General features: G+C 47.4%; 1 protein-coding gene across 1 annotated transcript; it reads right to left on the bottom strand.

Moving 5' to 3' along the window:
• Nucleotides 1–10,031: 10,031 nt before the first annotated feature.
• On the bottom strand, nt 10,032–68,083 carry LOC102436694. Its single transcript, XM_023761853.1, has 5 exons — nt 68,067–68,083; nt 60,562–60,884; nt 52,107–52,308; nt 40,123–40,162; nt 10,032–10,252 (listed from the first exon to the last, which is right to left on the bottom strand). The coding sequence occupies exons 2-5, from the start codon at nt 60,876–60,878 to the stop codon at nt 10,047–10,049; spliced, it is 765 nt and encodes a 254-aa protein (XP_023617621.1). The 5' UTR covers nt 60,879–60,884; nt 68,067–68,083; the 3' UTR covers nt 10,032–10,046.
• Between the last annotated feature and the right edge of the window lie 1,040 nt (nt 68,084–69,123).

The following is a 69,123-nucleotide window of genomic DNA, read 5'->3' as shown; positions in this document are numbered from 1 at the left end:
GGGCGGGAGGGGGTAGAGAGGAGAGATGAGGAATCAGGGTTAGCCTTGAGGATAACCCTTGAGAACAGGAAGGGTATTTGGCATATATGAGGTCAGAGGAGCTGGGCTTGGCTGGACGGAGGTTCTGGTTGGGGAGGAGAGGGTGGAGGCACACAGGAGTACGACTGTGTGCGCGCGCACGTGCATGTGATATATATATCTCACCCCTCCTCCCACAGGAGAGCTCCACACTTTCTCCAAGCCCGTGATTCAGACTCCACCTTCTTGATTATTAGTGGTTGACCTGGGTAAGGGCCCCTGACCCAAGCTGGTCCAGTCACAGTTCTTTCTGGGATCTTTCTCAGTGGGACGGAGTAAAATGACACTCCACCCACTCTGCTGACAATGTCATGAGACCTGAACTATGCAGGTCGCTTCACCTCTTGCTCCCTGCCAGAATGTGCTGAGGGAATGAAGTCAGAATGCCGAGAGAAGGAGGAAGAGATGGAGTGTCTGGTGGCACGCACATGGCTGAGCCCCAGCTGATTACATCAACCAGTATATTCCCCTTGTGGCCTAAGCTGGTCTGCACTGGACTCCTGTCACTTGTGACCGAAACTGCGCTCTGAGGGGTAGACGTTCACGCTCCAGAGAGAGAGAACTGGAAATCTCTGCCTGGTTACTGGGTGATCACTTACTCCATAAGTTATATAAATGTCTAATCACTATGTGGCACACCTGAAACTAACAGAATATTGCATGTCAACTGTAACTGACAAACAATTGTTTTAAAGAAGAAAAGAAAAGAAAAAAGAAAAGAAAAGAAAAGAAAAGAAAAGAAAAGATAAGAAAGAAAAGAAAAGAAAAGAAAAGGAAATCTCTGTCCGGGAAGGCAGCAGGTACATAAAAGATGCGTTCAGACAGATCAATCTCACCGCAGTGAGCGGAATGGGCTGGCTGGAGGTGGGGCTGCCGACACAAGGCCAGTTCGGAGTCTTTTGCGAGGTGCTGAAATCTCCATCCCCAGTCCTTTGGGTTGGTGTCGAGGTACGAATAAACCAGAATCCACTTCAGAGCTTGGATGTCAGTGTGGATGAATGGAACTCATCTTCTCTGCCAAGCCTGTTCCTCCCTCTTCTGCTTTCCCCGAACGTCTGTAGTAGCCTCCTCACAATGTCCTCACCCCCATTTCTGGCCTGCAACCCGCCACCTGCAATGCACAGTTATCCTGCCCTCCTGGCTCAGACACTCACGGGGTGCCTCAGCTAGGCTGACAGGAGGCCCAGAGTCTTTCCCAGCGTTCCTGCAAACACGTGAATGGGCTTCGTATGCCTGGTTCCCACTCTCCCAGACCTGGTCCATGGGGGACACAAACCCCCAGCCTGCCATATCCTCCCAGATCCCTGAGCTTTGAACACATTTCTCGGAGCCCAGTGAGCTGAACCCCTGTCCTTGCCATATACTGACATCTCATATAGGCATTCAGGTCTGAATCTGAGAGGAGGACCAGACAGGAGAGGGCCATGGACCCCCAGAAATAACTGGTGAGGGAGCCGAGCAAGGTTCTGTCATTCTGCAGTGGTGGCCATGAGTCAGCAGATTTGGGTCTTTTACCTTTTCAAGCCTTTATTTGGGCCCATGGGTTGCTGAGGTGCAGGGAAATATTGGTTATGTTCTGAAGGGCTCACAGTCACCCACACATAAAACCCAAAGCCTTCATAAGGCTTCTCTATCTGGTCCTGAGCTCCAATCCTAATGCACACGACACGGAACCCCGATGGCAGGGACCTCCCACAGCTCCCTGAACACACTGTCCCTGTGTCCCTCCTTCATGCCTCCGTCGCATGGTCCAGCAGACAGAGTGACACACCTGCTGAGGTGTCAACTGTGCAGCCTGGCTGGGGCCTAGGCTGGGGAACAGGGAGAGAACAGAGGGGAGGGTGAGGCAGGCAGGGGCCTCGAAGACCACAATAAATTAGTTGGGTTTTATCTGAGGGGGCAGGGAACCCACCAACAGACTCTACACAGTGGGCAATGCGTCTGCTGCCACAAGCTCTTTGAGGACAGAGGCCATGTCTTTGGCTCCCAGAGTCCAGCTCGGAGTCCAGCACACAGCAGGTGCCCAGCAAACACTTACTGACCAGAACCAAGCTTGCCTTCCCCCGTCCATGTGGCAGCTTCCCTGTCAATGGGTGGGAAGAAGGTTGGTCAAGAACAGGTGGCCTTGGCTAACTTTCTAGTCTCCTCTTGTTTCTTTATGCACCGAGGGATAGCAGTACCCACATCCTGGGAGTCCTGACTTAATGCACAGAAAGCACCTGGCACACAGTAGGCACTCGCTTGGAACCATGTGGAATTTGAACCCCTTTACAAAGATGACGCCCAGCCACAAAAATTGCTTCACTAAATTTTTTTTTTAAGATTACAAAATCTATTAAAAGGTGTTAAGAGATCTCTGGCCTTTGATCATTTAGTTTTGATGGAATAAAACTAGAACTTGGAACAATCAATTTCTACTTAGGCATAAATTTGTTTATTCTGTTCCTTTCAGTTCAAACTCACTAGTTCTTGGGGATATGAGTAGCACTAAATGGTTCCATCTGTGCAGGGTGACACTGACCACCTGTAAGAAGGCACTTTCCCTGGGTGGCAAGCACTTTGCATGCATCTGTCTCAACATTCACCAGTACACGTGGTCACAGTTAGCTCCAGCTGACTCCCACGCCCCCAGCACACGGGTGACAGAGTCGCAGTGTGAGAGCGCAAGAAAGTTTCACGTCGTTCACAGGCTCAGAGGCCCTAGTATGGGGATTAGGTGTCCTTCAGGGCCTTGGAGGCTTAGTCAATACATTTTTTCTTTTAATTCTTAAAAAAAAATTTTTTTTCAATTATAGTTGGCATTCGATATTATTTTATACTTGGGGCCCGGTACACGAATTCATGCATGAGTGGGGTCTCTTAGCCTGGCCAGCAATCGGGGCCTATTGGGGCCGTCTAGGCCAGTCCTGATTGGGGCCATCAGGGCCGGCCAGCCAGGGGGAGGGACCACTGAAGGTTGGCCGGCCGCTGGAGGTTGGCTGTGGGAGTGCACTGACCACCAGGGGGCAGCTCCTGCATTGAGCATCTGCCCCCTGGTGGTCAGTGTGTCATCATAGCGACTGGCCAACTGGTCAAGTAGTCAACTGGTTGTAACAGTCACTTAGGCTTTTATATATATAGATTAGTTTTGGGTGTATAGCATAGTGGTTTGGCAATCATATACTTTACAAAGTGTTGTCCCCAATATTTCTAGTACCCACCTGGCACCATATATAGTTATTACAATACTAGAGGGCCAGTGCACGGAATTCATGCACTGGTGGGGTCCCTTGGCCTTGCCTTCGGGGATTGGGCCAAAACCGCTCTCTGACATCCCCCGAGGGGTCCTGGACTGTGAGAGGGCGTTTCTCAGGTGACGCACCCCGGAATCAGGCTCCCTCCTCTCTGGTTCTGGATGCATCACCCAAGAACCACAGCTGCCAAGTCACTGCAGCTCGGCAGCTCCTGCGTTGAGCGTCTGCCCCCTGGTGGTCAGTGCGCATCATAGCTACCAGTCAGATGGTCGCTTAGGCTTTTATATATATAGATTACTGACTATGTTCCCTATGCTGTACTTTACATCCCATGACTATTTTGTAACTACCAATTTGTGCTTCTTAATCCCTTCACCTTTTTCACCTAGCCCCCATGATAACATTTTTTGTTGAATTAAAAAAAGTATTTTCTAGTCATTTACTCTATGACCGAGGTGGGCAATGAACTGCCTTGAAATAAAAAAGGAGGAAGGAATTGTGTGCATGAAAAGAGAAGGAGAGAAGAAAGAATGTAGAGGGAGGGACAGAGGGAGCTCCTGGGCTTTTGTATCCTAGTTAGGGGTGCTGGGTCACAACACCCAGAATGCCATGGGCTCTTGAACAAAGCCTCTTTCTTCTGCCCTGGACCAGCTTATCAATGGAGGGAGAGGTCAGCAACAGTCCAGACCTCTCATCACATCATACCAAACAACCCCACAGGCCACGTGTTTCTAGAAATCTCATCCAGAACTTATGATCACAAACAGAGTTATGTCTGCTTGGTGTTCTGGATCACCATGTAAAATTGCTCTAATTTCAGAGACAAGCCCCTGTCCCTGATGAGCTGGTGGGAAAGCCCTCGGGGGTGTGCTGTGAACAGCCAGCAGGTGGCCCAAGCTTGGGCAAGGCGAGAATCCAGAAAGACAGACTCATCTCAACCCACTGAACTCTGGCGAGACCTGCCCTGACAGGGAGCCGGCGCCATCGCAGTTCCTAATAAACGTTGTAAACATATGAAAAAAGCACACTTCCGATAACCATTCCGCAACGTGTTCTGCTGCCTTGCTACGGTTGCCTCGTCTAGGATCGTCTTGCAAGTAAATCCACCTAAAAGTGAGATTCTCTGGAGATTCAGAAACTCAGCCCCTTTGAAGCCTTGCTTTGTGTTGAATCTCAAGCAGTGGGCCAGGGTATAGACAAATTCCAAAGTATATCCAGGGCTTTGAGAGCGCCAATTGGTATTTTTTACCATTGAAAACTTGCATAAATTGAACCCCCAGAATGAATAAAACTCAATGACTTCTGCCACTCTTACCCCTGCCCACAGGCTGAAAAATGAAAATCCAGTTCTCCCCAAGTTTCAAGTCCAGCAACTTTAGTACAAACCCTCGCATGTTTTAATCTAAGGTCACATGGAAGGAAAGGGGATGACACTTGTGGTGATCCTAAACCTTGAAAAGAAACAATCACATACTGAGGTCTGTGTCACCTTTTATTGACACCCTCGGGCTGTATGGCTTACCTAAAATATTTTCTTATAATCCAAAGATAAATGAAGAAAGGCTTGAATTTCCTAATCCAACTTTCCCCACTGGGGTGCCAGGCTAGACAAATACAGTTTCTCATGCGAACAACTGTGATGAAAGCCAAAGTCTTCACTTAAATAAACAATTAACTTCGTAAGTAAAAGTCCAAAGAGAAAAAAAAAAAGGTAAATCCCAATTTTCTCTTTCCTGTTTGGTAGACACAAGAGCGGATGGTGGCAAGAGCAACTGGGCCCTTTAGCCTGGCTCAGCCTCGTGGTGGTCACAATGGCCTGGCCACTGGTCCGGACCTGCACAGCACAGTGGCACTGCATTTAAGGAGGCACCCTTCATGCACAGCCTGTAAAAATTTGTTTATTGATTAAAATAGTTGCCTGGCAGATGGCAGTACAGTGTCTTAAGGAAAGGGTGTCCTATTCCAAATCGCACAGAGACACTCTGCCAGTAGGGAGGGGACCCAAGGGTGCCCCCAGGGCCTCTGCCTTTTGGGTGTGGCCTGTTAACAAACGGGGACTGCTGGTCTCACCTGGGTCCCTTGCCTTGAACCTGCTCCTCTCAAGCCTTACATTAAAGCTCAGCGCAGCGGCCTTTGTAGGCAGCTTCCTAACTCATACGTATGTCACCTTGTTGGCCAAAGTTCTGCCGAAATAATCAGGAGGCCAATTTTAATCAAGAGCCTTACAGGCGCTGGAACACTGTGCCGCTGATTAAGCTCAAGGACTTACTGAGAGCCTGCTGTGACCCAGCCTCCTGGGCCAGATCCGAGGGGAGGTGCAGGCGTGGGAGAAGGGCTCCAGGCCTGACAGGGTGACCGCCTCTTTGAGAGACAAGACATCTGGGGAGAACGTACAGCAGTGAAACGCAAGCAGCTCCCCGAAGCCCTCCGTGTTCTCTCTCCCTTATCTGGGGCAGCGAGGGGGTCTGGGCCGGCTGGAGAGAAAGGAAGCAGTAGCAAAGGAATTCCATAACATCACACCAAGTTTCAGGTTTCTGATGTTAATGTTTAAGGGCTTTGGTGATGTGAATTTCGCTTTTTCTAAATCCTAGAAAGAGTCTCATCTTCAGCAAAGATCTGCAGATGGGTTTTGATGCCATTTGCCACATTTTAATTAAATCCATGCAATTTATCACTTTTACACCAGATTCGCACTCCAGTGCCATTAAAAACTGATTTGCCATTTGCTGCTAAATTAAGACATTTCGTTTTCCTACTATATGTGAGTTTTCTTTTCATAGACAAGTGATGACACAGGGGCCATCAGACCCTGCGCAGATGGGAAAATGCCATCGAAACCCCTTAGAGAGCCCCAAACTGAGAAATTTCACTTTATTCATTATCAAACCTTATCGAAGGCTTATCAAAAGAGGCTCAGAGGCCATGAATGGGAAATATGAAGAAGATATCTATGGAACACCTTGCTTATCGAGGTTCTGAGAAATTCCCATTAAAATTCAGCTCTCCGTGTGTGTAAATGAAAAAGACTCATTTAATTTTAATTTGTGCAGATTGAAGTCTGAAAGCAGCACACCCCCTAAGCAGGCAGCAGTAACTTGATCCTCCATGCTAACCTAATTATATCAGAATCCCTCTGATGGGGACCCAGGGCTGCCTTTGATGTTAAATTCCTGTTGCCTTTTATCCCCATTCTCTGGGCAAGGTCTCCTCCACACCTTCCCGTCCTGCAGGATCATAAAGCGATTGCTTTTGAAGCTCAGTTTTATTTTGATGGAACACCAAGGGATTGCAAATTATTTTTCACTGAAGGAGACTGATTTCGGTTTGAAAACTGCTGGAGGAATTCTAAGCTTGACACAAGACAGTATACCCAACACCAAAATGGCGTCTTTCCTTCACAAAGGTTTCCCACGGGTGGGAGAACCTGCTCCGCGCACTCATTACACCTGAGATCCCCCGCTGACCTGCCCCAGTGGGTTTGCCCAACATGTTCCTTACCCTCTTGACAAAGCATTATTTACCCCTGGGCTCACTCAGGGCTCAGCTCCAAGGGGGTCTCACCTTTCGCTGGTAATAGATAAAGTGAAACACGATGACATTTTCAATAGGCCATTTGTTAACATCTTGCTGTGCTGAAAGCTGCGGCCGGGTACCTTCTCCTCTAGATCAAATTTAGATGATGACTTCCTGGAGCAGCCCACAGAGGAGCAGACATCCGAATCACCCCCACGAGGCTGCCCTGCGCTCTGATTCCTCCCAGCGAGATGTCGAATGTACCACACTTAAGATGAAGGCCGAAGGTCACTGGTTCCACTTAAAGGTTTATTGGGCGGGTGAAACAAAAGGCTCCAAGTAAAAGCTAAGTACAAGTTCGACCTATGAAAACCTCTTCTAAACCACTTTGCTCCCTTTAACCAGGTCCTCAAGTGACTTCCGATAATACCTCTCTCTCTTACCAGGTTGGCACACAGGCTTACTGAGACAATGCAAGTGAAATATTAATCACTGGGTCTGTCGGTAAGATTCCATTCAGTAAAAGTAGTGCTTTGTTAACATCTACGGAGAGTGAAAAGACAGAGGCTGCCCTGGCTAAGGCAGACCTGAAGATAGGAGTCTAAAGACCAGCTGACCAACATTCAGAATGCAAGGAGATCCAAACCAGAAATCTTTTCCACTGGTAATGTTACCTGGTTAATTCAACAACTTAATTCAAAGTATGAGTGATTTGATACATTAGCTGTTCACCAAAATAGATGCCCTATGTGCTCTTCAATAAAAATATCAGAAAATCAAAATCAACTTAATTCATCCTTTTTTCTAATTCCCCTCAAATGAATGAGGTGATACTCAATAAACACAATGCACATCATTGAAAGACAGTAGGAGAAGTAATTGGAAGAAAAAAGAGAGGGTTATGCAAAACACACAGAGGAAAATCCAAAGACTCAGGAAGCCTTCAAGCATGGGATGCGGGATAAACAACTTTCTAAATTCTTTCTGGCCAAAACAGTACCATGACTAGCAACTGGCTCAGAAATCTGCTTTGGACAAATTGCATCATATGTCAGGGCTAAGTACATAATAGGTTAACAGAAAGAAAAAAAAAGATTCATCATAGCCCTGACCGCTGTCTCAGTTGGTTGGAATGTCATCCATACACTGAAAGGTTTCAGGCTCAATCCCAGTCAAGGCACATGCCTAGATTGTGGGGTCAATCCGCTGTTGGAGCAGGTACGAGAGGCAACTGATTGATGGCTCTCTCTTACAACGATGTCCCCCCTCCCCTCCTCTCTCTAAAATCAATAAAAAGATATCCTCAGGTGATGATTTAAAAAAAAGATTCATCATAAGATAGGTTTTGGCCAAGCATCAACTCCACCACTTCCAATATATGACTCACATGTCACCTTAAAGGTATATTTCCTCCAGATGAGTTCAAAACTTTTGCACCTCATTTAACAAGCTTTTCTTAAAACCACAAACACCATGCTAGATGTCACGGGCAGAAACACAGAAATAGCAACTGGAATTGGAGGGAGAAGACACCCAACACAATGTAACTCACATCTCATGGATCTGTACATTGCCCCTGAAGTTAAGTAGGTAGCAAGAATATTTATATCTCACAAGAGAAAATATGACCAAGACCCTGAATTTTCATAATTTGTTCAGACATATTGAGCAAGGGATAGACTGATACCAGTATCCAAGTCTCCCAAAGTACATTGGCAGTGTCTAGGCTGCACAGAAAAGACGTAAGTGGACCGTGAACATGGTGTTGAAATGTCTGAAGGCTTGGGCTGTTATTGTCCAAAGATAACAGGTCAAATATTCTTGGTTCAAATCCCTAGAGAATGAATCCAGAATTCATCCCGTCTTATTTCGAGGCGCCCACTCATACCAACTAATCTCACATGCTGGAAATAAACACGGTCACAACGGGGGGGGGGGGGGACACGCATCTGAAGGGCTGTTATGTCCATTTACCTGAAGAATAAGGTGGACATTGCAGGTGCATTGATTTTGACTCAATACAAGGAGGGACCGTCTAGCAATGAGAGTTGTTCAAATGTGGGAATGTATTGCCATAAGGACACAGTACCTCTCCATCTCTAGAAACGTCAAATAGAAAAATAATGAAATGACTTCCTATGAAGATTTAGGAGAGGATGACCTGTTAGGTAGCTACTAAAGCATTCCAAGCAAGAGAAGGTGAGGCCTGAATTAGTACAGCACTAGTGGTAGAGACAGGAAGGAAAGGGCAGATGAAGATGACCGAGCCACTAGCTCCCAATACGGAAGCATGAGAGAGAAGGTTTGTGGAGGAAGACGTAGAGCCTGAGATTCTTGTGGGCCATCTGGATGGAGTGGCTCTGGGGTCCAGGTGCCATGGAAATTGCTGCATAAGAGATGCAGCTTGAGAATTCTCTGTGTAGAGGGGGTATCTTCTCTCATCAGTCACCTATGAGATACGTATGGAGGATTTAGGAGAAGAGGGCTCGAGGATGCTGGCTTTAAGAGGTAGTCTAGAAAGAGAAACTAAACAGGCATCTTGGTCTGTGCGGGCTGCTATAACAGACTGGATGACTTAAACCACAAACATTTATTTCTCATAGTTCTGGAGGCTGGGACATTTAAGATCAATGCTCTGGTGGATTTAGTCTCAGGTTCATAGATCAACCTCTTTCTGTTGTGTCCTTACATAGCAGAAGGGGCGAGAGAGCTCTCGGAGGTTTCTTTAATTAGGGCATTAATCTCATTCATGTGGGCTCTACCCTCATGACCCAATCACCTCCCAAAGAGCTCGCCTCCTAATACCATCACATTGGAGGTTATTCATATGAATTTGGGAGGAACACAACATATGAATTTGGGGGGAACACAAACATTCAGTCCATAACAGCAGGGTAGGACTGGTCAGGAAGGATTCAGGAGAACAAGTAGAATGTGGTGTCCTAGAGGTTGAGAGCAGACTTTCAGGAAGGAATGGCCAATAATGTCAAGTGCAACAGAGACTTCCAATGAAATCAGCATTGGACAGCATCCACTGGACTCGGCAAGGTTGCCAGTGGGGTCAGGGGTGCAGAGGGGCCAATGGGAAATGAGTAAACAGAGGCTGTGTTAACCAGCGTTGAGAGGAGGCAGACAGGGACCAGGAAGGAAGACATAGAATGAGGATTATTTTTAGAAAGGGAAAGAGTGGAACATGTTTATAAGCCAAGAGGAAAGTGTTGGTCAAGAAGGACTGATGATCCCTGAGGAGTCTGAGAAGAGGGTGGTCATGGGCACAGATGCAGGTCCCGCCTTGGTGAGGGAGAGGGACACTTCATCCTTGGAGGCTGGAGGAAGGAAGCGGAGGTCATGGATATGGATATAGCTGTAGCTTGTGGGGGCAGGAGTGGGGATGGAAAAAATAGCACGCCTGATGGTCTTCGCTGGTGCTGTGAAGTAAGAAAGAATCTTATGAGTGTTGGAGAAGATAGTGCTTAGAGAGAAGGTGAAGGGAGGGAGGTAGGAATGAGCAGAGCAAGGACAAGCAGAGCTGATGGGAGGTTTCATGAACATGGGCATGAGTTAGGGAGATGCTGTTTATTCATTTGACACACAAAGGGACCAATCCCCAAATCCTCGCCCCACGTCCCATCCAAACTGTTCTCTGCCCCACACACAGCCTGCACCACCTGTTCCCCCACCGCCTCTCTGGTCTCATCTCCTCCCACTCCTCAGCTTCAGCCAATGCCCTTTCTCTCTTCCTCATGCCTCTTCTACCTACTGTTCTTTCTTTCAGTTGCTGTTCAGTGTTACCTCCTCCTGGCCCAGGACCGAGTTAAGTGCCTCTGCCCGGGGTCTCACAATAGGCCGTGTGTTCTTTGCTTTGCACCTACCACGTACCTGGGAGAGAGCTGCCTGCATGGCCACCTCCTCTACTAAACCCAGAATCTCTCCTTCAGGGCAGGACCTCTCGCTCTGGCTCCCCAGCACTCAGTAGGCCCTCAATACACATGCTGGGCGAGGGGTGGCGGTGGGGAATGAGCAGGTGAATTCCGGGTGGGAGGCTGGCTGCGTGGTCCCTCCAACCCCATCTTACTAAGAATCTAGGATTCCAGCTTGTTGGTTCTTTGTGCATTACTGCTTTTGTAAAAACACACATGTATTAGAGGGGACATAGGGGAGAGTTGTTCTCCATACGAACAAGAAGACTAATCATAACTCTTTCATAAGCCAGAAAAATAAGCTGTGACATTCTCATGGTCAGAGCCAGATTCCTCAGCAGCTCCCGGGCCTGTGGACAGACATGAGGACAGAGATGCCTCAGTGACGTCCAACCCCATGAGGCCTTCCTCTCTCTCCTCCCCTCCAGGTCAGCCTGAGTCTCCTCTGCTGTGCTGGGGAATCCACAATATACACCAGCTAGAAGCCCCCGAGCTGTCCTTGACAGCATCTAAGACACAGAGACGGCAGAGGTCCTCAGGTGCTGTGGCCTCTCACAGGGCGGGCAGAGCAGGAAGAGCCCTGTGGCCTGAGCGCCCGGCTCTCCAGGGTCTGGCACGGGCCCACTTCTCCGGAGTCCTGGAGGTGCTGAACCCGCTAACAGACTTTTCCCAGGATCCCAGGCTCCTCTCTGCTTTCCACCCACATCTCTCCAACAAAAACAAAGGCCTCGGCCGGGATCCAAGCTCCAGGGTCTGTGGGGAGGGGGCACTGGGACACAGCCCCTGTCCTTCCCCGTTGCTGAAACCAGATCCCTGAAGCTCCCAGAGGCCAAGAGCATGCATGTAGGTCTCTTCAAAAAAGCTGTGCCGGGCTTTTGTTGGGAGGGCAGGAAAGATAACCGAGTAACTAGCAGCCACCAGGAGGAAGGGCCGAGTCACTTGGAAAGACAATTCCCCGGTAGCTTTTTGCACTGATGGTGCATCAGCCCCACTGACAAAGGCAACTTAGGCCACTTTCCACACGGAGATGTGTCACTAGTGCCCACGCTGTCACAACAGCAGACGGACCAAAGGACCCATCACAGGGAGGAGAAGTGGGACCTTTGCTCCACCACACGCACTCCAACAGGCAGTTTCTAATAAAAACAAGTTCCAGGGACCCAACCCTCCAGGGATGGGCAGACGGGACACCTGGGTATTCAGAGAAGCTCAAAATATTTTTTTTCAGGGGAAAGGAAAATGATTTCAAGTTAAACAAAATAAAACAACAGGAACAGGACGATTTAAGCTCTTCCCACGATACAGCACTTCCTGGCTGCCAAGGGCAGTGAAATCTACGTGTAGGAAAGTAGATGCTTTAAATCCACAGCCTCCTCACCAGGACTTCTCGTTGCCAAGACCACTGCCTATGGACTTAACGACCGGTTAGCCCAGACTTGCTGATTCATTTATCCACAGACTCTATACTCTAACTTCACGCTCTTTCAGAAAAGTGGCTATTCTGCCCTGGGAAGGTAATTTGTGTCTCTGAGGTTCCCTTGAAGTTTCCTGACTCAACCACACCAACCTTCGGCAGGAGGAGCCAATGATAAGGCGGCAAATTTCAGCTCCCATTCCCTTGCCTCTATCAAGAAAAATCAGAGACACGAGGGACCAGAGAAGTGGAGTTTGTTCCCATTGCCAGCTGGGAAATGTCATACACCGAGCTTCTCACCGGATTCCTGCTGTAGCCCACTAGGAGGCTGCAGGCGGTCCTCCCACTGCCTGCAGCGGGGTTACCTGTCCTACAAACCTCGGAATCCTAGAGCTTCCCTGAAGTCTCGCCTGAAAACCAAGATCCACACGATTCTTTCCCAACTAAACTGGTTCTCCATTAAATGATTCTGGTCAGGTAGTTCTTCTGAGCCTCAGTTTCTCTTCTGTGGAAAGGGGTAAACTGTTGCCCTGCCCGGGCCAGAGAACTGGTTTTGACACTCCAGTGAGACAACTTGTGAAGGAACTCAGACACTGGAAAGCCTTTTGCAAACATACAAATTCTAGGAACCCTAACTCTAACCCTTACCCTAACGATAACCCTAATGATAACCCTAATGCACAGTAAGTCCTTCAAAGGCAGGAACCAGTTGTCACTCAATTGTCATTTATCACCCCCTTCAGCAGAGTGCTCACATGTGGGCAGGGCTACTGCATTTGACATTTAGGGACTTTGGTACTTGACTGCGCTCCCCTAATATTATGGATCAGGAGTATCTTCATTTTAAACTCTTCTCCATTGGGCATAAACAGAACACCCTTTCCTTTTCTCACCCAGATCCGGGGGGCCTTCAGTGCGATGACTGCCGCTGTGAACATGCCTGGATGCTAAAGTCACGCCCCTCAAAGTGGCTGCAATATCTCGTCTCTGACTCCACTCATTGAGGGCCAGCAACGACGAGGTACCCTTTCTCCTTCTCTCTGTTCTTGGCTTCCCACTTAATTCCTTTCCAGGGCCTTTGTATACATGTCCACATGAGGCCCCTAAATACATTTTAAATTTTGCAAAATCTCAGCTAAAAATATCTTGTTCCCTGCAAGCGCCCTGCAAGTGTGATTGGTCTCCTATGTAGCGAAGGAGCTTTTATATTTTTAGTTTTCTTCCCATACAACAAACACTATTAATAACATTCTACTTTCTCCAGAGATGATATAGATTAGACCAAATGGAAAGTTACCATGGCTACCGTAGTGTTATTTTGGGTATGAGAAATTCATGCCGGGGAAGCGGCATCCATGGTCAAGAACTGGAGCTTTATTTCCGCTTTGCTATCGGGCAATCAATCCCAATTTAATTTTGAAACTAATTGCAATGGAAACTAATTATAAGCAGCAAGACCTGAAACCCCTAATTACAGTGGAAGTCAATAAAGTGAGGCGGCATTATCATTGGAGCAATGTTGGCAGGAGGAGGGATTTAGGCACAGGTGGACTTCCTTCCCCACGCAACTTTCTAAGCAAAACAAGACGGGCAAACACATCTGAGGGATCAGTGGGAAACCCTAAGTTGGGTTTGAAGGCGTCAGTTTCTGGTGAGGGAGCAGGTCAGGCCCTCTCTCTGGGCTATGAAGAGGCAACAAGCTGGGGCAGGGATACAAAGCCCGGATGGAAAGGAGGTATTTCTATCAGCAGTTAACCACCAGGGAGGCCACGGTGGGGAGGCGGGGAAGGGCTAAGCTGAAGGAGGCTGGTCCGGACTAACCCCATAGATCACTGCGTCCCTCTCAGGCCTTGGAGGGCACACAGCAGAGGAGCAGGGGGACCCAAACAGAATCTCATCCCTCAGACCCAGATATTTATGGGCTGTTTCCTCACATACCAGATGCTGAGTCATACTTTTCTGAATTAGCAGCAGTTGGCTTATGAAAGGCCTTCTATTAGAGTAAAAACCTACTGCCAATCCCTGAAGTGCACGCGTCCCTTGGGGACCTCCCGGTCTATGTTTGACAGCTTTAAAATACTGCTAATGGCATGACTTCATCTGCCCCAGGCCAGAAGCATCCATATTTAGGTCAGAAACCACATGGTCCTCACATCACCCCCCAGGCTCCAGGATAGAAAGGGGCTCTTACATCAGGGAGAGAGCACTTTTAACCAGTGATTGATTACTCACTCGCCTCCAAATTCCATGACAAAGGGACAAAAATGAACGTTGCTGCCTGGTGGAAAGCGACTCTGACCACTGCAACAGCGCAGCAGTCAGAAGCCTGCCCTCTGCTCACTGAGCGTAGATTTTTCTACAAAGACCCCCGTTACAGGGTCTTTCTCCCTTTTACTTGTTTTCCTGTTACATTTTCCTGATTTTTAAAAAAGCATTTTTGAGAAGAAAGAAGCAGAAGCTGGTAACCCTGTTGTAGCGTTTTCAACAGCACTGCCTGCGTCGGTCCCTCCGGAGAGGGGCTCCGCGTCAGGGTGGAAGAATTCCTTGAGAGCTCCCAGGCTCCTGTCTCCCACGAAGAAAGGAGGCCCAGTCACCCTGGGGCACAGGACTTTCCCAAGGCAGACAAACCCCAAGTCGGTGGGAGCCGATATTCATCCTAATTCTTAGTGTTGTCATAAGCGGGCAACAGAGACATACAGGCCTCGTCCTGAATTAGTCAAATGAGGTTCGTTGACTATTTTCATCAAAATAGTGTACTGACATATTACGCAAAACCTTTGGCACTGGTCTTGTAACCAAGGTTAAAAATGGGAGCAGTCAGAAAAAAGACAGCTCTGAAGACAGAAATGTTTTGAAACCTGGCTGCAATATGAAAGGAGATACCTGGCAGTCTCTCTACATTATATATGTTATTGACATAATGGACCCGCAGGTTAAGCCGAGAGAGGGGCTCCGCCACCTCACATTTATTATGAACGAGGGGAGAGAGAAACAAAGAGAAAGAAGAGAAACAGCTTGGTCTTATTGAGCTACTTTGGTATAAAATTTCTGCCCAAGGAGACTGCAAGTGTCCTGAAACACAGAGCTTTGTCCCAAAACACAGATAAGGAGCCCCCTTCTGCCTCCAGGGGAGACATACCCCAGGGGCTTATGAAGATCCGTCAGTCAAAGAAAGCGCCTCTGTTTCGACAGCCGGCTGGCTGCAAACTTTCTCTAGCGCCCGTTAGAAAACGAATGCTTTGAAGACCCCCAAATAATTTTAGATGCACCTTATCTCAAAGCCACACCTACCTTGACTCCAAGGAAAGACTTGCGGTGATAGAAGCAGCACAGAGCTGCCGAGAGGGCGTGGAAAGCACTGCATTCCTTAGGCATCTCTGTCCTCAGTCCCTGGACCACACACTTTCTTCAGGGTTAAAAGAAAGGGGGCTCCGGGCATCAGAGCTCGGGCCGCTCAGCAGCAGCTGTGCCGCGCCCGCCCGCCGTCCGTCCAGTGGCCGGGGGAGTGAGCCAGCTCCTTCTCCCAGGCCAGGCTGGGACTTTTCCCCTCTGCTGAAGCCAATACGATCCAGCCTGCCATGCACACAGTGCCAGAAATTCTCATGTGACCAGACTTGCTTTCTGATGAAATTCTAACCTCTCTTAGAAGAGGCTTTGGGCTTTCGCTGTCCCCTCAATGTAGGGACCGGGTAGAAATCATTACGCCCTCGGCAGCCTTTCCTTCAGGGCTGAAGGCACCAGGCCAGCTGCTCCTAGGGGCTCTGTCAGCTGGCTTGTCACCCCAGCGCCTAGGGGTTCAGGAAGCACACAGCACACCTCCTTGTGATGGGACAGAGGCTCCTTTGAGAAGACGACCTAGAGGTGGCCAGGGAGCGACTGTCCCCTGGGAGCGATCTTAGAAGTCCTAGGGACCCAGGCGGGATCCCTGTTCCCACTCTGCCAGTCCATCCCAGAACTGTTTATTTTTAATTAGGATGCTCCTGGCGGCCAGCTTGCAGCTGATAATGTTGGCACAGCCATTGCTACTGTCAAAGCAACAGTGCCTTTTGGTGTTTAATTAGCAAGTCTGTCAGCAAACACCCTGAGCGCCCCATGCCCTCCCCACCTGGCCGGGCAGGCTACTGGGAGGATGGGACGGGCTGTGTAGACTCTTCTGACCCAACTGTTTGTCTCATTCCTTTCCTTCACTTTAATACTTCACTTTAGCTGCCGGCTCTCAGATCCAGCACATGAGGCTCACAGCCAACCTGGCTGAGCTTGTTTCTTCTGTGCTCAGAGGCCTTTGCCCCCACCAAGAGCCTCCTAACGCCTTTAGGGGAAAGTAACTGCTTTTCTCCTTTCATTCCACTAAGAGTGGATGCTCCATGATTCTGGTGTTTTTTGTTTTTGTTTTAAATCCAACCCAGGTTTCTGCCTGTAGCTCTTCCTCTCCTACCGTTCCAAATATTAACTTTCTGTGGCTCTGGCCCCTCAAACATGGAATGTGTCCTGAAGCTTTCTAAAACTTCGCACAGGCAGAAACTTGCAACAGGGAAGAAACAGAGCCCATTCAGTTCTGAAAGGGACACTACCACGGAGGCACGAGGGAGGTCTGAACACACCAATGGGTCCCTGTCCAAGAGGAGGCCTCGGCCTTTGGACTTGGTCAAGTTGGCCTGTAAAACTAGGGAACTGTTTGCCTAATGCCTGCGAGCAGCTTCCATGCTGGCCCGAGTGCTGTGGAGAGAGACAGGGTAGAGTCTCCCCACGTCCACCATGAGGACGGACCTACAAAGGCTCTGGCGCCACAGGAGCAACCAGGGGCTGACTCCCTTCCTGCTCTCTCCTCCCTTCTCCTCCATGGCTCCGGAGGTCAGGTGTGCAGCCCTGGGAACTCCTGGGTCTGGGGAAGGCCCCCTGAGAACCTGGGAGCAAGCACCAGAGGAGCAGAACTCACGGTTGGTGTGTTTTTAGCTGGAGGGGGCCCTTGGAGATGGTCCAGTAGATGGATCAATACTGTTCTCCAAGGTCCTGTACTGTACCTACGAGGGGGCATTTCCCTGCCCCCATTTCTATTAGATGGGGTTCAAAGGGTAAGTCCACATGGGCAGCCAGGGCCCATGACCCCAGCAGTCAGGCCACCAGCCACCAGGTAAGGGGCCCAGTGTTCACCTGCTATTCCCCTTTCCCTCAGGCTCACAAAGTCCCCAAATGGCTAAAGAACACAGCCTGGAAGAGGAAGAAAAGCAGCTCCTTCAATCCTGCACAGAAATTCCACGAGGTTAGTTAGCCAAAGCCTTTGAATTCCAAAGCCTTTGAATTCCAATACCCTACCCGCAGAAAGCATGAATGCAGCGCATTCCTGCAAGGAAATGCGCAAATAACTCAGACATGTAAATCACATAGCATCACGCAGTCAAGTGCTCCCGGAGCCGGAGTAAAAGCAAAACAAAGGCCGCTCAGGCCAGGGCAGGCCCGCCGCTGGTCACCTGAGGCTGTCCCTGTTTACTCCAAGAAATGTCTTTAAAATGCACCAAAACTGGTTCCGTCAGGATTAAAGGATGGGCTAATCTCACTCACTTTTTATTTCTGTGTTCCACACAAAAAATATTTCCGACGCAAGGTCACAGGTTTTAATCCATTTTCTCCTCAAATGGCGGAGGAGAGACTAAAATAACTATTATCTTGCAACTAAAGATGGTAATTGCATGAAATCACTGACTTGTTATGCTTTTAAATGTCTCCCATCCACACTGATCAATGCCCCCACACGCATCCCACAGTGATTATTCTATTCTTGTTACAAAGACACAGAGGACCAGAACTGCCTGTCACTCAGCGGAGAGCAGACAAGGCACCAGGGACTCCGCCTGTGACTACAGAACCTGGTGTCTGATCACATGGAAGCAAAAATAAGATTTTTTTAAACGTCTTATAAGTGAACCTGTCCCACAGCCCCGTGGAAAGGCTGTGATGTGCTACACTGGGGCAGGGTGACTCTGGTGATTTAGTACATGTGACTGAGGACCAGTCAAATCTGGATTCAGGGTTTTCTAAACACCATGCCCTTCTGTGGGCAGGGTTCAGGGTCGCTAATGCAACTCCAGGGACGGATGGACAGAGGCAGCCGCATGGAGCTGCGGGAAAGGTCTGTGCTCCCCAGCGCATCCCACCCCCGCTACCACACCTGGATCTGTGAGGAGGCATTTCTCTGCACCAAGGGAAACATCTGTGAAAACAGCCAGGGCGGGGTAGCCAGGTGGACCCTTGAAGGAAATCCTTGTTACCTCAGGTCACATGTTGCCCAGCCAGCTGGGAAGAGGGCTAAAGCAGGCTGGAGGCGGCCCCTGCACAAGCATTGCCTTCAATGCCATTGTTCCCTTGGGTAGCCCTAATACTAACCTGCACTACTTAGTAACCATGGAAACAGGAGCTGCCTGCCAGCCATATTCACAGACACGTGCACGCTTCCTTTCCATCCGCCGCAGCCCTTGGGCTAAGAGAGGCTGAAAGCGAGTACAGAGTCCCTTTCCCAAAGTGCCACAGCCCCCGTGAGGTAGACCTGCTCTCTGAGGATGGCATGGGGTGAGAGATCTGTGCAGAGAAAGATGTGCCTGCCAGGTACCTGCTTTTCCGTTTCAGGGCAACAAGGAATGTGATGCTGCCCCAGACCCCCACTCCCCTTCCCAAAGCTAGCCCGGAACCAAGCCATCCAGCCTTACATGCAGTGAGGTGCTTAGGCCATGCCAAGCAGCCCCAGGGGCAATGCGTGCTGAGACCAGAGGGTACTGGTGCAAGGCTGCACGTCCTGGCTTGTCCCTGCCCACAGGGACTCACTCAGAACGTCCGTGACCACCGGTCATGGTCAAAACAGCTCAACCTCTGGTGGCAACTGTGAGACTTCACCTGTCCAGAAACATTGATCTTTCTTGGCTTTTGTCTTCACTAAACCCCAGTGATTGGGCTCTGGGGGAGCAAAGACAGCGTTAATGAGATAGGGAGTAAGGCCAATGCTCCGAATTCTGTTTCTCCTGGTGTCCCAGGAAGTAGGGAAGGAAGATTAACATGGACAGCTGGTCCTAAATTGCTGAGGATGCCCTCTGCAGGCTCAGCAAGAACCTAGAAAGCTGTGGGCCAGAGAAGGGGCAGCCCTGCTCCCCAAAGCCTCCCAGTCACCTGGCCTGTCTGTGTGATTCTGCACACAGTAAACCAGGAGGGGAGGTGGGGAGGGAGGAGCTCTTCGTAGCAGAGCACACACCCTCACATCACAAGCAACAGGGCTGGGGCAGCGGAGGTGGAAGCCGTGAGAGCGAGGAGAAGCGTTGGGGAAGAGGTCCCCTCCTCATGCCAGGCTCAGTCAAAGATGGCTCAACACATTTTTCTATATGCAAATGTGATTTATTTCTTGCTCCAACAAGGAATGCAAACTAGACTCGGAGGGAAGAGGGCGGGAAAGGCAGGCCCAGCTCTCTGGCCACTTTGTGTGCGGCTGTGAGCAAGAAGCCGGCTTGCGCTGGTGCAGCAGAGGCGCGGCGCGTTTACGAGTGTGTGCTGCACACATCCCAGCCTGACAGTCCCCGGATTCCTCAAGGGGATGAAAGGGTAGGTTGCTAAATGGCTTCTGTCGGGAAACGGTATTGATCTGCCTAGCACATACACAAGAAGATTAAGGCCAGTATTCACACACCGATTTCTCTCCACTGGGCCTTTGTCCTCCCACAAATGTCTGTCCCTTTAATTGGCGACTAAAATTGTATAACTAATCATGTGAAGCAAAACTAGGTGAGCACCCAGGCCCGACTACTTTCTTGCACTATCACATACAATTTCACCTCATATGTCCGCCCTTCCCCATCGCCATTTCCTGGTATTCTTATTGCCATAATTAGCTGGTTAATATTAATAACAGGAAGAGAGCAAAGGGGAGGCCAGACATCATAAGCATGGTCACCTGGGCAGCTCCGCCAGGAAGCTACAGCTTCATGCTCCCCAGGGAACCAAGGTCCATTCCCTGCAGATCACTGGAGGAAGGGATCAAAGAAAGGGGGAGATGGGTGCATGTGCAGTAAAGTCTGGGTGGCACAGGGAGGTGCTTGCCTGTAGTCTAGCTTGGGGAACAATGGATTGGCTGGGGGGGGGGGACCCCATCAGAAGTGCATGAAATCTTAAAGAGTTAATTGGTTAGTTTAAAGAAGCTCCTGGTTAAAATCCCCAAAGAGTTCCTTCCCTCTTGTTCTCTCTTGCTCCATGCCCCACACTCACCCATGCGCTCGCGTGTTCTCTTTCCATAGCCACATGGCCTTCAGCAGCCACTTGGTCTATGGCTGTATCGTCCACACACAATGGACTGCAGCTGGGGACGCGAGCTAAGCTAGGCAGATGCTGGAACGGACTGGACTTTAACATGGAGCAGAAACTCTGGGCAGTGGCCTTAATTCTGGCCCTGCTGATGACAACACCAGACTTCTTCCATGGAGAGACAGACAGAGATGGGACCTTGGACGGGAACCCCCTTTACATCATCAGTAAAGCTTTCCACGAAACCCCATTATCCCGTGGGGGCCTCAAGAGATTCTTTTCCTCACGGCACCCCCAGACCTCCACTTCCACCGATAACAGTATCACCCCAGAAATCCTATATCATACAAGCTTTATTTTCTGTGTCTGGCATTAAGCTGAAATTAAAAGAATGTGCATGGGGCATAATTCCAACCTTTCACACAGTCGTCAGACTTTCTGGCGGGCCCAGCCTTCTTTGATAGTCTATGAAAATCACGGACCCTCCTCCCAGAACAAAAGGCACAGACTGTAATGTTTTTAATTTCAGGGATTCTGTGTCCCCAGCAGCCCACCCGTACATCCCGGGGAGTCTTACCCACACAAGATGATCCTCCCCCCCCCCCCCCATGCCAGCTTCCTTCTGTTCTACACTCACTATGCAGGCATCACAGCTCCTAGGTTTTCTTTGCTGTACGCATTTCTATTTCCCCTTCCTTCCATTTTCGGTGCATGTGAGCTATATAAGCAACTAATAACGGTGACCCAAGCCCTCCGAGGCCCCTCCCACGTAGAGCTGCAGAAATGGGCCAAGGGGCATCTGCAGGGCCAGAACGGTGAGGGCGCACAGCAAACACCAGCAGCCCTGCCTCCCATCTCCGCTGCCACTAGCTCTCCCACCTCACAAGCACTTCTGGAAAATGGCATCTTCCAAAACGAAGCTGCAAGACACATATTTGCATGTCTCAAAAGCCACGCTGGGAGGTAGGAGGGCAGAGGCAGAGCCAGGATGGGTTCAAGTCTTTTTAAATATTTTTTTTAATTGATTTCAGAGAGGAAGGGAGAGGGGATAGAGAGAAACATCAACGATGAGAGAGAATCACTGGCTGCCTCCTGCATGCCCCCTACTGGAGATCGAGCCTGCAACCCAGGCCCGCGCCCTTGACTGGGAATTGAACCATGACCTCCTTCCTGGTTCATACGTCAATGCTCAACCAACTGAACCACACAGGCCAGGGCAGGGTTCAAGTCTTTACTGCACTACCAGCAAGCTGGGTGACCTGGGGAAATGTCTTAACCTCTCTGAGCCTCAGTTTGCTCTTCTCATTTACTAGTATTTTTGTGAGGATTAAATGAGATAACAAAGAATCTAGCACCCAACAAACAGGCACTCAGAAATGTGAGCTTCCCTTCCATTTTCAAAGGAAAAGACAAACCTCATCGGCCCTGCTTGTTTCTCCCATAGGGCACATGCCCAAATGCACCCTAAATCTCACTCCAATGCCAGGCTACAGGAACAGGGTGGCCAGTCCCGCCCTGAGCCAATGACAGGCCCCAGCTAGTGCTACTGCAACTCTTGAACCTTGAATGCCAGGAAGAAATGGGGAGGAGTTTAAATTGTTTAGCCTTAAAAATATTGCTTAGCCTTTAATTTTTCAGACCACGTATGAAAATGGCACATACGCTCAGATGTCTCGGATGATTTTCTACTTCAGAATCTTTATTGTTAGGGGAGCTGCTTGTTTTGACAGCCTGTGTGTCCACAGCGTCTGCCCACTTGGCCTGCACCAGGGCGCTGCTGGGTCCTTCACAACCACTCAGCTCCCAGTGCTCACCCTTGTGCCAGCCAGTCTGACTGGGGATTCCATGCCCCCACCTTAGGACCTGGGAGGCACCCCTCTTTCCCACTGTCGCACACCAGGTTGGCTGCAGAACCGGGTTTCGGCCTGGCCTGGCTGGATGCCTGCCTGATGCTCCTCCCACCTCACCCCTGAGCCTTGCTAGCCCTCTGGGCTCTGGCCCCAGGACTGGAGATCTTCCACGAGAGTCTAGAGTCCCCAGAGGTCCACCTCCCATGCGCCTGGCTCCTTCACGCTTCACTGGCCCGCATTACTGGACACTGACACCAACCATTTCTAGGATTAGAGCTGTGCCTGCGACAGCCCTTGGGACACTGTGCTGGCTCTGCCCAGCTCCCCTCTCTCTGCTTCCTGTGTCCTCCCAGATGCTGCTTCCTGCCTGCACCTCCTCCTCTCTAGCCCCTAGTGGCAGGAATTGCCGAAGTTACAGTGTACTCTTCTAATGCCACTCCACGCCCATCACCCACCCTGAAAGGCTAGCAAGTGTCTGAGTAGATGGAGCAGGCATGGAGGAATGAATGCGCAAGAAAGGCCGGAATCTGGGGCGCAGGGCAGGTCGGCACCCGGGGAGCCAGGACTCACTCCACTTGTTTCCACCTTGAAAGCTTGCCCAAGTAAAACAGAAAGTGATCTTATTCCTTCCTTCTTCTCTCTTTCCAAGCAAATTCTAGCCACCTGAGTGAAATACTTCTGTAGGAATCTCCTTCTTTCATGGCTGTAAACCAAGCATGTCAAACTCAAAGGCTAACACGGGCCAAATAAACAAGGCTTGCGGCCCGCAGGCCGAGAGTTTGACATGCTTGCTGTAAACTGATCACGAGCATTAGCATCTGAGTGGCACACTGGTTACTTCTGGGTCCTGCCGGAAGAGCTATGAGAATCAGCCCAGACCTGGAGTTTTTAACCTGGGGGTGGGGCGGGGCTTCCAGGAGCCACTGGAAATTGTATATAAACTGTTGGGTGAGAGAGCTGGCTTTCACCCAGTTCTCAAAGAGTCATGTGACCTAAAATCCCCACTGATCCAGAAAGACTTTCAGTGGCTCTTAGAGATGTGGCTTCGGATGGTCTCACTTGATCTTTTTCTAGTGGAGAGAGATGTGCAGAGAACACCCCGGTCATCATGGACATGAGCAAAGACAGGAAAGCCTCCCGGCCGCCTCGGACACGGTCAGGCATGGGCAGGGCTGTGCTTGGTAAGAGGAGCTGGATAGACACTGAAGCAGGCAGTGAGCCTCTCCGTCCTGCTGTTGGAGTAGCTTTAAACACCGTGGGAGGGGAAGAAACCCGCCCTCACCCAGCTGGTAGAAGGGCCTGGTTTGTATGCAATAGTTAACATTACCACCACAGGCAGAATAGCTACCAGTTTGACTCTCAGCAACCCCTCCCCAGCCACAGACTTGAGGGATGTGCTCCCTGAAGAAGACTGCAGCAGTCACAGAAACCTTTCTGCCTTTCGGCCGGCGATCCTCAAAGCAGCCTCACTCACCCCTCGTGTCAGGCCCCCAAGAGCCAACATTTACACAGAGAGCTTTCACCTTAGTGTCTTATTCAGCACTCACACCGGGAGACATGTATTATCATCTCCACTGTACACTTGAGATCAAACCGTTCTTAGAGTTAATAATTAAAACAACCATGAGCCAGAGTGGCTGGATCTATCGGATGTGATAATGGAAGCATGGATTCCACCTGGTTGCCTGGAGTACCTTATCTTGTGCAAATCCAAAAGGCAGAATTGTGGCTCCTGCAACAACCTCCTCCCTCCAACCCAGTGACGGATGTTCTTGGCAACACAGACAGCAGGTCCCATCGGAAATATCCCCATTCATTACTGATGGAAATGGTAGGGACAGATGGATGCTGGGGACAGAATCTGAGAGCCAAGATACAGCAAAGCCTCTAGTACAGGTAATGGCTGGAGGGCTAGGGGACCTCGTTTGTCGTACACAGTCACCAACGGGGCCCGTTTCTCCACAGGAAAAGGCAGAGGCTGTGCTGCATGGGAAGGGCACTTCCTCGGGCAGTCAGCTGCCACGCCAATGCCACCTACAGAAACGACATCAGATGGTCAACACTCCTGGTGCCCAAGGTGCAGACAATGGGTTCCTTTTGTTGGTGGTTAAGGGCAGTACAATGCCTAGCCCTCCAGGTTCTTGCCCCACGACTAGAGATCTTCCACATGCATCTAGAGTCCTCAGAGGACCACCTCATGTGCCGGGCTCCTTCACACTTCACTGGCCCACGTTACTGACAGCAGCCATTTCTAGAATTAGAGCTGTGCCCGGGATAGCCCAGGCACAGTGTGTGCCTAGAGAGTGGGAGGGCAGGGTGGGAGAAGAGAGAGTTACCAGGGAGGGCAGAGGAACTCACCTGGACCAATCTCTAGGCACACCACACCAGCCTCACAGCTGGGCTCCTTGTGACGACAGATGTGGGAATTTTTCCACAGCCTCTCTGCCCTGCCCCCCTCATCCCTACAAGTTCTCTGTAACAAGGTGGATCTGACCATTAAACTGGGAGGCAATGGGATTCAGCACATAAATACACCAGAAGGGAGAGAAACTAGAGGAAGATGAGTATAGGACTTAAAAAGATATATATATATATATATATATATATATATATATCCGTCTCTCTGCAAAACCTAGCACTTATATGCCAACATTTTACATGTGTACCCTTAGTAGACAGAAACAATTAGAAAATATAACCTAATATACTTCTGATCCTGAAAAGTCAGGGGGAAATTATTTAAATAGCAGATAGTGGTTATTACATTTGAAAGCTTTACCCCACGGCATGAGTGTTCATGCCATGAACACTTGTAATGGGTGTGCGAGCCAATCAGAACACTGAACACTGAATGTTGCGGAAGTAGACATGCGACCCAAGTTAGACCAAACAGACTCCTTTCTTGTGATATTTCAAACCAGAGCAGAGGGAAAGATCCCTTTCCCTGGGGACTATAGCTTTAAGATTATAATCTACCCCTGGCTGTTGTGGCTCAGTTGGTTGGGCATTGTCCTGCGCACAGAAAGGTTGCAGGTTTGACTCCCAGTCAGGGCACATGCCTGGGCTGCGGGGTCTATCCCAGGTGGGGGGCGCTGCAGGATGTTGCTCTCACATTGATGTTTCTCTCTTTCTCCATCTCCCTTCCTCTCTCTCCAAAGATCAATAAAAAAATCTTTTAATAAAAGATTATAGGCTAGAGCAGCCTACAGGCATGTGTTCCCATGGCATGTAGAAGCCGATCTGAGATAACGCAGTCAACGTGCTGAGAGAAGCAGATGCAAGGACTGAGAGCACGGAGATGTTTTCCTTCCCCAGAACAGTCATCCACCCAGGCCACTCCACCCCTGCCCTTCCCAGTCATAAATTTCCTGCTCACATCATCAGTTTGAGAGTTTACAGGTTCCCTTTATCAGTGCGAGGTTAGGTAAAACTTGAGATCAAGATACAATAATACGTTGTGTTGGCCTCTACCGGAGTTCACATATATAAGATGTGATCCCCTATAGCTAAAAAAAAACGCTAAAAAAGAGCCAACATAAACTGATGTTACATGAACACGTGGATAATATACACCCATTAATAATAGGGTTGTACATTCATGTTTCAGTGACGGGTGGAAACTAATAGCGTTTCACAGCCTACTCCAAGGACATTACATTAAAGGACTGCCCTATCTTAGGTTTCCAAGAGTGAAGCAGACACGGATTTGCCTCTAGGACAGGGAGGGACTCATGGAGTTGGAATGTTCTGTGCACGGACGATAGGTGTGTGTGGCTCCCACGCCCAGCACCCCTCCCAGGCTCATGCGGCAACAGCACCATCCTAAGGTCCTGGAAGACGATCCAAAGGCTAATCTGTTTTGTGGAAAAGCAGAAACCCGTTTCAGAGGTGCAGGCCGGGACACTCCCTCACTAAGGCCAGGGGGACTTTACCAGGTAAATTGATAACCTGGGAGAGCAACTCTCATGACTCCTTTCTAGGTCAGGGAAAGGGAATTTGCATCATCCCCAAATTACATTTAGATCCTCCCAAAGTTGCTCCTTACATGGTCTTTAGTTGCACACGGCCTGGAAGTAGGCTTGGCACCCTGACCGTCTGCCTGATGGAGCTTCTTTCACCCACTGCTACTGCTCCTTTTACCCCAGTGAGGACCCTAGCTCCAATCCTGCCTTCCAGGGTCCTGCTATTGAAACACTCAATGCAGTGAGCTCTGTCCTTGTCTGTTGGCCTCAGGACCCAGTCTTACTCATCATCACTGCGCCAATGCCCAGAACAGTGCCTGAGCAGGAGAGGGGCCAGTGAACGTTTGGAGGTAGCACAGGGATTCTCAACACACACGTGGAAGTAGTTTGCATGAAAGTGTGTTTGCATATTTGTAGGCAAAGGGTTCTTATTCATCACATTCACAAAAGGACAGGGACCTCCCCCCTCCAATAGGTAAGAACCACATGGTGTGAGACATGACCTGCTGTACGAGGGTCAGGTCCTTATGGGGCGAACCAGCCTTGCCTTCCCCTCAGAAGCACCTCACTCCCTCAACTGTAAACTACCTGGGTTCCCAAATGGGAGGGGGCTCCCTGAACACAGTGATTCTTTTTTTTAATCATCAACTGAAGATATGTTGGTGTGTGTTTTTTATTGAGAGAGAGAAAGAGAAAGAGAGAGAGAGAGAGAGAGAGAGAGAGAGAGAGAGAGAGAGAGAAACCTCAATAGCCTGCCTCCCACATGTGCGGCCCTGTCTGCTAAGACTCTTTCCAGTAAAGACCACGAGAAGACAGAGGAAGGAGACTGGGCCACCGTGGACTCAGCTGGACCACTCAGGCACTTCGCAAAACACCCACCTGGGCCTGGGAAAAAACAAGCATCTAATGGGAGACTGGTGGCCACAGGAAACAGGCCGCCAGCCCCATCATTTCCTCGGCACAAAAAGCTCCTTTGAGAGTGTGAATGGAGGCTTTATGTGGCAAGTTCTCATCCACAGGCTAATAAATATGTGAAATGGCCTCTCAGACCAGGTTCCTGCAGCCTGGACACTGAGGTCATTGGAGAAACAATGAGATGCCATCTGGAGAGAGCTGGGACTCAAAGGAAACGGCCTCGAAGGGCCAAGCAGCATGTTTTCATTCCCAGGGTCTGACACATCCTTATCTTCCCTGACATAAAGGACGCATGGAGCTCAGCCAGCTCAGCCACGCTGGGAGCATGAATGGGCAAACGCAGTGGCAATTAATAAAAGCTGAAGGGTCAGGAGAGTGCCCTTTCCAGGCTGCCACAAGTAAATTCATCCCTTGGCTGCACTTTCCCCGCCAAGCGGAGCATCGTGGCCATAACCCAGGCCTTGGCCTCAACCAGCTTTGGGTTTTCACAGTTTTCATATAAAGCAGTTAGAGCAGAACAGCAATGCTTCTGGCCCAGCTCCGGACGGTACACGGGCAGCAACGACTTGATCTGTGAAAGAGTATTTACCGAGGCTTCACGAGCCACTCAATTGTAGACAGCAGGCCCACAACTGAGAACTCTCATCGCTAGGCTAGGTTCTCAGTGCTTCTTATTTTTAAATAAAAATTTAATGTGTCTTCTCTATTAATAATCAGTATCGTTAGATGGAAATGCAATTGTTGAGCAAGCTGGTTTAAAAAAAAACTTAGCTAGAGAAGAAAATGCGGACTTAGGTAGCAGGAGGCGCTGATTCGTGTCTAAGTGTTGCTGCAGCTGACAGCTCTGAGCTGCAGGAGACCCTCCAGGACGGCGCTGCTCAAAGTGGGGCCTTTCAGGGAGTCTGTGAGGCAAACTATTTTTTAAAATATATTTTTATTGATTTCAGAGAGGAAGGGAGAGAGAGAGATAGAAACATCAATGATGAGAATCATCCATCGGCTGCCTCTTGCAGGCCCCCTACTGGGGACCAAGCCCGCAACCCGGGCATGTGCCCTGACCAGGAATCAAAACGGCAGCCTTTCGGTGCTCTGGACAATGCCCAGCCAACTGAGCCACACCGGCCAGGGTGACCACCATATTTTTTTTTAACTTTAAAAACATTGAAAATATATTTCACTTAAGAAGGCCTTGGTGAAGCAGTAAGAATTACTCACTTTATGACATCTCGGCCCCTCTGGCCTCAAAGTGGTCCTCAGTGGGAGAGGTGGACTCTGGCTGAATGGCCTTGCCCTTGCTATGTCCTCTTCTCTTACGACAGTGGTTCTCAACCTTCCTAATGCTCCTACCCTTTAATACAGTTCCTCATGTTGTGGTGACCCCCAACCATAATATTATTTTTGTTGCTACTTCATAACTGTAATTTTGCTACTGTTATGAATCGTAATGTAAATAACTGATATGCAGGATGTATTTTCATTGTTACAAATTGAACATAATTAAAGCATAGTGATTAATCACAAAAACAATATGTAATTATATATGTGTTTTCCGATGGTCTTAGGCGACCCCTGTGAAAGGGTCGTTCGACCCCCAAAGGGGTCGCGACCCACAGGTTGAGAACCGCTGACTTACATCACATTTGACTCGCCCCTCCACTCAAAAGTCACCGTTTGGGGGAGGCCTTCCCTGGCCTCCCTATTTAAAATGAGTGCCCCCCGAACGCCAACATTTCCTAGTTTCTTTCCCTGCTGGAGCTTTCCTGCTTAGCACTCCTCACTGCCTGACCTGGTTTACGCGACCGTCTTCCTTGTCCTCTCTCTCCTCTGCCCCAGAATATAAGCTCCCCTGGAACAGTGACCAGCAGATGGCAGACACTCAATAGATAATTGTTAAATGACGATGACACATAAAACAAATATGCCTACACTTGTTTAATAATTGAAAAACTGTTTTCAACAAGAAAACATTGAAAAGTGCCCATATGTCAGTAGGTTAAGTCTGATTGTATCTTGTACGGTGGAACACTAAACAGCCATTCAAAAGAAAGAGGTAGACCCATTTATTTATCATGAGTGAAGTCCAATGAAAAAAGGAAGTTGCAAAGCCATATGAAGTTAGATATTATTTTTTTGCACCAATCAATACAATTGTTCCCCAACTCAACCTTCCTGATCTCAAAACAGTTTGAGCATCTCAGATCTCCCAGGAACACTTGAAGCTTCCTCTCGGCATTCAAGACAGACGAGTGCCTCCTCTCCCCGTCGGATCCTCCTGCTGCTCCGTGCTGCCCCCGTCAGCCTGGGCACACACTGTCCCACACGCGTGGGGTCTTCCCATGAATCTCTAACATCCTGATACCCGTCTTCTGCCTCACCTAATAGCAACTTCCTTCCTGCCAAGCTATCATTTTTAGTTGTCAAATCACAATTCAAATATAATTTTTCAGAGGAAATTTCTTGGTTACCACAGGTAAAACTTCAGATCAATGCCAACTCCTCCCCCTACAAAATCTACATATAGTATCCTAGTGTCCTAAAGCTTTTTGTCTAAGACTGTTAGACTCTTAATTCTAATAATAAAATATAATGAAAATTTTAATGTCTTATATGAAGTCAATTAAAATCACTTGCCCTTTTATACACTTTAAACACAGCCCTTAGTTCTGAGGTTGTAAATAGAACGTTATGGTACACTATTACATTTAATACTAAAAGCTCACAGAATATTTAGAAACTGAATAAATGCTGCACTGTTGTGACATGCAATGGCCACTAGAGGGCAGAGCTTAACAGCAAAATGCTTTCAATGCTAAAAGCCTGGAGGTTGAAGAGTTACTGGGACCCCATACCAAGATGATAACAAGATCTGCATGTCTGTTTTCACTGCAGCGTTATTATTATTATTATTATTATTTAAATACATTTTTATTGATTTCAGAAAGGAAGGGAGAGGGAGAGAGTGAAAGAAACATCAACGATGAGAGAGACTCATTGATCGACTGCCTCCTGCATGCCCCACACTGGGGATCGAGCCTGCAACCTGGGCATGTGCCCTGACCGGGAATCGAACCATGACCTCCTGGTTCATAGATGGATGCTCAACCACTGACCCACACTGGCTGGGCAGCAGCGTTATTTACAGCAGTCAAGATCTGGAAACAGCCCAAGTGCCAATTAGTAGATGAGTGGATAAAAAGCTGTGGTACATTTACAGCTCGGCTGTTAAAAAAGAAAAAAATCATACCCTGTGGGATAGCGTGGGTGGACCTGGAGAGTAGTATGCTAAGTGAAACAACCAGAGAAAGACAAACACCATATGATTTTGCTTATATGTGAAATCTACTGAACAAAATAAACTAACAAGCAAAATAGAAACAGAATTCTAGATACATAGACAGACTGACAGCTGTCAGAGGGGAGAGGGTTGGAGGCTGGGTGAAAAAGGTGAAGGGATTAAGCAAGAAACCAGACCCACAGACAACAGTATGGTGATAGCCAGAGGGAAAGGGGGTTGGGAGGAGGTGGAAGAGGGCAAAGGAAGGATAAATGGTGGTGGAAAGAGACTTGACTTTGGGCGGTGAGTGCACGATGCAGTGTGCAGATGACGCGTTAGAGAGTTGTACACTTGAAACCTGTGTGGTTTAATTAACTGATGCCACCCCAATAAGTATCTCTGCCTAAATGTGTAAGTATTTAAGGTACCAACAGTGGCCTCACGGTTTTTATTTGATACCAGGTTGGCCAAAGAAGGTAGACTGAGGTTAGGTGTGGGAACATTCTTGCTGTCAGGAAATAAAATCACCAAAGAATTTCTGGAAAACTTTTGGAGCTATGTTATTTGATTTGGGAAACCTAAAGAAAGGTCTTTGGAAGAACCTCATTTCCTCTTCTCTCAATTTCAACGCCCTTCGCTTGCATCTGGTTGTAGGCGGACATGGGTCAGCCAGTCAATTAACTAAACACAGGGTGGGGCAAAAGTAGGTTTACAGTTGTGAGTACATGAAACACAAAGTATTTCCTTGTATTATAATTTACTAATTTATGTATTACTTTTCATACAAACAACTGTAAACCTACTTTTGCCCCAACTGTATTTATCAAGAGGACAAGAAAAGGTCTGTGCACTCGAACTCACATTCTAATGAGAAGTTAGGTTTTTTTAAAGTAAACAAATGGAAATTGGGACAAGTGCTGTGAGGAGAATAAGCAGAGTAATGAGACGAGGCCGCTGTCAGCAGAGGCATCAGGGAAGGCGGACCAGCCCCATAGAGAATGAGGGTGACAGTTACTGAGCTAATATTCTTTGAGGACTAGCACCATGTCAGACACACAGGTGCCAACACCTTTACGTACAGTAACTCATTGAATTCCTAAATTCTCCCATTTCCTGCTAAGGAAACCAAGATCCAAGGAATTTCAGAAACTTGTTTAAAGTCACAAAGAAATGGTTAAGATGGGGCTTGGCATCTACTGGAGTCCTAGCGATGCTGTAACAATCACCACGAACTTGGTGGCTTTAAAATAGAAATGTATCCTCTCGTGGTTCTGGAGGTTAGGGGTCCAAAGCAAGGTGTCGCCACGCTCTCCCGGAGGGCTCTGGGGGAGGCCCCGTCTTTGCTCGTGGGGGTTGCTGGCAATCCTCGGTGCTGTGCGTGCACCAACCCCAACCTTGCTTCTATTGTCACATGGCATTCTCCCTGTGTGTCTGTGTCCAAATTCCTCTCTTCCATTAAGGACACCGGTCACTGGGTGTGGGCCCACCCTAACCCAGTATGACCTCATCTTAATTTGATCATATCTGCAAAGACCTTATTTCCAAATAAGGCCACATTCACAGGTACTGGGGAGTTAGGACTTCAACATATCCTTTTGGGGAGACATAATCCAACCCACAGCAGCATCTTAGCCCCCACTTCAAACCACTCAGCTATTCCGCTTCCAAAGGACCTGCTAGGCCAAGGGAAAGGCAAAGACCCAGGGGCAGTAGGGAAGCGGCATGGAGGAGCCTGGGGACGAAGGCGGGTGCAGGAGATGAGGTCAGAGGTACACAGGCCACATGGGAGGGCTTGGAAGACCAATTATAAAGCTGAGTCTGATCAGAGCCAGAGCCTCAATTCTCGCCTGCATGTTAGTTTTCCAGTCTCTTCACCACCTTCCTTCAGCCCAGGATGCCGGCTGCAGCACAGAAAACGAATGTGAACCTGGCCTCATTCCATTCACAGGCTCCTTCGAGCACCTCCAGGGGGGCAGCTCCAGGCTTTGACCTTGATTCACGCCATTCATTTCCAGAGGCCCAGGAAGAGTTCACTTCTGACTTGGGACACAGAGACACCTCATCCAGGCTGCACAGGCAGAGCAGCTTCTGGCCTGACGAGTCATCCAGGCAGCCCCTGGCCCAGGCAGTCAGGATTCAAGCCCCTGTTCTGGGAGGGAGATGCAGACGCTGGACGTGTTGGGCCCAGCAGAGAGATGCTGCTCAGAGAGGCAGGTCTTCACGAGATGCTGAGATGCGTCCAACCAGGGCAGTGCTGCAACAGCACTGAGCCTAATTGTGGGAGATCACACAGCCGGCATGAGGGCTCCCTGCTGTCTCACGGGCAACATGAGGGCGATGTCAGCGATGCAAGGCTGCATCATGGGAGTGTCAGCAAGCAAAGATGGGATTTTTGTTGAAAGCTTACTACTGTTTCTATTATCCCCCAAAGTTCTCCGTTCCCTTTTGCACTTGACCTCCCCCCTTACCTTTTTGGGAGGAAAAACCGGGACAATGCATGTGTGTACGGTCTAGAGCAGGGGTCAGCAAACCCTTCCTGGAAAGGGCCAGAGAGTAAATATTTTAGGCTTTGCCACCCATTCTGTTGCAACTACTCAACTCCACCATTATAGGGGCAATATGTAAACGAATGGGTGTAGCTGTGTTTCAATCATACTCTATGCCCACTGAAATTTGAATTTTACAATTTTCACAATCTTTTGATTTTTTACAAAACCATTTAAAAATATAAAATCTATTTTTACCTTGTGGGCCCGTACAGTAGCAGGTGGCAGGGCCAGATTTGGTCTTGGGCTGTAGTTTGCTAACCCCCACCCCCACCCCCACCCCCCTCAGTCTAATGATCTTCCCACATGCTCATAAATTAATTCTATGTCACTGTGGTATTATATGGCCTCCAACTGGAAATTTTCTTTCCTCCCCTAAAACTGGCTTCTGGTGAGATGCCAGGCACTCGTGTGTGAACTCTGGAATTGCCCCTGGCTTCCTCTCCCTCATCCCCTGCATTTAAATCCCAACAGGAACTGTCAACTCACTTAATAAAATGGCTCTTAGTTCTATGTCTAAGAGGCCTCCTGCCCCGACTTCCCATTCCCGCTGCCACTGTCTCAGGTTAGGCTCCTGATAACGCTTTCCTCCTACACACACGACTTCCTGAACGATGGCTAACACGTGGTACATGCTCAGAACTCTGCTGAATGAGCCAACGCAGTAAAATACCCACAAGCTCAGCACTTCCTCTTTCTGGTCAGCAGTCTGACAAGGCCCATCTGAAAATCAGAAATTTCCCCTTCTGTGGTGGCAACACTTAAGGGCTAAAATATAAGGTTTTATCTTATTTTTAAAAGTCAAGCTCACTGAGGTGTAATTCGCATACAGTTAGGGTCACCCTTTTAAGTACAAGTCTATTCGCTTTGAAACAACCACATATAAGGTATTTCTATTATCCCCAAACTTCCCCATTCCCTTCTGCACTCGCCCCTTACCTTTTTTTTTTTTTTTTTTTAAAGAATGGTTTACTGATTTTGAGAGAGAGAAGAAGGGAGAAGAGAAAAACATCAATGAGAGATGGGTTGCCTTCTGCACGCCTCCTACAGGGGATCTAGCCCACCACCGACGGGGCCTGTGCCCTGACCAGGAATTGAACCAGCAACCTCTCGATGCACAGGATGATGCTCAACCAACTGTGCCACACCAGCCAGGGCATCCCCTTGCCTTTTAAAACCACCCATCTGTTCTCTTCCACTCTATGTTTTCATATGTATCCTACAGTCCATTCCCTTCTGTAGCTGAGTAGAATGCCATTGTATGGGTGCACTGCAGTTCATCCTTTTACCCGTCGAAGGCCATTTGAGTTGTTTCAAGTTTTTGTCTATTAGAAATAATGTCACTGTAAACACTCACATACAGATTTTCATGATTAGGTTTTATTTTTCATAAATGACCATCTTGTCATGGACTGTGAGGTAAGATTCCATTGAATTGAGGGGCTCATTCAATGAATGTCCTCCATCCCTCTTCTTGTCTTCCCACCCTGCCTCAGAGATTTTTAGAAAATTGTAGTAACATTAAACTTCCCAGGAATATTAGCAGAAAATGTTTCTGGGTGGAGTGGGAGAAGGGGGAAGTTCGTGCCTCTGAACGCGAGCCCCGAGCGAGCCAGGGCTGTTACGCATTCAGGCGGAGTCTGACCCCCGGGAGCCACGGGGACGCGCTGGCTCCCAGGATGTGCACACTCAGGCAAAGCCCCGCCGAGCCAGCCAACCGGGCCGTTATCTGCCTCACAGAACTTGTTAAATCTCACGGCATGTACAGCGTGCCATTGTTTTGGTAAATCCCTTTCATGACTGTGCTAGCCGGCTAATTTGGAGCAGACTGGCCTGTTGGGAGAAAAGACTCTCCTCAAAGACAGCTATTTAACCGTGACCGTGGCTGCGCCATCTTGAGCACAAAGGGGGAGCTGAAGTCATGCCCACCCCCCCAGGTCTCCCACAACCAGGGCACTTATTCTTGGCGCTGGAATTCGCATAATTACTCCTCTTTAATCTGCTGGGTGACCTCATGCAGCCGCAGAGGCTGCAGGAAACGGTAGGCCTTGCCGAGAGCTGAGCCTTGGGCAGTCAGTCAGTAGCATCTACAAGACCCTCTTGGAAAGAGCCTTTGCGAAGTGTTAACCCCATACGGCCCTGGTTTCTAAGCGGCTCCAGGCTCCTGTGCTGCTCTCGCCCACTCTGGGGGAAGGAGTATCGAAAGGTGCTGGTCCCACCCAGGGTAATGGCTCCAGTCCTGTCCCTTCTCAGAAACTGAAAATCATTTTTTATAAAAGCACAGGAGTGGTTCCAGCGAGAGTCCACCAAGGCTGACTGAAAAGGCAGGGTTTCATTCCCTAGGCAGCCAGCCAGGAACAAAAGGCTGCATTCCCTCTCACACTTGCTAAGGGCAGTCGCCTGGAGAGCAGGCCTTTGTCCACAGCCTGGCCACGAAAATGGGCTGCCTAGGCCCTGGCTATTTAAAAAAAAAAAAAAAAAGTCACTCCAGTTTCCTTCATAATAAACATTTCTTCTAAAAGAAAAATCCTCCAGCTCTGCCCCAGTTAATCACCTCCACCCCAAAACATACACTTTTAAACCACTCCCAGAAAACAGACTCTTTATTAAAACGACCGGTAGGTCTTGTGTATAAAGAAGCTACAAGCACTTAGAATCTTTGGCCTGAAAGGAAGATAGGTGTAAGGGGGGAGGGGCTAGGAAGTAAGATAAATTTATAAAATTCAGTGTGGGGTGGAGCAGGACGGCAGCTCCTGAAGCTTGTAGCCCCAGGGAAAGAAGGACAGAGAGTAAAAACGAAAAGTAGCTCTCGCGGGTTTAAGAAGGGCTTACAAAGTAAAAGCGACTGGAGGAGCGTTGGGGGTCAACCTCCAGTCTTTTGAGGTAACATGATGGGTGGGCAGCTATCAGTCAGGTCCTTGGTCTGAGACTCAACATGAAATGCCAGCCTCATTCTCTCGATAGGGCAATTTTATGGCCGAGAGCCGCAGGTTAATAAAGAACCCCTTCCCATTGGCTAAAACACCTGCCCCTCCAGCCTATCACAAAGAGGATCCGAACTATGTTGCCCACCCTGGTTGCTCATGGCCAGGAAGATGGAACCCACAGAGAGAAGCTGGTCGGCCTAAGGTCTCCTGCTGTGGGAACACAGTGTGGGCCACGCGCCCCTCCGTGGGACCCTGAGGGGCGGTGTGACTTGCAGTCTCCTCCTCGAATGCTATCTGGGAAGACTAACACACTGAGCTATTACCATTTATTCACATTTCAGTACAATAATTTTATCAAATTTTGATGGGGGTAAAAATGTGGCAAAAACCAAATGGGGAGCAATAAACAGGGAAAGCAACCCAGAAGGTGAACTGTACTACACAATTTTGCTTAGAGCTATTTCCCCATTTTAAAAAAAAAAGAAGAAGCTAGTTTTATCTAGGGTAAGGTATGCTAGGTACGCAGAGGAAAATTCCTGAGCTGCACACCACTAGCCAGTCACTCACAACTAAAGAGCAGGAGGAAGGTGGAGCCGCTGTGGAGGTTTCTGTTTTTTGTTTTGTTTTGTTTTGTTTTGTTTTGTTTTGTTTTTTTTACCTGGAAGGAGCGGCTTCAGATTCAGCTGAAGAGAATCAATTACCATGTTACAGAGAGGGACCTCGTGTTTATAAAAACAGTTAAAATCAGACATGCAAGGCGATCATGTTTTGAGTTACTGTGAGGAAAAAAAATGTGGGAGAGGAGAGGGCTAGGAAAACAAGGAAAAGGTAGAAAAAGAAGAAAAAAAAAGGGGAAACAAAATTCCCCCCTCTAATGGTCAGAATTAAAGAGAGAGAAATCGTGGAGAGTGGCTTGCTAAACCGCCAGCTCCTGTGGACCTGCTCCAAGGTCTTATCACATCGGACATGGAATTCAGCCGGAGGGTCTGATGCTGCCGGGCGCCAGCAGGAGAGCAGCCGGGAGGTGGAAGAACCACCACACAGCCGCTTCCCAGCCTCACATCCCCCTCCATTCACAGGAGCGACCGGTAGCCTAGCAACCAGGCCAGTCCTTTCCCGCTGCATTGTGTGCTGCGATGCAAAGTGCGGGGAGTGCCAGCAGGACCCAGAGTACAAGCTGCACAGAAATGCATTTTGGATTCGTTCTCTACCCAGCGTTCTCCTGCCACAACCAGCAGCCCCATCATCCTACTTGTTACGCTTCAGCATCAATGCCTCCTCTCCCCCAGACCCAAGGAGGCACGGCGGCCCCAGATGGCTCTCCCATGTCTGGGCACTGGGAAAACCAGGTGAAGACCCTTAGCAAGTCTCCAATGGAAAGAAGAGAGGCATTTGGAGACGCAGAGAGAAACCTGGGGCCAGAGCTCCCGACAGGATGAGCATTGCTGTCTGTTGGCCACACCTGGGTCGAGACTCAGCGACCACGCACGCAGTTCTGAGGTCACAACGAGTCCCTAAAAAGTTGATATCTTGACTCTTGTTCATTAGGCTGACAAACCTGACCGTTCCCAGGTGGCTCCCACAGAATGTAACATATTTTTCATAGAATCGCTACTTCTCTCCATGCCCAGGAGGTATGACGTGCACAAGGGGGGTGTAGGGAACAAACAGCTCAAAGTCAGGAAGGCCACCTGGATCCCACTTTATCACAGTTCTCTCACCTTCACGATCATCTTCAGCCCCTCCAGTCTCCAGGCACCAGCTTACAGATCGGCAAGGCTCGAGAGGGCACTAAGCCTGAGAAATGGTCGGGTGGGCTGAGGGCCCAAGGAGACTGACACAGGGAGCCACGCAGACCTGGAATGTGCTCTCAGAGCTTCAGGGCCACAGAAGCAAATGGGAATATGCTACATTCACCCAACGAACAAATCCCAAGCCAGCCCTCCACACCAAGGGCAAAGTCAGAGAGAAATCTGTGATGTATCCAAGAGGGTCAGAGAGACCTCATTTATCCAACCAGATTCAGACACGGTTAGGAGTGAAGAGCAACCTTCAGAACACCTCAGCAAGTCCTTGAAAAGGAGAGCCCCCTGGAGCCACCCAGAGCCATTCTGTCATGTCTCATGGCTGGGGAGGCAGGGAGAGCCCCGCTAGAGAGAAGCCCCTGGCAACCCCAGTACCTCCTCAGTCAACTAGACTCGAGTCACAAAGACCGACATTCACGGGCCAGATGCCATAGCTTAGATAACACTAAAACAGGTCACACCAAAAGTCTATGTTTAGCTTTAGAATTCATCACTGGATTATCTTAAAAGGTTTGGACTTTTGTAAAAGAAAAGGCTGAGTTATTGGAGTAAGGGGAGGGGCTGTGCTTGCTGAGCACGGCCCGAGTGAGCCTGCAGTGGAGACGGCCAATTTCTGAAGCACGGCAGGGAGTGAGTCGTAAGGGCTGCTGTGAATAATTGTAGGGCAATTTAGGCTGCGGTCAAGTCAAATCTCAGCCTGTGAGCAGGGTCCCCTAACGCTTTGCAGAGCACAACCTGCAGGAGAGCATGTGGGAGGCATCCGGGAGGGAGGGAGACACAGCACTGACAGCTCTGGCCAGATTCCGACGGAGTGGCCCTGCAGTTCAGGATTACACATTTGCTCCTGGGACACTGCCGTTCAGACACAGACCCATCCCAACACACTTCACGATGACTGCCTCACGTGACCACGTGGTTCCACTATAGCTCCCGCCTGTACCGTCCATCCTCTAGTCTAAGGGACAACACGCCAAACCCTGGGGCAGGTACAGGCCCACGGAAAAGCAACAGGCCGAGTTCTCCCCAAATGGGATGCTGCTCTGGGAACAATGGAGATGACTGTGGCTCCTCAGAGGCAAGCTCCTTAAATCCTAACTCCTGCCATGATTTCTCCTAAAAATTAATATCTTTCTTTGTGCTCTCTCTGTGCTACGTTTCCATAAGCTTCCTTAAATTCTCTCTTCCATAAGCTTCTATTTGGCTTAACATAGATGAACCAAGCAATTTTCCACAGCTGCTAATTTCTCTTAAGAAATTGTCTGTTTTCCCCCTTCATATTATAATTAAAAATATTATAAGAAAAAATCAATCGTGATGTCATAAATAAAGAAACCAGGTGTGACAAATCAGAATTCTCTTTTCTGTAGTAGGTACCAGATTTAGTGACAGTTCTCAAAAATAAAATAAAGCAAACATACACACCCGAAAAATGGGGTGGGAAGCAGAGGGAAGAAGTGAAAAGCCCCCCTTTCTTTCTGCTCAGAAGGAAAACATGGTCTAGATTACAGCCGTGGGCAAACTACGGCCCGCGGGCCGGATCCAGCCCGTTTGAAATGAATAAAACTAAAAAAAAAAAGACCGTACCCTTTTATGTAATGATGTTTGCTTTGAATTTATATTAGTTCACACAAACACTCCATCCATGCTTTTGTTCCGGCCCTCCGGTCCAGTTTAAGAACCCATTGTGGCCCTCGAGTCAAAAAGTTTGCCCACCCCTGGCTAGAAGCATTAACTACTTGTAAGCACTGAATGTCGGCCCCACTGGAAGGTAAGGTGTGAGCACAGCTCACGGTTCCAGATCCGCTGACAGGGGGTGGCGGTGGAGAAGGAAAGGACGACGCAGAAAACCTCAGGGCGCCTTCAGTCCTCGCCGAGGATAAACACGGTTCACAATTCCTCACCCACCATTCCCAAATCCAAAATTCTCTGAAAATTGGGATTTTAAGAATAATTCATTTGGCTGCCAAACAAACCTGACCTCATTTGGTGGCAAAACATGACCTGAACTACATAAAATCATTTGTGATCTCTTTATCCTATTTAGGGTGAAATTCTTCCATTTCACTGCTGAAGTCATGAGTTTGATAAAGGGGAGCTGACCCTAGAGCCCTTTGGGGTGTTTTATATATATCTACCATATTGCATTTCTTTAAAAATTCTAAATTTTAAAACACACCTGGCCCTAAGAGTTTCAGATAAAAAGAAAAGACTGTAGACTATACTGGGATGAGGTAAGACCCCTACAAAGTCTATTAAAGTCCTAAAACAGTCAAATTATCTTCTGGTTGTTTCCATCGCGTCAGCTTCCCACACAAGCCAGACAGTAGCATTATTTGGCAACACTGTGTTAAAAAATGGGAAATCCATTGCTTAGGGTCGTGATTACATGTTAAATCCTGGTTTCCTACCTTCACATATTCCAGAGTTGGGTCCAGAAGTTGCTGATCCCTGAAAAGAGAAAACAAAAATATGAGAACCATTGGGAACCATGCATTCCTGCACTAAGTAAAATGTATCCAACAATATCTCACTCTATTCATCCAAATTATTAAGATGGGCCCACCTCCCAGACAATACTCAGGAAGTCAGAGCAGACACCAATTCCCTTCATGGTGTGTGTTGGGTGGGTGGGGGTAGGGTACCACCATGACCTCAGTCTAGAAGCTCTATATATTCTGTCACGTTCAGCCTCCAAATGTTGGACTCTTTCCTTGTGGTGATTCTAGGTTCACTAGAGCATAACAATTAGCCTTCAAGTCTGAGGCAAAGAGCTTGGAGGAGGACAGAGGTGGGAGTGAAGCAGGGCTGGCTGCCCATGCAGGCAGCAGTCTAGGCCGGCAGCTGTGTCGCATCCACCTTGACAGAAGTAAAGGGAGGCTCCGGTAGGCAAGGCGCTGCCCAAGGTCACCCAGCACCCAGCAGTGAGAGAGAAAGGGGCTTGAGCCCAGTTCTGCTTTTAAACACTCTCTCTCTCTCTCTCTCTCTCTCTCTCTCTCTCTCTCTCTCTCTCTCATGGCTGACTTGATTGGCCACCCATTCCTGGTGTCAAGCTGAGCAATTCGCCCTAATTTTCTTTGGTGCTCAATTATTTGTTTCTCTCCCCACCTACTGTCTGCTCGTGTTTATCATAATAAAACGCTAGGCTGACCAGACAATTAAACAGCAGCGATGGCACTGAGGATGCTCTTACTATAGAAAGCGGAAGAGGGTCTGACTAAGGCAAAGGGAAGGGGGGTCGAGACCTGAGACTGATGCTTCCAGTGCTTGCGGAGTTACAGCAAGGCGGCCCCTCAACGAGGATGTGCAGAGACAGCTGCCTCCGGAGGCCTAAACTTCGAAACAACCCAGCCCTGCACAGCACGATCATTTTGAAAGGACACGATGGCTCCAAAGCCTGTAAAACTCATCTTCTTAAGGAGGCATCTTAGCATATCTACATCAAGAACTCGTCCACCTGAAGGCAGGGGGCACCCAACAAGCAGCCGTCTGCAGGTTTGGCTGCATCCAGGGCTTTGGAGAGACTCTGGGAGTCAGCAGGTCTACTCCCTAGAACAGCAGCAGCCAAGCCACAGCTCAGAGACACAACCAGTTTGGGGGTGGGAAGCCCTTCTTGGCCTGGCTTGACTGCCCGGTGAGGGCAGCTCACAGGGCACAGGGCACAGGGTAGAGGCAGGCTGGCACCGAGATGCTCTCTGCGTGCAGGCAGCTGAGGTTCTGAAATGAGTCCCTTTGCAGAACCAAAGCACCAGCGAAGAGCTTAGGCTCACAGGTCCTGGGTGCATTCCCATCAGAGGGTATACATCACTTTCGGGGCGAGGCACTCACTTTGCCTGCAAGCTGGCATTTCCCCAAAGCTGCTGAGTCTGCCTGCTGGGCCTGGCCCCATCCTGCAGATGTAAATCTCTGTGGAACCACCCGGCCAATGACTAAAAACTTTGTCGGCGGAACTCTGGCCATGGTGTTCCCTTAATGTTCTTGAACCCCTGGTTTTCTACTGAAGTAACTTTTAGGTGAATAGTCATTCAGTCTTATGCTAATTATCTGAGCCCAGTGGTCATGCGTGCAGAAAGATGTTAGAACCACTGAAATGCTATTTCTCATCTTCTTCAAATTTCTATTAATACATACGTGTCTTGATGCATGGATTAACAGTATAGGACAGTGATGGCGAACCTATGACACGCGTGTCAGAGGTGACACACGAACTCATTTTTTTGGTTGATTTTTCTTTGTTAAATGGCATTTAAATATATAAAATAAATATCAAAAATATAAGTCTTTGTTTTACTATGGTTGCAAAGATCAAGAAATTTCTATATGTGACACGGCACCAGAGTTAAGTTAGGGTTTTTCAAAATGCTGACACGCCAAGCTCAAAAGGTTCGCCATCACTGGTATAGGATGTGTGCTGTTTAAATCAATGGTTCTCAAATGATTTTGGTCTCAGGATCTCTTTATGCTCCAAGTTCTTGAGGATCCCAAAGACCTTTTGTACATGTGGATTATACCTACTGATTACTGATCACAGAAATTAAAACTGAGAAATTTTCAAATTTTTAATCAATTTACTAGTTAAAAGTAAACCCATTATGTGTTTAAATAAGTAGTATTTTTATAAATAATGGATATGTTTTTCGTAACAGAAATTCATTCAATGATGAGAAGAGTGACATTGTCTCACATTTTTGCAAATCTTTTTACTGTCTCCTATCTACTTCCATATTCAAGTAGACATGTCTTGGTTGAAATAAATGAAGAAAATCCATCCTCATACAAATATGTAATTGGAAAAGGGAGGGGTATTTTAATAGATGGTTCAGTTACTTGTGGATATTCTTTGATACCATACCAAACGTGACAAGTGGCAGTTTCTTAAACATTGGCTGTAATGTGGAATCTGAAACCATATCTCTACTCTTTTGCATCTATCTTGCACCTTGTTTTAGCCACACGAGATTGTGTAACCCACTCTTCTAGCAAATCCTGGTTCATTGAGTTATGCAGCTATTCTAAATGTTGACCCATTTCATTATAACATAAAAAAGGAATCCCAAGTTAATGTCATCATTGACCTCATCAGAAGTAAGTAAGTATTGGGAAGCAGGGAGCGCATGGTGGAGGAGACAAATGTTCCAAAGTTCTCGTTTTCACTTGAAGGCTTGAATTTTGTCATTGGCAGCTAACACTGTCAAATATTTTTTTTGAGCTTCATTTCACTCCTTTTGGGGGGAATATATGCCAAACAGCAAGACCATACAGTTATGATTTGCAATTTTAACTCTTTTTTTAGGTGCTCAAATGTCATTCTCTTGGTAAATTCTTTTTAGAATTTTGTCCAGGACCTGCTCTTCTCGCCAGATTTAGCTGTAAACTCCTTCTGCTTTCACATGTGAAAGCTGAAACATTCCTCTCTCCCTTTCTCTAACGATGCACCTGAAAACTCTCTAAGGTCCCTTAGGGTAACCGCTCAGACTCTCAGGAGTGGGATAACCCACTTGGAGCAGGCCAGGTGCTGTGCCCGGGGGCGCCTGAAGGTTTGTAAGGTCCCCGCTCAGAGACGGGATGACCTCAGGGCAGGCCTGTGCTCTTCCCACCACCCTGCTCTCCCGCCCACAGACCCTGTGCCCGGAGCCTGGGTGTTCTCCCAAATGCCCCTCCTTCCTTGGATGGACTCCCGGGTTCCGTTTGATCCCCCATCACACACACTCTTGGCAGAAGAGAAGGAAACCAAAGGCGCTGGTCAGGGGTAAACTGAAGTCCCCTTTTGACCCTGCCCCCAAATGAACTCCGCTAAGGGAGCCCTGTTCCGAGAGCAGTGGGGAATCCAGGGTTCTCAGGTTCTAGTTCAGGACTCCCAGGGTGCCCCAGTGGGTCCTCATATTCTCCTCCTCATCCTTTCAGAGACGCAAGGGAGGGAATGTAAGGAGCGTAAACAGAACCGAGTGAGTGTGCTACAAATCCTAAAGCTTTAAAAATAATTGCCTCGAACCAAACTAAAATGATATTTAAATGCAGAAGTGCTGTGTCTCCTTCCTCAGCCTGCCCCCGATCCCAGCTAACCAGGAAGACATGAGCTAGAAAACATAGCAGTTGGCCCTGTAGCCCCAGCCACTAATTTTAAATAGGATATCCAATTATTCATACAAGAGTGTGCAGCAAACACTCCTTGAACCACAGATTTATATTCTCCAACAGAGATCACTGGAAAACAAACAGAGGAACTTGGCAATATAAATAAAAAGTTGGGGTTTTTTTACATCGTGTCTTTTCTTTTTTTTTTTTAAATGAATCCCCACCCATGTGGATCCATGATGCTGTGTGCATCTCTCTTTACAACTGCAGTCTGGCAGGCGTCCCCAGCCCCCCTCGAGGCCGGCGGCCCCTCACTGCACGGTCCACAGACCGCAGGAAAGCAGCAGGGGGAGTCCGGACTCGCCTGTTATTTTCTCCTTAAGTGTATTGAGTTTTAAGTAACGTCACTGTGTTTATTCCAGTTAAGTCACTCTTTCCACTATCCCACTTTCTTGAGTGCATACCGAGGGATGTCTAGTTGGGATATATTTATTATTTCAGCTTGTTTCTCATCTCTGACCAGGTTAATGATTTTCTCCCTCTTAAAAGGACACTTGATCTATAAGTGTTTGCTGTTTTGAGCTAAGAGGTTCTCTATCTTGAATACGCAAGAAAAATTTCCCGAACAGGGATCTTCCACAAGTGGTTGGAATACAGATAGGGAAGGAAGTACCCTATGTCTGTCTTAAGTCATACAAAGTTTTAAATGAATGAATATTTAATTCTTTAAATAGTACAGAATAAAGTAATGGCTAACAAATTGCCAAACAAATGTCCTTTTATTTTATTTATTTATTTTTTAAAATATATTTTTATTGATCCCAGAGAGGAAGGAAGAGGGAGAGAAAGAGAGACAGAAACATCCATGATAAGAGAGAATCATGGATCGGCTGCCTCCTGCAAGTCCCCCACTGGGGATCGAGCCCTTTCAGTTTGCAGGCCGACGCTCTATCCGCTGAGCCAAACCGGCCAGGGCAACAAATGTCCTTCTAGATATACATAAACAGGAACCACTGGTAATAAAATGGTTACTTCATGTAATGGGGGAATGTGAGAAACGAGGAGGGCAAATGCTCCCCCTAAAACCCACACACATGAGGAATTCAGAGCTGGCACATGTGGCATAGTGTTTGCATCCCAGCTCACTACATAGTGTTTACTTATACATGGTCTCTCCCTCTACAAGGTGAGCTCCCCAAGAGTACGGACCTGCCTACTTCATGCCCAGTATCTTCTGTACTTCCTACACGCATCCCACAAACATCATGGAGCACCTACAATATGCCATGCACGAGGCCAGACCACGGAAACACAGGAATCCAAGACAAAGGCCTGGCCTCAGGCAGATTTCAGGCAAGTGGGGAAGGCAGAGCCAAAGATCCAAACAGCTCAAGTTAGAGAGAGGGTGTCAGTGAGAGAAACACACCAGGAAGAAGCCTTTCTACAACATCTGTGCCATATTTTAGGGCCGAGTAGGACTTGTCCCAGTGAAGAAGCTGTGGGGTAGGTGGTGATGAGAATGCCCAGGAAGCAAGAGAAGCATGTGCAAACACATGGGGCCGTGAGACAATCCGGTGCATTTGGGGAACTGTAAGTGCTCGGGAGTTAGTGCCACCTTAGTCCAGGCCACCGTCACCTGCCACCTGAATCCTGCAAGACCCTCTCAGCTCCACTCCAGCTCCACCATCTCCACACAGCAGCCAGAGTGACCCTTACTCATACCAGGTCTCCCCCGCACCCCCACTCTCCACTCAGAATCCTCTAATGGCTCCCATCCATTCCGAACAAAACCCCGAAGTCCTTACCGCAGCTGTTGAGGCTCCGGTTGGCATGAGCCCAGCCAGCTCTCCAACCTCACTGTGATAGGTAGAATCTGAGGATGCCTCCTTCCAAGATTCCCATCCCCTGGTGAGTCAATCAAGCACTAAGAATGCTGTGAGGGGATTTCGCAGATGTAACTAAAGTCCCAAATCAGCTGACATTAAGATATGACAATTATCTGAGCGGACTTGACTTGAAGAGTGAGAGGGAACTGACATAAGGAATCCTGTTGTTGGTGTGACATGATGAGAGAGCCTGTGAAAGGCCCATGGCATGGAACTTGGAGTGGCCCCTGGAAGACAGCCAGGAAATGGAGACCTCAGTCTTGCAACCATAAGAAACTGAATTATGCCGACAAGCTGAATGATGGTGGGGAGCAGATTCTTCCCCAGAGAATCTGAAATTAAAAGGGGGCGTGATCATAGGTACAAAAGAGCATAGAAAGAGAATACTATGAACATCTTTATGCCTAAATTTGAAAGCTTAGGAAAAATTAACAAATTCCTAGAAAATAAATTAAAAGCTGACTCAAAAACAAACAGAAAATCTGAATAGTTCTATGACCATTAAAAAATGAAATCAGCAGTTCAATATCTTTCCACAGGCCTATATGGTTTTACTATCTAGCAAGTTCTGCCAAATTTTGGAATTATTTGTTACTTGAAAATTGTAAAAACTCTTCAAGAGACTTGAAAAAGATATTATAATCTTGATACAAAAACCAGACAAGGTCAAGAAGGGAAAGGAAAAGTATAGCCTAACCTCACACATGAACAGATATGAAAAATCCTAAACAAATATTGACAAAGCGAATCCAAGAATCTACAAAGATACATCATAACCAAATTGGGTTGACTCAAAAATACAGGGCCAGTTTAACATGAGAAATTCTATTAATATAATTTATCACATTGACACATTAAAGGAGAAAAATCATTTGGGCATCTGATTGCTAGGGTGAAAGGCATTTTTTAAAAATCATCTTTTCATGATCTTTGCAGGGAGAAAGTTAATTGTCCACAAACTAGATATAGTAAAAACACACACCTCCGTAACCTGACAAAGGGCATCTTTGTCAAAACCCCGAAACCTCAGCAAGTATCATTCTTAATGGTGAAGGATCAGAATCATTACTATAATCAATCAATCAGTCAATTAATCAGCAACAAGACTAGGGTGTCCACTATTACTGCTTCTGTGCATCACTGTCCTGGGGGTCCAAGCTAGTACAGTTAAATAAGCAAAAGAAATAAAAGGTATAAGAACTAGAAAAGGGAGAATAAAACTGTCATGATTCACAACTAAAAACTGTCAACACAGAACACTCAAAGAATCTATACAGACCTTATAAGGAAGTAGAGCAAGGTTCCTAGATATGAAGGACTGTGCAAACATTTTAGAGATTTAAAATTTACTGATGGGAGGGACTAGGGAGATCTTGCTTTGTGGGTGTTCATTCATCACAAGTGTATGCATTCCTAGAACACTTAACTGAAATGTAAGATGAAAAGGCAGGGTGTGTCTGACCAGTAGGCCGTCTGTTTACCTGAAGTAGTGGGGCCAACGAGGAATAAACACTGCAGCCTCAGGGTCTAATGCAGTGGTTCTCAAACTTCCTAATGCCATGACCCTTTAATACAGTTCCTCATGTTGTGGGGACCCCAATTTCATTGTTACAAATTGAACATAATTAAAGCATAATGATTAATCACAAAAACAATATGGAATTATATATGTGTTTTCCAATGGTCTTAGGCGACCCCTGTGAAAGGGTCGTTCACCCCCAAAGGGGTCACAACCCACAGGTTGAGAACCGCTGGTCTAATGGTTTACCATTCTTAACTGACCCATGCACCAGGGCATGCAACACAATCAGGAGAGGAGAACCCAACAACCAGGAGAAAGTTTGCCCTCCACCAGCAACCTTGTGGCTGCAGCCTTTTTACATGTAAATATGGTTTTGATCTAGTGCAGTGGTCGGCAAACTCATTAGTCAACAGAGCCAAATATCAACAGTACTTCTTCAAAATAGACTTGCCCAGGCTGAAAACCAACTTCTACGCATGGGCCACGAAGTTTCAATAGCACTGTATGCGTGCCCGCACGTGGTATTTTGTGGAAGAGCCACACTCAAGGGGTCAAAGAGCCGCATGTGGCTCGTGAGCTGCAGTTTGCCGACCACGGATCTAGTGCCTTCACCCTCCATCCTCCACCTTGAAGCTCCATCAACATCTCAAAATCTCATCTGGGGAAAAGGGGGGGTAGAGGGATAAAGGGAGGAAGACATGGTAACAGGCTTTAAATCTGCTAAGAATTTGTGTCCGCTGGACAATATTCCTTACTAGATCACATGTTCTTTTGGGTAAGATTAATACATGGGGCAGTCTACCATTCTTATTTTATATTTTATTAGATGATATCCTTGGTTCTAAGGCCTTGCCCATCTCACCAGCCTCATCTTTCCTTGTCCTTTACACTCCAACACATCCAAACTATTGGAATTCCCTGAACCAAGAAGCCTGGAATCCCCATATCTCCCCACTCATTCCTACCTTCTCTGACCACTCTTTCCCCTGCTCCACCCCCACAACTCACAGAATTAATGAAATAACATCTCCTCAACACTTATTTTCTATGCATTATAAAACTTTATAACAACTAATGATAATTCAGTATAGTATGTATACTCTTGCCTATCTCCCTTCTTGGACCATGAGCTCCCCGAGAACAGGGACCATATTTTACTTTATTCTACTTTGTAGCCCCAGGGCACAGTTGCTCCATAAATGTTGGTTTGAATGAATGAATGAATGAATGAATGAATGAATGAATGTGTGTGTCCTCTCCACTGTGTAGGAGACCTAGACCCTGACCTTTCCCTTCCACCACACTCCATGGGTTCACCAAGGGAAGAATAATGTTGTAGGAAGAAAGGGAACCGAGAGAGAAAGGTCCTTCTTGGACTGATGGGGTTCCTCCTTAAGGAGGTAACTTAGCCACGGGCCGTGACTGGACTGTGATGGCCTCAGGCAGAGGCTCCCCAGCACCACTGAGACCAGATGTTTCCAAAGTGGCACTGCCTGAGAGGCTGGCTGCTTCTGCTGAAAATGAGTCTCTCTGGGCATATTTGAAAGGCCAGGGAGGAGGTTAATCAGGGAGATAACCAGGACAGATAGCATCTACCACAGGGCCATCTGTTTATGGGAAGATGGAAAGAAATAGATGCTTAAGACAGGGCTGGCCTGGTGAGTGGAGAGATGACGTCTCTCGGAAAAGTATCAGCCAGCGTGCAGTCAGATGTTCAGGTCCTTACAGATACTGACAATCACATTAAAGTCCCAATAAAGAGATATTTCTTGCTCTACGTGGGGGCATATTATGTGAATAGCCTTTGCTAATTTAAAAAAAGGATGTAGCTTTAAAAACAGAGAACTATAACACTTTGAGATGTACACTTAGTACAATATATTTTGTTTCTTCACCTTAATGAATGAGAAGAGATTCATTTTCTTACATCTCACCATGTATTTATTGACCTTTGTTAAAACAGGCTTTTTCACTAGTAGTTGACAGGATTAAGGTTGGCGCTTACTTTATATCCTCCTCCCAGGTTTAACACGACATGAGAAGTTCCTTTTCACAAGTACAAAGAACGTTAGGGATAGTTCTTAATGATTAAACCAACAGATATGTTTTAGAGCAGAGGTGGTCTAGACAGAAGCTCACTGTTCTACTGCAGTGGGGGAATTCATCTTCCATTTCTGGTGTCTAGAGCTAAAAACATTTACCGGATGTGATCTGGGCAGCCAAGTGTGACCACTTCTCTCAGTCTCATTATTAAGCTGCAATTAATGCTCCTAAAATCACATGAGCCCTTTTGACAACCATAGTATATGGCTGACTCACTCTGAGGCTGGTGTGATCCAAATTCTGGAGTGTTGTTCACATGTGGCTATTGAGACAAACCCCATACCTTTACTTTGTTTTTGGACTCTAGAGAAAGTCTTTGCTTCTCCCTACACTCTTTCCAGTTAGATTTGGTCTGTTGTTTGAGAATGCCAAGATCATTTTTGGATCTCATACCTGTCATTTTGACATACTAGCTATTCCTCCAAGATTCATGTCATCCACCAATGTGATCTGTATGTCAATATTACTGTCTAAATGGGTTTTTAAATTGGCTGGAATGGGGCTGAGGACACAGCCTACAGCATGCTTCATGCACTATCATCTAGCAGGAATCTTTCTCACCCCAAGACATCACCAATGATTGGCATTTGCATACACACCTTCTCAACACTCCTCTAATCTACCATCAGAGTAACCCTAGGAAGGAGAGTTAATCTGGTATGACTTGCTTTTGACAAAGCCTTGCTACTTCCTAAGGTTGCTGCTTCCTTTACCAAGTTTTCAAAAGAAATCATTGTCCTAAAAACCCCCCCTTCCCCCTGAATTTGATGTCAATCTTATCGTTACAGAGATTAACTCTATCTTCCAAGTTCTTTTTTGGAAACTGAAACATCTCTCTGCATCTTTCCTGTAGCTCCTGGTTACAGCGCTGGTGTGATGGTCTCAGCCTCAAGCGCTCAGTCTTCTGGGGCCATGGGGCTTCATCTCACTTGGTGGTCTTAGAGCAGAGGTCCTCAAACTTTTTAAACAGGGGGCCAGTTCATTGTCCCTCAGACATTCCACACATGCGCACTGCGGGCCTGGGACAAGTCGGCTGCTAAGCAGGACAGGCAGTGGCGGCAAAAACACCCGGCGGGCCGGATAAATGTTTTTGGCCGTAGTTTGAGGACGCCTGTCTTAGAGCCTCTTGTCATGGCCTCATTCTCTTCCTTCACCTTTACCTTTTCCAATCACAGAAGTCAATTTCCTTGACAAAAAAAAAAGGCAAGCCGAACAGAAGCTCAGCAGTTTGGTTTCTCTGTTTCTCTCACATCCCCCCTCTCTTTGGTCTTACTGTTCCGGACATAACTTCTGAAAGCCCTTTGTGTATCCTCAGCATTTCTCACAGTCCTCTGCTCACTCTGGTTCTTTTACAGCCAGGGCCACCCTCTAATCTGGCCCTTGGTTGCACGGCCTGACCTTTTCTGCGTCTGGGTCTAAGGCGAGGACAGCACAGAGGAAGTGTTGGCACAGAGAAGGCAGGGCCTGGGGAAGGGTTAGCCAGAAAGTACAACCTGCAGTCACCCGGTCAAGGAGAAAAAGTGACCTGCGACCTGAAAGATGTTAAGGTCGGAGGTCAAGAAAACCAGACTTCTCATTGGACTAGTGAGATGATACAAAGGGCTACGCTGTGAAGGGGAAGTAGGTCAGTTAGATCAGCAGCAAAGAGAGAGAGAACAGGTGTCGGTGAGGTCAGATGGTTCAAAACGGGCATCCCCTTCTCCTAGGGCCATGAAGTCCTCAAACGGGTTGAGGCCCTGGCCTTCTTTGAATATCCAGCACCTGGCACAAAGCCTGGCACACAGTCAGGTTCAACGTCCTTGCGAGTGAATTCATCGGCATGGCCCTGGCTCATCGCACCACAGTGGGGATCCGAACAGGAGTCGGTCCAGGCTGGACAAAGTCCTTCACACACACACCCTGCAATGCAAGGTACCTGGGTGATCTCATTTGTCTTCCTCTTTCAAATTGTGGTAAGCACGTTGTCTTTCATTGTTTTGAACTGTTTCCCTTTCAGAGCCTCAGGCCATGAGATCTGTATCCTTTCCCTCGACTTGGGGAGTCTTCCTTCCTCTAGCTCAGAGCAGACTGCAAACCAGGGCACACTTCCCTCCCTAGTTGTCACAGATGGTTTACTTCGAAAACTCCTGCTTCTCTCACTTCAACAGCCGATTCCTGCTTCTGTGAGTCATCTCGATCTCATCTTAAAATACGGCAGTGCTCGATTAATGTACTCATGATGTGTGTTAAAAGAATGGCAATTAAACCATCTCCTCAGGCGGGTTCCCTAATCGTGTTAAAACAGTGCCATCTCACTGTCCTACCTATGACACTAGGGTGAGTCTCTAGGAACCCAAGACTGACACAAAGTGGTTTGGGTTGAGAAAAACTTGAGCCATGAGTTAACCTGCGCTCAGCAGAATTCCAGTGACAGCACTGAGCTGAAAGCCGCTGCTGAAATCTTAACTTGGCAGCAGTCCGCCCAACTGAATAGTCAGAAGAAAAGCCGTATCAAGGCCAGTATGTCTCTTGGCAGGCACCGAGGGTCTGGCATCAGCGGATCAGGCTTCAGGCTGTCTAAGTCCAAACACAGCACTTTTGATAAAAGCAGATGCTTTGTTTGGCTGGTATCTCTCTGCCCTTCCTCCACTCCCACCAGCCCCATCCTCTCCGCCCCCGACATTCCCCATCCCCTTCGAAAAAAGCGTGTTTGTAAAGGTTTCTTCTCGCTAATTCACAGGCAGAATAAAAGCGCTATAGTTTTGAGATAATGTCCTCAAGGCCTCTAAAAGGAAAGACTTCACCCAGCCAAACAGATAGAAACATATACCTTAGATCTGTCTTCCAGGGCAGGCACCCGCCTCCAGGTGGCTGCTCCCCAAAACCTTGCAAAAGCAGCCGTCACCCCACAGGCAAAAGCCTGAATGCCAACCGCAGCTGTCCATTCACCTCTGGTATCCATAGTGTCCTTAGGAACACAATCTCCATGCTGCTGACAGGCCGCAGGGAGGGGAGCCCTGGGGATGTGTCTGCTTTAATTAAACCAAAACACTGTATTAAAAAAATCATGTATATGAAAAAAAATGTGCTTTGCTTTATTACATGCTTACGATCTTTTCATATTGAATTTTGTCTCTCATCTACAAAAAAAAAAAAAAAAAAAAGGAAACAAAAGCCTTCCTTTGAACAACACAGCAGCTCCTGCCTCATTTCTCTGCTCTCCACCAGACCTAATGCTCAGCCTCCTCCGCTGACTCCCTGGAAGGGGAGCCCAGGATTCCTCGGGGCTGGCCCTACAGTCCTTTCCTTATGCTTCACAATCTCTCCCTTGGTGATGGCACCCATTTCATTTCTACGCAGACCCCTAACTTCATAAGTTTTACTCAGACCTCTCAGAGCTCCAGGCTCATACTACCAAGTGGTGGTGCACATCCCCACATAGACCTGCATGCATGTCAGACCAGCACACCCAAACAGAGGTCTCCATTCTCTGCTATCTTTCCTCCCCCAAGAAAAAGCAGCCAACCAACCCAATGAAGCCCCGATCCTTTCCCAATCTTCCCCATCACAGTAAACAGCCCAACCCAGCACATCCAGCCCTCAGTAAATCAGCAGGCTCGACTTGAATCACCCACCTTCACCCACCTTCACCACCATCCTGGAGCCACCACCATCTGTTCCCTGCACTTTGGAACCACCTCCTGCCCTCCCTCCAGCCCCTCTTCCCCCGTCAATCAATTCTCCACTGAGAGACCAAATAATCTTCTAAAAACTAAATCAGATCAGGCTATTCCCTTACGTATACCGTTTCAATGTCTCCCTTTGCCCCAGGAAGAAAACCTAAACTCCTTAGCAAGGTCTACACCGGTGCTGTCTAATAGAAATATGTAATTTTAAATTTTCTGGTAACCATTGAAAAGAAATAGGTGAAATTTACTTAAATATTTTCTTTAACCTACTATTTCAAAATTATCATCTCAATACACAGTAACGTAACAAATATTAATGAAGTATTTTGCATTCTCTTTTTATGTTAAATCTTCAAATGTTTCCTCCTCCAGAGAGGCCTTCCCTCCACCAAATCCAAGGGGCTCTCTGATGTTCCTTCCTCGTACCCCCTCCTTTTGTTAAGTGTTTGTCGATGTGTTTGTCTGTGTGCCCCCTAATCTGGGCACTCCCTAAGGACAGGGCCCACATCTATTTCATTCTCCATGGGAACTCCGTACCCAGCACAATGCCTGACACAAAATAAGCTCAATAAACATTCACCGAAGAATAAACAGTGAAGACACTGACATTAAGAACAAGGACGAGCGAGCCAGGGCTGGGCCACTGAAAACAGGCTCTGTTTTGAGTCTCAGCACAATGGTGTGCTGGTCTTTCAGTGCAGAGCAAGGTGGTTATACCTGTAATCACGAGTGGTGGCCAAGACTCATTGCTGTAGGGCAGCTTAGGGCAGACTCGATAGAGCATTCCTGCCAGACTCTGCCAACATGTGGGAAATCTTCTTCTCCAGGAGCCCCCAGCACTGAACGTGATCTCAGGTTACACTCGAGGATTAGGAGTCTCCCAGCTCCAGCTTTCCAGGAGGAAGGAAGGATGAAAACCAACGTCTGAGCCCTTTCTTCATGCCAGGTGCCTTCACATGGGATTGCACTTGACCTTAATGCTACCCTTTGAGGATATGGAGATTCAGAAAGGTATAGTAGCTTATTCTGCAAGGTCACAAGGCTACCAGGTTTGGTTGCAGGAATCAGAGTCAAGGTCACTGGCAGCTTTCTCTGATAGTCACGGCCACATCAGTGTCCCAGCCAAGGCACCGTGGCCTTCACGGTCAGGTGTCACTCAGCAGAGTTGGGGCAGGAGGAGGATAAACTGCTGGTGACCAGGTGGGAGCTGAGAGCAGTGACCTGCTCCAACCAGACCTCAGAAAACTCATGTGAAAATCAGTGTTGACATTCAGCGGAGCCTTCATTTGTAGTGCAACACTTCTCAGATGGGAGTATTTCATCCCCATTTTATAGTTTAGAACTTGCCCTAGTTCATACATCTAATAAGTGGAAAAGCAGGGACATGAACGGAGACCTCCGGGTTGCCTGCGTTGCGTTTTCTCCTTCTCCCCACAGCTGGAGTTATCTTACCTCTGGACACTACGTTTGCAGGTGAATCTGGACCACAGACAGTCCAGGCTGCCCAACGACTGGGTCGATTCTGAAAGGTTTTTCCGACTTCTATAATTTGTAAATAACAGTACAACACGTAAAACCAGAAGACCACGAGTGCTTATCTTTGAGACCTCCAAGAAGAGCGTGAAATTCTGCATTCAGTCAACAGCCAGTCTCTCAGGGGCAGACTGGGTGGTGACAGCACTACAGAGCTGCGAACAGCAGGGTGGCCTGAGGGCTTATCGGTCTTGTGGCTGCAGTCCTAAGCCCAGGGCTTCGGTCTCTTTCCAATCAACAACAGCAACTACAACTTCTCCAGCTTCCATCCTTCTGACTAGTCTGGGATGGAACCCAAACCCACATGTAATAAGAGTGCGAATCATTTGTACCTACACAGCACCTTCTGCTTACAATACGTTTCCATAGGTACTGAGGGATGCAAAAAACTCTCAGAGTTTCTGACTCTCAGAAGACTAAAAACCCGACCTTTCCCAAACAGCTTGAAGGCGGCCTGGAAAATTGTGATTTAAAGCAGGCCTGTCTACGGTGTGTGTTGGGGGCTGGAAGGTAGAACCCAGAAAAAATGTTGGGCATGACAACATTGTGTAATCTCTGATTGTTTTCTTAGTTTTGGTTTGCAATCAGTTTTTTAAAAAATCCTTTCATTTCCCCAGAAGAACAGCTGAGAATGCACAGACCCCAGCCTTTAGGTTCAAATCACCCCTGTCAGCAGAGGGTTAGGACCACAGCGGGCAGCTGGGGGACATACAGGCATTTCCCATTTTCTGGGCCCCCTCAACCCTGGGATGAGCACGATGCCCAGCAGGGGCCGAGCTCACCCCTGACCCAGCTGCTCCTGCCTCAGCACAGCATGGGCACTGGGCCTGGACATGCGCATTCTTCAGAATTCACTCACCCATCCACGATAGTTGCATTCAAACACCGCGGGGCATTTCAAAATGTTAGTAAAACTCAACTTTGAAATTTTAAGAATAAAAATTCAACACATGGACTATTACTTCATAGATACATTCTTGGCTGTTAAGCCCATTGCCATTCTGCTAATTCATTCGATGACCTTCTATTAAATAGAATCTATTAATCTATTAAGTAGGCTTTTTTCAACTCTAAACCCAACTTTTCTTCTGCTCACGAAAAGCTTCCAATTTGCAGAGAGCAGACAGGTCCACATATAAATAAAATGCAGGTGTTTGCATGTGGATCTTCACATTTAGATCCTTCTGATTAACTCTGAGGCAAAAGACTGATTTATTTGCATGTTTGAGGGAACTTGCTTCGTTGGGGAGAAAGCAGTGGTGATAGAACGCGGTGGCTCTGAAGAGGAACAAATGAAAACGATTTTTCACATGACAGCGCTGACACAGCCCAGAGCGAGGTCTGTACATCCATGTTAAGAGAAGAGTCTGTACAGACCCCGTGCCTTACTCCTTTGGTTCAGCTCTGAAGAGTTGACACTGTGACATGGTAGGTTACTTACTACCAGATTTTAACTTGGGATAATTCCGCAGACTTCCTGGCCCCTTTCGGTTAAAACACTTGTGACTAGTCAGTCAGCTCCATTCATGCAAATGAATGAAACATCACATTGTCCTGCCACATGCTCCCACCGCCAAGGGGCAGAGGGAATTAGGCACTCCGCAGCTGTTCCCAGGAATGCGTGCCTCCACGTACCCACAGGCGGGAAAAGGACCCAGAACATCTCTGAGCGTTGATCCTCAGTTATCCCAGCAACAGATATCCAACAACAGGAACCGGTCCCCTCTCCATCCAAGGAAGGTCCCAGACTCAAATAAAAGTTCACCCTTGAAGATAAATGAATCAAAGGGATACCAGCGAACAACGCTAATGTCAAGAGGAAATCCTGTCTGCAGACCTGTCGGAGAAGCCTCGCTCTGCCTGCGAACAAAGGCTCCCTCTGTGACATCAAGCAGCAGGTTTAAGAGCGCCCTGGCTTCTCGCTTTGGCCACCTTTCAAAACCACAAGTACATCCAAGGGCAGCCAAGACAACAACAAAGCCAAGAGATACAGTCTCCGCATGAGGAGACCAACTCCCCTCCCAGGCCTGCCTTCTGCCTGGCTCTTGGTGACTGAGGCTTCATTCTCCCCAAGGGGGTGTCGGAGCCCTGGATTCAGACTACGTGGACTGAAGCTTTCCACACAAGAAGATTGCTTAGCGGATGCTCATGGCTGGCGCCAACATTCTTGGGAGGCTGTGGAGTACAACCCTACAGTACTTTCTGGGTTCTAATCCCAGCTCACTCACCCACTAGGGTCTGATCTTTGGTGCCTCAACATCCCTGAACCATTTCTTAACTGCAAATGAGGATGATGATGATGATGATCATGATCATGATAAAATTTGCTGTGTCGCTCACACAGAGTTAGGATGTTCAAACAAGATAATTTATGAATATGTCCTTTAAGACATTTTAAAACTATAAAATGTAAGAGATCATAATTCATGTGAACATGACATGTTTATATTGCAGTTTAATAATGCAACATTTTAGGTCAAAGGGGAAACTTCCTCTGCTTTGCCTGGGATCTCACAGGGTGGATAGTCAATTAATATTCAATTATAATAAAAGTGACCTTTTAATGATTAATAAGGTAAGCATACCTGTTGGGGAAAGAGCAAACGTATCAGAGTATTTCACAAGACCAGGGGTGCTGCCTGGAGGGCTCCCTCTGCATGCAGGCGGGTACACATGAGGAGCGCGTCCAGGCTCCTGGTGATGGCCCTGCTCTCGTCATGCCAGCACCAAATGTGACACAAAGGGAGGTTTTCACATTTGACATCCAGGCAAGTTGTAAAATTAATGCCTAAATTCACTATGAAAAGAAGCAAGTAAGGCCACAAAAGTTTACTGGAAACAAACCCTGTAAAATATCAATATTCCCATTAACGGTAGACCTAACTAGTCTTCGGTCCCTGAAGACAGAGATTCAAAACTCTAACTTTCAAACAGACATGGCTCCCAGCTTCCCGGGCTGAGTGAGCTGGAGCAGAGGGCGGCGAGTGTCACAGCTCCTTCTAGGCTGCAAGCGATGAGTTAGGAATAGAAATGTTGTTTCCCCTCCGGGTAGCTCCCTGTGGCACCTTAGGCACCCCCTACCCGAAAGCCCGGGTTCTCATTCAATCTGCTTGTCTCTCATTTTTCACACACACAAACTTTGTTTCTACCACGGCTTGTTCCTGAAGGAATTGAGACAGCCTATAATCTTATTAGGACTACTTAAAGGGATTAAAAAAGAAGAAAATAAGGAACTTTAAACTCCTCAAAATTGGGATCACTTTTGAGGATGTAAAACAACGTGTTAGGTCATTAAAAATAATACTAAGACCGATGAGTGGGGAAGAGGACTTTGTGATCCTCTGACACACAACCACATGCCTGCTCAGCATAATTGTAAAAGATCCGCATTCGTTGCTTCCTGTATTTGCCGTTAACAATAAGATATTTTAAATTGAGGAAAAAAGATGTGACTTAGGATGAACGCAGCCCTGAGTCATAAACAAACCCACGCCAGCCGTGCTTGCTAAGTCTCCCACCACCTGGACTTCAAACTGAGGACCTGCGCCCAGTGCCCTGATTAGATCTTTTTACAGAGATGAGACCTCTCCATCCAAGTCAGTTTTCCAATCAAAAAGCTTTGAAGTCCTGGCAGGTTGACAGCCTGGACCTTGGATGTTTATCAAGAACTTCCTCAAGATAGGAAGGGGGCCTCCATGACCGACCCAGACCCTGGCGTGTCCCCCTGTAAGAGCTGGCACCCCGCCAGGGCCTTAGAACTTTAAGAAATGAGTTTGTGTGTGGTAATTAGTAGATATCCAGCTCACTATAAAGTTTAAGGTAAAAGATAAAAAGTGGCCACAGGAAGCCGGGTAACAGTTTGCTCTGAGTCCACATTGTGGAGCCTGGCATTTGTGCTTCTTTTGGGGTGATCAGATATTATTTTCCTTTGCTGCCTCGTAGCTCCACGAGAGGGAGGAATGACGGCTCCCCTTCTGCACCCCACCTGCTACGTTCCAACGAAGAGACATGAGCAATGCTGTGTACAGGCTGGGCCTCCACATTCACCTCATCAGCAGGCTCTCTGAGTGGGGAGGTCACCCACCTAGGTTTTAACAGAGCATGTCCAGGCCTTCTAATGGTTCTCCCTGGGGAACCTTCTGGTCTGATGTCAGAAACATTTCAGAGCTCTCTAATGTTTTCTACAGAGAATACCTGGGCCTCCTTAATTTCTTCTTGTACTCCTGCAATACTAAAACTAATTCTAAACTCTTGCCTGCCTAGCTCTCTCCCAACATCTATACTATTCTCTCCCAATTTGCTACACTCCAGCCACAGGCCACACCAGCTTCATTTAGGGCAGTGGTTCTCAACCTTGGCTACACATTAGAATCACCTAGGCCCAGAAATCAGGATCTTAAAAAGATTCCCAGGTGATTCTAATGTGCAGCCAAGGTTGAGAACCACTGATTTAGGGTTTCTCAAATATCCCGAACTTGTCCCCCTGATCTTTGCACTTGTTCTCCCTGTGCCTGGGACAGCCAGCCACTGGTTCTCCACACTATCTCCTCTCATCATGCAGGTCTTAGCTTAAATATCACCTTCTCAGAGACCTGTCCCTATAAAACAGACACAACCCCAATCAATCTCCAGCATATGCCTCTCTTTCCTCTATAACACTTACTATAATCTGCACTGTACTGTTTACTTAATTGTATTTATTATCTGGGTCTTTCACTAGAATATAGGCTCTGGGAGGAAACTGTTTCAGATGTCTCATAGCTATCCTGTTAGTTCACATATTTCTCCATCGTTAGAAGGGCAAAAGCAGATTACTGAAATGTTTTGACTGCTAGAATGTCTTCGATGTTCGACCAGCCCTTCAGTTAGATACCCAGGGGAGCTGGGCAGAGTTTTCCAGGTGAAGCACAGGTACTTATAAAATCAGAGTGCTGTAATGAATGTAGGTACTCAATATACAGATATTGAACAAATCAATGAAGCAGGATCAAAGTGGCCTTCTTTGCTACAGGACTGGACAGAAGGAGAGACACCAGGAAATATAAGAGAAGAAACCACTCCCCGTCTTTGTCCACTAGCATCACAGATTGCTTATCTTCCAACAGGAAAGGGAGTGCAGTTTCCAAATGAGCTCCGAACAAACAGAAACCAATCACAGCCAGGCCCCTTACAAACCCAGAGAAGCCTTTACATCGTAAGGCTTATTTACCCACATCCCGGTGGATGGAGGGAGAAATAAATTCTACTGTATTCTGTAGCTGACCTGATGATGGGTCCACACAAAATTTTATTTCATCAAGTTACAACTAAATACAAGGAGATACAGGTCCTAATTTATAGACATCCTGGCATCTCTTTAGCATTGGATGGATGTAGTTTAGAAACTGATGTTATAATAAAAAAAAACAGCACACCAAACTTCTACTTCTCTTTGAGAGACTCAATGATTTAGAAAGTTGGCTTTGAAAATACTCTCAAATATTAGATCATATTAAAAGTGGTTCATTTGCCTGGCAGGTGTGGCTCAGTGGTTGAACACTGACCTATGAACCAGGTGGTCACTGTGCGATTCCCTGTCAGGGCACATGCCCGGGTTGCCGGCTTAATCCCCCGTAGGGGCTATGTAGGAGGCAGCCAATCAGTGATTCTCATCGTTGATGTTTCTGTCTCTCTCTCCCTCTCCCTTCCTCTCTGAAATCAATAAAAATATATATTTTTTAAATGGTTCATTTTAGGTGTTATCATTTTTAGTATTATGATTACATATATTTTAAAGTAAGTCCTTATCTTTGAAAGACACATACCAAAATATTCACAGATAAAATAAAACGAGGTCTGAGATTTGTTTCAAAATAATACCAGAGGAAGGAAAGTGGGTGGGGAAACAGACAGAGCAGAGCTGGCCATGAGTAGATAACTGCTGAAGCTGGGTGATGGGCCCATGGAAGCTCATTAAACTACGTGCTCTCCTTTGTACATGTTTGACATTTCCCCTCATAAGATGACTTTTTAAAAAAGCTATTTAAGACAAGTCATTTTCCCTCATGAAATGTAAGAAGTTACCTGGAGGTGAAGACTTCGCCTTTCCAGTCCTGCCGTGGGTGCTCCTGGATGATGTCCTGGGTCAGAGGTGTGTTCTGCCGTGGGGATTTGGAATGGGGCAGGGTGCCCGCGTGACTGAAGCTATCACAGGACCTGATGGGAGGAGGGCCTTTCTTCTTCCGTGGAAGGGTGCCGTGTATAGACACGTCCTGATAGGCATCTGTGCGGTGATCGGCGAGAGGAGACTTGCTGCTCAGAAGGTCCATGGACGAGGCCAGAGGAAACTGGTGATTCACCGACATGTTTCTGGGAAGGCTTGCGAATTTCCCCGCAGCCATGATTCTCTAAAGGGAAATGAAAGGAGTGAAGGTATAAATTGAAGATAATCCCAAGAACTGGCTTCCCGCTGACGAGAGGAAATGGAAATATACCACGTAACACAAGAAAATGTCCAGGGCATTACAAGATAAACACTGAATGGCACTACTAGTGAAATTTAATACAAACAGGAAGTTTACTCATGTCCTTTTTTGATATCACAGAGGAATTCTCCTGGGTTGGCAGCAGGTCGGCCAATGGAAAAGGGCAAACACACTTCAGAGACTCTGGAGGCACATGAGCTGTTTTATTATTTCAGGTGACTGAAGCTGGTGGAAATGCATGACTAACGAAAAGATTATTGAGGAGGGACTCAAGGTTTCAGTGACAAGTGCGTTAGAGAAAATGTTGTAGATCCATTGGATAATGAGCTCACGTTTTCCTACCACCCTGGACACGATAAGAACAGGCGGAGATTGTTGGAATTCCTCAGCTGCTGGAACTCCTTCAGTGCCAGACCAGCCCCTCAGTTGTGCTACCCACAGCAACGGGGCAATTTTTCTGTCAGCGACCTGGTGCTTATCAATAAATCAATGTGCTCTAATTAACGAAGACAGGCCAGGGTCAGGGGTCAGGAGATGGGCCACTCCTCCCTACATCAGTGGGCTCAGCTGCAGAGGGAAGCCACTGAGGTGGGGGCTCCATGTACACTGTCCCCCAGGGAGAGGGGTCAGGAACCTGCCTGCCACCAGCAGGGTTAAGCAATGAGCATGGGTGTCTGCACAGTCAGGGAAGAGTGGGAAGGGAAGAGAAAAATAAAAAGGGGGGTATGGAAAGAAAAGGAAAATGATACCGGAGGTTATACACAAAAGCAGCCCTGACAACTGTTCCCAGCTTTGACCACTAGTAAAAATGTTCACCCTGAGAGAGTCAGCACCCCCAACGCCCCCAAAACAAACAATGGTTTTGACCTAAGCCAAATTATGGGACATTTTTAAAGCCGACGTTTGAGGAAAGGAAACACAGGCCTGAATGAAAATTAGGGCCAGTCCCTAGAGACCTAAGGACACAGACTGTGTCCCACTAGCCATGCCATCAGATGGGTGTGGACGACAGCAGCAGGGCTAAGCCCGATGCACGGGCCTCTGCAAGGCTGGTCCACAGAGCATCCCCTTGCTCTGCAGTCTCCTCTCAAACCCTGGAGCCCCCGCTCTGCACAGACACCTCTTCCCACAGCTCTGAGTGAACATCGTCACTTAATAGAACCTCTGCAGAGTCAGTTCCACAAAGGAATTGGGGATTTGGGACATGGCTTGATGACAACCAAGAACACAGCCCTCCAGAATCTCCCAGTGCAAGAGATAAAGGGGCAGACTGTGCAAAGAAGACAACTGACAACAAAAACACAGGATCCACGGCTTCTGCGTGCAACAGAGAGAAGCACGTGAGTGTTGGGGGCTGTGGAAGGAGACCCCTCACTCAATCTATGTAATCCTAACCCTGGCCTCGGTTCTTTGCTAAACCTGGTAATTCTGGGACTTGTCTGCTCCATGTCTAATTAGGACCACACACAAGGCCTGGCTCATAGCGGGTGCAGAACAATAGAATGGTGCGGGCCCTTCCCGTGGGGGCCCCGCCCGGGGCTGACTGGTGCCTGGCACACTGTCAGCACTTGCTCAACATTCATCATCATTATTAAAAAAGAAACCAAACTCCCTAGCCCTCCCTGCCTGACCACCAGTGATGTAAGCTGACAAGGATTCCCTCACCCTACACACAGACCCCACAGCTGTGAACGCTCACCTGTCGGAGCTATCAGCGCCTTCTTTCTCCAGACAGGCCTGCCTCATGTCAAAGAGCCTTGTGGGGAGGCCCGAGCACCCACAGAACCTCTGTGTGCAAAGGGCCACGCTGTCGGCCAACTCTATTTCCAGGCTAGTATGATGGGCAAAAGCTGCCCTGGCTCCAGTGTTCCTGGCAGCCTGCTTCCTCTCTGCCTACCCAAGACCCATCTAGATTTCAAGATTGGGCCAAAGTGTTCTAGAATGCCCCACACTCCGTTTATTCTCGGCTACAGAGGGATATTAACACCTGCCCTTTCTACTTTCAATTCAACAAACATGTAAGTGCCTACTCCTTATAAGATACTCAGAAAAACAAAGAGTCGTAAGCCCCAGGCCCTGAGAGAGAATAATATAGGGACATCAACAGGGACTCATCAATAGGGGCCCTTAACATGCTGAAGGGAAGAACAGTTACTTTTTTATTAAATTAATTGGGAGACATTGGTTAGTAAAATTATATACTTTTCATTTCTATGATACATCATCTGTATATTAAATTGTGTGTTTACCACCGAAAGTCAAATCTTCTTCTGTCACCATATATTTGACCCCCTTTACCCTTTACCGTTCCCTCACCCATTGGTAACCACCATACTATTGTCTGTGTCTATGAGTTTTTGTTTGTCCATTTCTTGCTTTCTGTTTTATTTTAAACAATTTTTCTTGATTTCAGAGAGGAAGGGAGAGGGAGAGAGATAAGAACATCATTGATGAAAGAGATCATTGATCGACTGCCTCCTGCATGCCCCCTACTGGGGATCAAGCCCCCAACCTGGGCATGTGCCCTAACCTGGAATTGAACTGTGACCTCCTGGTTCATAGGTCAAAGCTCAACCATTGAGCCACACTGGCTGGACTATTGCTTTCTGTTTTATATCCCACATAGGAATGAAATCATATGAAGAACAATTAATTTTGATGAAAGGATTCAAGGAGGATCTCAGAAAGGACCTCAATGAAGAGGAAGGATTTTGAAAGGTGGAAAATTGTAAGGAAAAGCCTTCCAAGCGGATGCTATAAGGGCAGATGCAGAGGCAGGAAGTGCCCCACAGGCTCAGGAAACTGCCAGTCGCATGGTGGCACTGGAGCGGAGAGGACGAGAAGCATCTTCTGGAACAAGCACAGCTTAGGGCCAGATGTTGATTCTCAAAGGCTTTGTCAAGGTGTCTGGACTTGACAGTAAGTTCTGGGGAAGATCTGGAAGGGAAGGACAGATTCCAGCCTGTGGCTGGTAATTCTGAAGGAGGGGAGAGGAGAGAGGCAGAGAGGTCAGTCCAGCTGATGGCAACAAGCCAGCAAGGAACAATGAAGAACTTGGCCTGGGGCAGTGGCCAGGGGAAGGGAAAAGAGGGGCAGAGTGAAGAGCTGGGAGCTCAAGGCCTCTGGCTGGGGGGCCACAGCCATAGAACGATGGTGTGGTGCTGTCACACCCCAACGAAGAAGGGGCCCCCGCAGAAAGGTGGGTAACAAGCTTACCACTGGAGCTTGTCTGTGTGAGGTCCCAGTAGGACAGTTTGGTCTAGGAGGGTAGATACTGGCATGTGCAGTTAGGAGCCAGGATAGTATGTAGATTTTTAAGAGTCATCAACATAAAGGGAATATTTAAACCAGAGAGTAGATCCCTTAGCTTGTTATTATCAGATGTGATAACAGATGTGAAAGTACCTCTTACAATATCCATGAATTACATTCCTACTCTCTCTCCCCGTGGCTGCTTCAAGCCTGTAAGGACCAAAGCAAGGAATGAGTTCTGAAACCGTACAGTGGTGGTCCTTAACCTAGCTGCACATTAAGAAGCCTCCAGAAAGCTTTTAAAATCCCAACACCCTGCTGTGAACCAGACCAGTGGAATCAGAATCTCAGTGGTAGGGCCCTGGCAGCAGTCTCCCTCCACATTGTCCAACGTGGAGGCAGGGCTGACAGCCACTGGATACGTGAGTCTCTTGGGTACAGAGCAACTTATACTCAGATTTTTTTTTTTTTACCCGGATGACAGAGGAGAATGACAATGAAGAAGTAGCATTCAGTCAACAGAAACATTCATTCATTCTTCTATTTAACACTCATTTATGTGGTGAGCACTGTGCCAGGTGTGGAGACAGCGTCAACTATCCTCATGAGGTTACTACTCCATGGAGGAAGCAATGACCATTGTTGGTGATCCCCAGTGCTGTGGGGGCACATAAAGTGGGGAACGGGCTCTAGCGGCCCTGGAAAAGCTTCCGTGAGGAAGGGATGCTGACCTGAGGATGTAAAGCAGAGGTTAACAACTGGAAGGAGAAGATCATCCAAGCTGAAGTTTCCAGAGAGTTCTCAGCTGCAGACAAATTGAAAAATCACAGGCCAAGCTCTCCTTCACAACTCCCTGCCTCTAAATTGGAACTCTTCCCCATTAAAATACAGCCTTGTCCTGTGTGTAGTCACTTGGAAAGATTGGCTCAACCCTGGGCCCTGTGACAAGTTTGAATCAATCCAATGGTGGGGGAGGTGGGCCCAGCTGGGAAACATAGCCTTGAAAATAAAACAAAATAAAAGTGGGGCAGGGGATGTATGGGTGGGAGATGCTCATTTGCAACCTTTGGGTTGCTCTATTTCTTACTTGAGCTTTATTTACTTTTAATTTTTCCAGACTCCAGGAACCCAGGGGGAAATCCAAGGGATGGAAGTGCATGGTGTGTACTTTGAATCTAGGTTCAAGGTTGAGTACTTTCCATTTTGACAGAGAAGCCACTTACCCCATCTGACCACTAGGCAGAATCTCAGCGTGTTATGTGTAAATGGGATCTCAGAGAATCAAGCCCCTTCCTTTTTCCAGATAAGCAAATAAATGTTCACTCATTCAATATATATTCTCTGAAGGTTTACAATGTACCAAGGCTGAGGATATAATAAACTAGACAAGGTACTGCTCTTACAGAGCCTACTGTGATGGGGAAGTCCAACCAACACAGATAAGAAAACAAACTAGGTCATATCCCAGTCACAAGGGCACTAAAGAACGCAAAACAGGGTGAAATGATAGAATATCCTGGCTGGGGATGGGTAGCTATTTCAGATTAGGATGGTCTGGAAAGGCCTCTCTGAAAAGGAATAATGACATGAAACTTGAAAGAAAAGAAAAGAAGAGAGAGAGAGAGAGACAGAGAGAGAGAGAGAGAGAGAGAGAGAGAGAGAGAGAGAGAGAGAGAGAGAGAGAATGAATGGTTCCAATGAAGGGAAGAGCAGAATGGAGTTGCAGGCGGGGATTCTGCAAATGTGAAGGCATGAGGTGGGAACACGTGGTTGGAAGAGCACTGAGGAGACCAAAGTCCAGTCTCCAGCCTCTGGCTCCATGTTTTCTCCACTTGGAGATGTTTCTGTCTTGATGTTTCTAGTCATGTTTCTATGTGCTTCTTATAGCCTATTTGATTTTTAAAAATCAAACATGGTCTGACTCAGAACCTAGGCTTGCTTTCGAGTCAGACACTCAAATCCCTATTCTGCCACTGACTTACTAGCTGTATAGCCTGGGACAAGCTACTCAACTTCTCTGAGTTTCTCATTTGTAAAAACGAATTAACAATAACTATTTCATGGGGTTGTTGTGGAAAGCAAATGTGGCCGTGTATGGAAAGCCCTGACACAGAGCAAGCACTCAATAAATAGCAGGTCTCCTCCAGGCAGGGCAGGGGCCATGTCTGTCTTGCTTGTCATGGTATCTCTAGTACAATAAGAGTTCACAAACGAAGCCACCACTTCTGGGGAAGCCTGGGCAGGAAGGACGAGGAGGGAAATATTTTAACCTGAAGTGATAGATGGAAACACACCAAACCAAGCAGGACGTAGACCAGTGATGGTGAACCTATGACACGTGTGTAGGGGTGACACGCGAACTCATTTTTTTGGTTGATTTTTCTTTGTTAAATGGCATTTAAATATATAAAATAAATATCAAAAATAGAAATCTTTGTTTTACTATGGTTGCAAAGATCAAGAAATTTCTATATGTGACACGGCACCAGAGTTAAGTTAGGGTTTTTCAAAATGCTGACACGCTGAGCTCAAAAGGTTCGCCATCACTGACGTAGACAGACACACACACAGGCACACCAAGCGAGCGAGCATGCAGTCTTTAAAAGAAAAGCCCAGGGGAGACTTTGGCCACCAGACTTCACCTCTCTCCATTGTGCAAGTAAACAGACGTAGTGTCCTGACACAGCCTGATGCTAGATCTTGAGATTTAGTCATGCACCATATAATGACAGTTCAGCCAGTGATGGGCCACATACACCACAGTGTTCCCATAAGATTATAATGGAGCTAAAAAATCCCTATCGCCCAGTGATGTCGTAGCCATCATCATGCAACACGTTACTCACATGCTTATGTTGATCCCGTGTAAACAGACCTACTGTTCTGCCAGTCATATAAAAGTATAGAACACACAATTATGTGCTACAATGTTAAAGTGTACTCTTTCCACTTATTAAAAACCTAAATTTGCTGTAAAACAGTATACCATGTTACACCAGCGTAGCCTATACATCTCGTGCTTACTCCGTCTCTTGATTACATCATCTTCTCGTGCGCTTGGTTTAATCTTGTGTTGTTTTATAAATTTAGTGTCGCCTCAGTGTACAGTGTTTTTAAATCAACAGTTGTGCACAGTAATGTCCTAAGCCTTCACATTCATTCACCAGTCACTCACTGGCTCGCCCAGAACAACTTCAGTCCTGCAAGCTCCATTCATGGCAAGGACAGGGCACTTCCATGAAAGGCGGATCATTTTTTATACTGTATTTTTACTGTACCTTTCCTCTCTTTAGATACATAAATACTTAACTTTTTGTTACAATTGCCTATAGTATTCGGGACAGTAACATGCTGTATAGGTTTGCAGTCTAGGAGCAACAGGCTATTCTATACAGCCAAGGTGTAAAGTAGGCTATACCATATAGGTTTGTGTAAGTGCATTATATGATGTTCCCACAATGATAAAATCACCTAACAGTGCATTTCCCAGAACGCATCCCTGTCAGGTAGTGCATGACTATACAAAGGTCAAACACTCTATATCTTGATATGAAAATGAGACGCATGTGAATGTTCAAAGAGCTGAAATCTCAGTAGGGACATGAGCAAGCCTGACAAGCTCCCAACCTATCTGGCTGTGCTTTGAAATACTTGTAAATAGCAGCCTGACTCACTTGCTTTACCACGATGTGTCAAAGAAGCTGATGATCACATGGAATCAAGGCAGAGATAAGCAGCTCACATACTTGGCTTTTTCTATTTTACTCTATGAGAGAATTCCAAGTCAAACTCATAGATGGTCATCTGATATGGGCTTTAAGAAATATATATATATATATATTTCATTCTTACCTGAGAATATTTTTCCATTGCTTTTTCAGAGAGAGTGGAAGGGATGGAGAGAGAAAAACATAGATGTGAGAGAGACAAATCAACTGGTTGCCTCCTGTAGGTGCCCCCACGAGGGGCAGGGAGCGAACCCGTAACCCAGATACATGCCCTTGGCTGGGAATCGAACCCGACCCTTTGGTGTGTGGGCTGACACTCTAACCCCTGAGCACACTGGCCAGGACCAGAATTGTGTATATTTTAAACTCTGGAAATGAAACTGCCTTCCACTGCCTTATTATGACCTTGGCAGAGAATTTACAATTTGGATATGTACTTTTATATCTTCTCTGCAGAGTCAGAGGAGATGGGACCGCACAGATAAAGGGCTTAGCCACCTGATAGGAAGTTTGCAGGGGCTTAAATATTAAGAGTATGCCTTTATTTTTGAAGTAAACTCAATGAAGTCCAGCCAAATGATTGAAGTATGAATAATTCTCCCCTGGATTGTATTTCAAGCACCACAGCACAGAATTTACATGATAAGGTTAGGATTAGCACTGGACAAGCAGTCCTTTCTATATGAACTGGGGGAGATCAAGATCTCGGTTAGTCATCCTGGAAATGTCAGGCTTAGCAGCAGTTCGGAGCACGTTGCAGTGAGGGTGGGGGAGCCCTTGGCCTGGCAAGTCATTTACTTTATGTACCACATCCCCCCTTACCACCGCGTGCCCTGTGGCTTCTCCTGATCTACTGGGAGCCCTTTCCCACCTCAGACCCCGCTCTGCTGCGCCCAGCCCCCAGCACCGAGGACTCCCTCTCTTTCATCGCCTCTTAGATACCAAATTAGGAAAGGACTTTCGAAAACCCCACACCCTATACACTTCGGATTGTCGACTCTCCTAGCGAAAAAACTTACCCGCGATGAAAACTACATCCACACCATAGATAATGAGACCCTGCTGAAGGATAACTTGTGCATTTTTTGTTTTGCTGCCGCGGTTGGGAACCTCTCCCCGAGAAGGAGCGCCTGGTACACGGTGTGAGTTGGTCAGTGGAGTAATCAGCATGAGCATATGCT

The sequence above is a fragment of the Myotis lucifugus genome, unplaced genomic scaffold (genome assembly GCF_000147115.1).
Source record: "Myotis lucifugus unplaced genomic scaffold, Myoluc2.0 scaffold_220, whole genome shotgun sequence".
In the NCBI taxonomy this organism is placed as follows: Eukaryota; Metazoa; Chordata; class Mammalia; order Chiroptera; family Vespertilionidae; genus Myotis; species Myotis lucifugus.
Note: the sequence above shows the minus strand (reverse complement) of the source record. Positions and strands in the feature narration are given on the sequence as shown.

Excerpts from the sequence above, each read along its gene's own strand:
- LOC102436694 (XM_023761853.1), bottom strand. The coding sequence starts at position 60,878 with ATGGCTGCGGGGAAATTCGCAAGCCTTCCCAGAAACATGTCGGTGAAT. Across the intron at positions 40,163-52,106 it reads CCCTGGAAGACAGATCTAAG|GGATCAGCAACTTCTGGACC; the intron begins GTATATGTTTCT and ends TTCTCTTTTCAG. Across the intron at positions 10,253-40,122 it reads CAACTCTGGAATATGTGAAG|CACCAGCGAAGACCATCAGG; the intron begins GTAGGAAACCAG and ends CTTACTTCACAG.